General features: G+C 46.9%; 2 protein-coding genes across 11 annotated transcripts in view; one reads left to right on the top strand and one right to left on the bottom strand.

Annotated features, from left to right (window-relative positions):
* The first annotated feature begins 4,803 nt into the window (after positions 1 to 4,803).
* On the top strand, positions 4,804 to 44,036 carry dpf3 (double PHD fingers 3). 7 transcript variants are annotated; one of them, XM_023802197.2, is made up of 12 exons: positions 4,804 to 4,976; positions 14,992 to 15,152; positions 15,625 to 15,732; positions 18,615 to 18,748; positions 18,969 to 19,064; positions 19,491 to 19,563; positions 24,829 to 24,870; positions 26,454 to 26,594; positions 27,375 to 27,503; positions 40,844 to 40,956; positions 41,086 to 41,167; positions 41,326 to 44,036. In XM_023802197.2, the coding sequence occupies exons 1-12, from the start codon at positions 4,945 to 4,947 to the stop codon at positions 41,391 to 41,393; spliced, it is 1,179 nt and encodes a 392-aa protein (XP_023657965.1). In that variant the 5' UTR covers positions 4,804 to 4,944; the 3' UTR covers positions 41,394 to 44,036. The 7 variants fall into 7 exon arrangements, 4 of the variants coding, with proteins under 4 accessions (XP_023657965.1, XP_023657964.1, XP_023657967.1 ...); XM_023802196.2 differs by having other exon boundaries at positions 4,805 to 4,976; positions 27,372 to 27,503; XR_002836971.2 differs by lacking the exons at positions 40,844 to 40,956; positions 41,086 to 41,167; positions 41,326 to 44,036 and adding exons at positions 31,838 to 32,619; positions 33,917 to 38,426 and having other exon boundaries at positions 4,807 to 4,976.
* Positions 44,037 to 53,177: 9,141 nt separating this feature from the next.
* Positions 53,178 to 65,178, bottom strand: part of rgs6 (regulator of G protein signaling 6) — a 58,943-nt gene continuing 46,942 nt past the window's right edge. Inside the window, exons 4-18 of one of the 4 annotated variants that reach the window (XM_023802139.2) lie at positions 64,833 to 64,883; positions 64,570 to 64,676; positions 62,832 to 62,883; positions 62,617 to 62,681; positions 62,089 to 62,165; positions 61,479 to 61,560; positions 61,296 to 61,370; positions 61,102 to 61,200; positions 60,938 to 60,999; positions 58,894 to 59,004; positions 58,365 to 58,493; positions 57,571 to 57,757; positions 57,042 to 57,131; positions 56,443 to 56,496; positions 53,178 to 55,635 (exon numbers count right to left, since the gene is read on the bottom strand). In XM_023802139.2, coding sequence (XP_023657907.2) covers positions 55,585 to 55,635; positions 56,443 to 56,496; positions 57,042 to 57,131; positions 57,571 to 57,757; positions 58,365 to 58,493; positions 58,894 to 59,004; positions 60,938 to 60,999; positions 61,102 to 61,200; positions 61,296 to 61,370; positions 61,479 to 61,560; positions 62,089 to 62,165; positions 62,617 to 62,681; positions 62,832 to 62,883; positions 64,570 to 64,676; positions 64,833 to 64,883 — 1,292 coding nt within the window. In that variant the 3' untranslated portion in view covers positions 53,178 to 55,584. The remainder of the gene's footprint in view (positions 55,636 to 56,442; positions 56,497 to 57,041; positions 57,132 to 57,570; positions 57,758 to 58,364; positions 58,494 to 58,893; positions 59,005 to 60,937; positions 61,000 to 61,101; positions 61,201 to 61,295; positions 61,371 to 61,478; positions 61,561 to 62,088; positions 62,166 to 62,616; positions 62,682 to 62,831; positions 62,884 to 64,569; positions 64,677 to 64,832; positions 64,884 to 65,178) is intronic. The other 3 variants (XM_023802140.2, XM_023802141.2, XM_023802142.2) reach the window with 3 other exon arrangements.

Genomic DNA, 65,178 nt, shown 5'->3' with positions numbered 1-65,178 from the left:
TCAGGCAGATGGCCGCCAAACGCAGAAGCCTGGACAGCTAGGGGCAAGACTTTTGTTGCCTCAGGTCAAAGACTCAAGGAAATCAATGTGGCAGTTCTGTGCCTTTGATCTGCTGCAGTTCATGACCACTCACAAAAGGAGAAAGTATGAGGCGCACATTTTTCACATGCAGTCCTGAAGCCAGATTGTAAGACTGATGACGATTATCCTGGAAACTGCCATTAGCCTGTTACCTAGGAGGGTGAGGCTAGTGAGGATATATGCCGAGGCAGGGAGGTTTGGGCTTTTCAGATCATTCCAGAATTCAAGATAGACAGCTTTGGGCTGATGGATGTGACATTACCATGAGAACCACCATCAGTACACCAAGGAAGGTAGAACGACTCACTGAAACCCTGTCATCTGGCACATTGACCTCAAGGTGGCCAGTGCACTGTATACAGTCCCCCTGGGAGGAGCAGGCCTCTGCCACTAGAGGGCACCACCTTTCATGGTGGAGTCTGCAGAATTACACAAAGGCCATCTAGCCTGATAATTTAAATGTAATTATATGGTTTGTTTTTTTTTATAGATTTGTGCATTGGTCCTACAGATCATCAAAGGTTTGAAGTCTCAATTCCTCTTTTCAGGGCCATAACAAAGTGAAATTCTGACCTCACTGGTCAAGGGACATAACCAGTTTAGCAGTGTGAGGGCCAAAATACTTTAAAAAAATAAATAAATAAAAAAACAGCCCTTCTTTAGTGGTGCATTCCAAAACTTTGGTGTGGCTCAAGCGTCAGAGGTGTGGGCATCGCCATCTTGACGTGTTTCGGCTTCGTCGTGCAGCCAGCTGTCGTTGGCCGGGGGAAGAGTTTGAAAAAATGTGGCACCAGACAGTACAGCCACACAGCTCTCCCATGCGCACAGGGCAGCCTGACCAGCCTACAGTCTACAGTGGGGTGACCCGCATCATCCTGTGGTGTTTCAGAAAAGCCAGCGATCAGGAGACCTGAAGGATGCACGTGCACAAAGAGAGAATCTACCAAATAACCATATTGAAATGAGATTTTCCAAAAAGCAGAGCTTGTGGGCAGAATGGGGAGGAAAAACCTGTTTAGTCAGTGTTCCTGAAAACCCGAGAGAGACAAAAAATACCCATGTCTTTTTTAATAGAGGGATGGTTCCAAACGCCAATGCTAAGCTCAGAGGTGACAGTTGTCAGCCGTCTTTGTGCCGTGGCCCTTGAACTACAGGACAGCAATTAGCTAATTTCCTGTCAAACTGTATGCAGGTTTTCACCTCGGCCTGTCTCAGCTTGTCAATCACAACCTGCTTGTATGGAATTATTTATATACATTTTAAAGGATTTCTGGGGCTTGAAGCCTATATGTTCCACTGATTTTAAGGGGGGGGGGGGGGGGGGCGTACCAAAATCCATTTTGTCCCAGAGTCTTTGGAACAGGTTTGGGGTGGAGTTCTTTTTACACGATAGCAAAACTGAGAATGAGCGTGACAACCGGATCTCCTCTGCTCACACTGTTTGCTCTGGCTGCTTGGGTCATTTCAGCATAGTGTGGTCCTACCCTGTCAAAGTGATCAACAAGGAGCTGGTGAGTATGATGGAGATCTATCTGTCCATTTTCTGAAACTGCTTGTCCTATGTAGGGTTGCAGGGGTTCTGGAGCCTGTCCTGGAGGCTACAGGCAGAAGGCAGGGAACAACCCAGGATGGGGGACCAACCCATCGCAGAACGTACACACACATTTAACCCTGGCGGAGATTTGATGTGAGGCAACACATGCCACCCTAAAATAGAGATGCAGATACTGTATGTCTAGAATTGGAAACAATAATGTGGTTAATAGGAGACTGACAGCTCTAGTGAAGGTAAAGGTACATTATATGGACAAAAGTATTGGGACACCTGGCCATTACATGTACAGGAACTTCTATGACATTCCATTCTAAATCCATAGGCATCAATATGGGGTTGGTCCCCTCTTTGCAGGTGCCATTCTTCTAGGAAGGCTTTCCACAAGATTTTGGAGTGTGTCTGTGGGAATGCCCATCTGCCTACTCACCCAGAAAAGCACTCGTGAGGTCAGGCACTGATGTTGGATGTAAACTTCTGGCTCACAATCTCTGTTCTAGTTCGTCTGCTCGATGGGGTTGAGGTCGGGGCTCTGTGCTGGCCAGTCAAGTTCTTCCACACCAAACTCACCCAACCATGTCTTTATGGACCTTGCTTTGCGCATCAGGCACAGTCATGCTGGACCAGAAAAGGGCCCCAACCATTTCCCACAGAGTTGGAAAGGTAAACTTCTCTTGGTATGCTAAGCATTAAGAGTTCCCTTCCCTGGAACTAAGAGGCCTAGCCCAACCCCTGAAAAGCAACCCCATACCAATGTCCCTCCTCTACCAAACTTTACAGTTGGCACAATGCAGTCAGACAGGTAACGTTCTCCTGGCATCTACCAAACCCAAACTTGTCCATCTGATCATCAGAAAGAGAAGCGTGATTCATCACTCCACAGAATACTGCTCCAGAGTCCACTCCATGAGGCTCATCCACCATAAGCAGCCCATTCCACGATGCTCCCGGCAAACAGTTTTTCGTGCTGGGTTTAATGCCTGAGGAAGTTTGGATCCATGTGGTTACTGAGTGAACAGAGTGTTGACGACTTTCATACACTCTGTGCCGCACCGCACTGTTACGTCACGTGGCCTGTCACTTCGTGGCTGAGTTCCTGTTGTTCCTCAATGCTTTCACTTTGCAATAATACCACTTACAGTTGATTGTGGAATATATAGCAGGGAAGAAATTTCACAAACTGACGTACTGCAAAGGTAGCATCCTATGACAGCACCACGCACGATTACACTAAGCTCTTCAGAACGACCCATTCTCTTATAAATGTTTGTAAACTAAACTGCATGGTTAGGTGCTTGATTTTCTACACATTAGCCAATAGCAATGGGTCTGAATGAAACACTTCAATTCAATGATGAAGAGTTGTGTCCAAATACTTTTGTCCATAGTGTAGTTCCCTCTCTCACTTGCAGCACACCCCATATGGCGTGCCCAGTGGTGAAACTATCATTGTCATGGATGAGCTAGATACAATGCCAGATGTTCTCTTGAGGACCTGCAGGATGGAAAATCCAAGTGTGATGGACTTTGCTCTCAAAACTGTGCACGAAGGGCAGCTCGCGGTCTGTGGATGTAACGCGTAGGGAAATTATCTTCATGATCTAGCAGGAAGCCTATAAAATACCTGACGCGTTTAAAAATAAGCTGCTCATGAGAACCCAGACAAAATATCTAAATTTAGCATTTCACTGCAAGCTTGGTTTAAAAAACAGAGAGGAAATGTAGCTATACATATCGCAGACACATGTGTGCACCTGTGTGAACACTGTGCATGCATCATGGAAAGTCTTAATTTTCCATCTCACCCATCAAGTTGCAGTAGGCCTCTGTGGTCAATCAAAAACTTTAGTGTTATGAAATTCGACTGTGTTTGTTATAGTGAAAGGTGCTATATACCACTGGAAAGTGAGAGCATTTTAGAATGACTTACTTGAGATTTATTTTTTACAGATTTGTGATATGAACTGATGGAGGGGAACCATAGAGGGTCAGATGAGAATGGATTTAAGAGGGCAGCAGGCTGCTGAGTTTAAGGTCACTGTATCCTGCAGCTCGGTGACATTACAAAACACAACATGGTCCTGTCAATTTTTGTAGCTGCTACAAAATCAGAGTGTAACAAATGGGATTATAATGATTTCTAAAACAGAAGCATGTAGCATAGTTCTTAAGGAACTTGACTTTTAACCAGGTGGTTGCTATATTAAGGATCTGCAAGGCCCGAGATTAGTGTATAACCTACACAAATTTGGATGCTTCAGAAAAATATCAAGTTTAGGGTAGAAAACTGTTGGTCTTCCATATGCATGGAAAACTGTGACTTAAATCCTTTGACTCTATATGTTTTACGGGTGTGGATCACGTTAGAAAGCTTTCTAAGCTTGTGTTAAATTGGATGTGATGGATGAAAACTATCTGGTGTAGGAACAGTCAGTGTCAAATTGGTTAGCGGAAAGTCAAATCTCTAGGGCTTCACCTGCAGGAACTTTCGATCCGAGATATCCCAGTAAAGGCTTCCAGTTCGTGCTTAGTGAGCAGCATGACTAAGCAATTTGCTAATTAAAGTGTCTATATCAACGATCAAAATCACCGATTAAGAATTCCTCCCATTTGGTCGAATGTGGGGCCTTGCTGTGCAATTTATTTTATTTTGCTATATATTGAGTTATCAAAATAAATTAACCATGGCTTCTGGCCACATTAAGTAATATTTTAATATTTTACACATTTAAGTATTTCTGTAGTCAATTGTCAATACCTAACGGAATATATATCTGAAATATAAAAGTGTTTTAAACACAACTGGAATAAATTAAACCCTTAAATACACATGAGGTGTAATGCAATCAATTTGATAATTAGAAGAAACATGATGTTATCCAACAATAATACTACTCATGATAAAATGCATTAAGAATTTTGCGAGACAAAAGCGCACCAAAAACCGAGTAGAAGGGTCATGAACATGCAGCCCCTTCCCCCACAGGTAAAAAAAAATCCAGCTAACAGCCAGAGGGCCGACTAGTTATCTTGCACTTGCATGCTGCAAACAGAGCAAATAACAGGTACTCGTGTTATAGTAACGTCGCAAACTGCCTCTTTAAAAACTGTAGGCATTCAGCACTTGTACTGTACAAAGGAGAAACCCTTTAAAATGGTTTTGACAGTTTCCAAACAGGCCATGCCTTATTTTTCAGCATCGGGATACCATTGGCTAATGAGTCGAACATCTTCAGCGTGATTGGTTGCCTTTTTTCGTACGGTTTCTTCAGAACTCCGAGACGCTGAATATTGGGTTACAGTGTAGCAAAATGGCGGCTGTCATTCAGAATCCACTCAAAGCGTAAGTAATTTTAAAAAATTACTGCAATTGCAGTTCATTTACTTCATTGTTTATTTTGCCGGTAACGTTAAATTTAAAATACCGCGGAACGAATATAGCAAAAAAACATGGTTGTTATGCCTTTTCCAGTATTTTCCCTTGCACAATTTTCTCGCACATGCATCTGAAAAAATAGCTAGCTAAACTAGTGGCTAGCCAGCTAATGCCAATATAGTTTATTTACGGAACACCAAATGAACAAGGAAATAACTTGACAACTCCAGAAAATAATCCTTTAATGCCGTTTTCAAAATTTCGTAGTCGTAAGTGCACAGTGGCTGGTGCTGAATTCATAGGAATACAATGATTTCATTTCGTGTTCTAAAATTAAACTATAATTCATAGTCCGTTTACGGGACGATTGCATGTACTTCCAGCGATTTTATGAATGCATGCATTCTTTTCGGAAACCGGTATATCGTTTATTGTGGTTTACTTAGCTGCAGCCGTGGAAGAAATGCACAATTTTATATTGTTAAATCATATAAGGAAGAGCGATTATTGTTATTTTCCCAGCGCTAACAGATAAGGTCCCCCTTAAGATATTTAAATTTTATTTAATCGTCAGCCGATCGGAATTCATGAACGTTTACACAGGGCAAAAGTTGTTGAGATAATATAATGGAGGTAACTTCGCGTCATGCGAGACGGTGAGGGGTAGGAGGGGGTTAGTCAGTCTGTCCTAAATGCAGGGATATTCGGAGAGTCTCCTTGCCGCTCGGAGATCCTGTGGCGAAGAAATAAAGCGGCTCGTGCTTGAATAAACGCCGATTGTTGTATCGATTTTAATTGTGACGTCAGCGCATCGTACGGGACGCCGCTGTTTTCGGCTGGGGGGGGCACTGGTCGTTTAAGGGGATACATGTCAAGTTTCGTCTCCGTTTATTGCAATCCGCCTCTCCTTTTGACATTTTCACCGGCGCGTCCTGTTGTAACTTAAGCAGTCCTAAACTTGAAATTCGGGTCCGCAGATCCTAAATAATTAATCTCACAACGAAAATAATACAAGGTTAATTTTGCACTGTCGGATTTGTTCAGTTTGCGGCTGGTTTTAAGGTAATTCCTCTAATAACATCGAATGTCGAATAATGGCGTGTGGTCGTAGAAATTTAATTCAGTTTTGAATTAAGTGTTTATGAATATCAGAATCCGTAACATTTATAGAAGTTTGCGGAGTGTAGCGGAATTTAAATGCAGCTCATTGCAACTTGCTAGTTAGAGCTCACTGGTCGTGTGAAGCAGCTTAACTGCGTTCATTGCTGAACATTTTCGTGTTTGTGAAGCTGCATGTGCGGGTTGGCCGCGCTCCAGCGCGAGGTGCGAGCCCACAGCTAGGCTGACACTTCGATCCGTGTAAGCGTTATTCCCTTTCATCTTCTGTATTTTTAGCACAGTCTGTTTTTCAGTCTGCTGGTTCTTCGCTTTCCGCACTCCAAAGAACGAAGCAAAAGACAAACTTATTGTTGATCGGTGAAGGCTGACTGCACGTGGACAGAGACCCCTCGTGACAAGATCGTCTCGGTCTCGAGCGTCCAGCCGTATTGCTTTTGCTTTAAGCGCGTTTCCTAAATATAATGCCCGTCAGATGATAGACTTGCAACAAAAGCATGGAATAATGGCATTTTTTCCAGCATCGTCATTGTCACGCACCCTAACTAGGGACTTGCCGGAAAATCAGATAAAGCACATGTCGGAAATAGTATACTAGGTTATAAATTGTCTTAATTCAGACTGTTATGGGAAGCAAGGAAAATAATCGAGAATGCTGTCCCACATATATTTACGCTTGTATGATTGCAAATATCAGGAATAAGATGTGTGAGAAATGGTTTAGGAGAGAGACCATGGGGCCTCTTGTTTTGAATTGATTGGGAGGGTGGTTAGGGGGCGTGTGACAGTGCCCTGGTGTACTTGTGTGAGCAGTAGTGGACAGGAATTCCATGCCTTTGTCTGGCGTTCCCACTGGCCTTGCCAGCTTGTCCCAGAACTGCTTTACATAGCTGTGTTTTCAGGAATATTCCATAAACGCACAGCGCCTGAGTGCAACTAGAATGCAACATTGCAAATCAGTTGAAGTTTTGCATAAAGAAAAACATCAGATCTCTGCTGTTGACTTATCTTTCCCAGAATCAGGGATGGACTGGCCATAGGGCAGTCTGGTGAATCTGCAATGGGCCGCTGCATTCGTAGATCGTGAGTGAAATTTCCCCACCCCCAGAATGCAAAATATTTAAGGGGACCTCTGGATGTAATTTATGGGACTGTTTTGTCTTCCTAGTCCATGTCGGCCCAGGATTGCGCACTTTAAAGGATTGGTCCGTATAAAACCCGGTGAATCATGAAATGTACCGTGGGTTGTGGAATGTGATTGTTTTTTGGAGAGCAGTGATTACATGGCTGTTAGACAGATTAGGCGTCTGGGGGTGTCTTGTCCCGTTCCGGCCCTTTGTTTCAGTCCGCTATACCTCACGTGTGGAATGTGTGCACTGCAATATTCTCGCCATTATGGAAACCCGGTTCTGGTGGCAGGAATTCCTCTGCTGTGTCCGCTGCCATGCCGATAAGCTGTTTATTCGTAGGGAGGGGTAGGCGGTTCTTCTGTTTCACACTACAAAATTCCTGAGTCACATACTGAGCCAGTAGGAGTGGAGTTGTGGGGGGGGGGGCAGCACGGGGGGTTTGGGGGGTGAAGAACTAGGGTGTTTATCCAGGGGTGTTGTCTGTGTTAGTGTAGAGGTCTGTTTGTTAATTTCAGGGGCTTCTATGCAAGGTTATGCTTCATGGCCTTTTCTTTGGGGTGGGGGTGGGTGGGGGACTGTGTCTTCAGAAGATTTAAAGCCCATCCGATGTGTGCAGTTGGCTGTCTTTGGAAAGAGTACCTCCCCATTTTTTTTTTTCGGTCCGGCTGGCTGTTAATTCAGCCCAGCCATGAGTCCTCCTGCGGCCGTAGATCATACCGCACAGCGCTTCTGTCAGCCTGCCTCTGCGACCTGCGGCCCAGAATGCGCCGTGAGCAAACCGGACGGCGGGGGGCCCTCGGACGAGCCAGCCGAACATGCTGAGGGTCCTCACGGGAGCTGTAGCTACCACCCCCCCCCCCGAAACACCCAAGGGCTGAGGGGGACTGAATCCAGTGAGATCCCTTGAGTCATTCAGACACTTGGCTTTTCTTCCTCACACAGGGCCATTTTTGCTCGGTTGAAGGTGGGTTTTATTCAATAAAGCCCCTCCCAGGTGGACAAGGGCTGCTCATTCATGTAAAAGACATCAGTCTGGAGAGGGAAGCTTATGAAAATCAAGGCCCCCTCGCCATTTCCTCGTCTTCCACTCCCACCTCTATTGTTTTGCCCGACAACGTGTTCTGTTTGAGATGAGAGAGGTGTAGGGCTGGGGGGGGGGGCAGTGGGCGGGGGGGGGGGGGCAGTGGGCGCTACGGCTGTAAGCGGAGGAGGGATGCAAATTAGCCGAGTCCCAGGATCCCTGGGCCCATCTGTTAGGAGGTGCTCTGACAGAGGGGAGGAGCAGGACTCAGACGGGGGCTCCATCTGCCGCTCCGTCGAGCCAGCGATGGAGCCGCACCGTCCGGCTCCGCCCCCCACCCCCCACCCTTACGGACATGGCGGTCACTGCCGTGCTCCTTCCGGCAGAGTTTGTTGAGAACAGGAACGGAGTTGGCGCCTCCCCGTCTGCTCCCTCCGGGGTTCAGCGCTACGCCCTGCCGCTTGTTCTGGCCACGTCCTTCCTCTCCTCGCACCTTCAGCCGTGAGCCGCGGTGGTACAGACACACTGTCTTCTGCCTTGTCGTCCTTCCTGCCTCAGCACCCTGCAGGCACCCCCACCTCCTGCCTTTCCATCATCCTCCTTTTTTTCCCCCTGCTTTTCTCCTACACAGGAGAGCAGGAAGCGCCATCCCCCCACCCCCCCTGCAGACGCATCTAATGAGGGATATCAATTGGTTATAATTAGCCACCGCCTTGAATTTCAGACTTAATTTCACGCGCTCCTCCGGTCCTAATTACCCGCCCTCCCAGCGCTAATTGGATGTCGCTCACGCGTGCTGGCCTGTCCGGCGTGCCCTGAATCCCAGGCCTCGTGGGTCTGGGTGTAGGGCCCCTTATGAGCACGAGTCCGTTCTGTTCTTTGAGGTTCCTGTGCCGCACACACGGGGTGGCTGTGCGTGCGGATGCTGAGTCCCATGCCATTCTGTCCCTAGTCGGGTTCAGCCAGATGCACGTGCCCCCGTTTCTCAGTGCTAAATGTCACCGTAAAGGTGATTTCCCTTAAAAGCGCTCCGAGGCGGGTGGGGTTTGGAGGTTTCGGATTTTGTCCTTGACTTGGTTCTGAATCGCCCACGCTGTTTGTTTTGCGGAGCTCTGCCGCGCATCCCCATCGTTGGCCGCCGCCGGTGCTCCTAGCTGCTTCCCGGTCTCCTCTGGCTGCTGGCTGCCAGTGTCACTTCCTGTGAAGGGAACCGGGAGGTGTCCAGTGTCCCTGGCTCCCTGCCCCCCACCTCACACTGATATCTCTGTGGGCTCATGGGCCAGCCTAGAGGCCGGCCTCCAAGTGCTGGACACGTCTTCCCAATGTCCCTCTTTCTGTCCCCCGCTCTCTCTCTCTCTCTCTCTCTCTCTCTCTCTCTCTGTCCCCCCCCCCCCCGCCGCTCTCACTCTCTCTCTCTCTGCCCGTCTTTTGGTTTTCAGGCCTGAAGGAGACGCGTGTTCAGGTTGGGGAATTTGCCCTTGCCTAGACTGTCCCACAAAATTCCCAGCATTCCGCCCATCAGGGGCACCTTGGTTTGGCCTTTCCAACCCCCCCCCCCCCAACTTGGCGGCTGGGTCTCTCTTCTTTCCTGCCCTGTAGGCCGTGTGAGGGAGGGAGCACTCTTGGATCAGCAGAAGCCGATGTCAGCTGGCGTCGGGACCGGCAGGCTGGATAAAACGCAGCGTCTCTGAGGTCCCACAGCTGATGGGGTTCCAGGAGGTGGCTGAGGCCTCTAGCCATGTGCATCCAGCTCGATGCACTCGGCATGGGGGTGCAAATCGATAAGCAATGGGGGGGGGGGGGCAGTTATTTGTTAGTAAAGGATCAACAACTGTAGATTTCCTATTGAACAAATAATCAATTGGAGAACCTCCCACAATACAAATTGTAGCAAATGAACTGGAAGACAAGAATCCATTTTCGAGAGGTAGATTACTGGGACGGGGGCAGCCGTGTGAGGGAGGGCATTTCAGGCTATACCTGTGCCTTCTCCTGCTGTCACGTTGCGGGTGTGGTTCTTTAAAGGGCAGGTTTGGTTTATTTTTGTGGCATCACTTTTAACAAGGCTTGTGGGGAGCTTTCAGGCAAGTGCACCGAACTGGCCCTGGCTGATGGAAAACCGGATTTTATCACTGGGTGTGCAGCAAGTTCTCTTCGTTACAGGCACTCCTATAAATGTCTGTAATTCTGTCACCCGTCGCCTCTCTAACTCTTTGATCGCCCAGCTGGAAGGTGAAAGGGTAGCCACATCCAGAACGGGTGCGACGCTACCCCCAGCACAACATGCCTTAGCTCATATCGTGCACGTTTGCCCGAGTTGGGCAAGCTCATGGTTAGCTCTAGCTTGTAGGCATGCTTACAGGACCACAGCCAAAAGGATTTGAGCCAGTACATTGTTTGCCCACCAGGGGGCGCTGTTAAGCATGCAGTGTATGGAAACGGTTCAGGGTTCAAGGTAAACTGTTTGCCCTCGTTAAGCTCGGGCTGAGCTTTTTGGATGCCATTGGATGGCTCCATTTTTAGCGGACCAGGTGGACAAATGAACAGGGAGCGTCTGCCTTGATCGATGTGACACTAAGGACGGTGCTAATTAGTGCCCAAATTGTTCTTTTGAGTTTCAACATCTGTTTGCCCTTCCCTCACCCCCCCCCCCCCTTTCATTTTTATATTGTAAAATGTGCCTTTGGAGCTCAACTGAATCAGCCCTCTGCGGAAGAGGCTTAGTGGGTTCAGATAAAGACCGCGGGAAGATAACCAAGCGGTGTCGGGTTACTAAACCCACAGCCGCCCCACTCGTACCCACATCCCCCCCCCTTGTCAATGAGGCCGGCGTCTGCCGAGCAGAGCCACGCGTGGCATCGCCCCCGCGCTCCTCGTGCCCTCGCTTGGCGTGACGGCCCTGAATAATTAATTGTCATTTGGATTAACGAGCGTGTAATGAGTTTGCACGGTTAGGTGGGAGCCCCGAATGCACTGAGAGGGGGGTTCGGCGCCGGGTGCAGCCCCCTCTTTATTCTGCTCCTGCCAGCACCACTAAAGGCGCCCCACTGTGATGGATTACCGCCTTTGCCCCCCCACACGCAGTTTGCTGTTCGCTGAGGTGAAAGACCAACCCAAATGCCCCCCAGAAAACCCCGCCTCAAAAATTAGATATATATAGTATGAGCTGTGTGTGTGTGTGTGTGTGTGTGTGTGTGTATAATATAATGTAATATTATGTTATATTAAATATAATATTTAATAATGTCATGCATACATACATAATATATACATACATACATACAAAATATAGAAGTTCCAGGTTCCACACTCCAGGTAACTCAACACATTTTTTTTCTTGATGTGTATAAATACTCCGAGGCCAAGTCTATGTACCCCCCCTCCACCACAAGACTTTGCCGGGGGGGATGGTTAGGTTTAAGTTGCTCTTGACAGCTGGACCACGGTGTGATGCGACTCTCTTTAAAGAAAAAAAAAGAAAAAAGTTTCAAAAACCATCGAACAGGTTGAGCTACAGCTGTTTTCTCTTTTTGGTCAGTGATGCATTACCTGGGAGACGGGTTTACTGATGAGAGAGCCCCCTCCCCCAAGTAGAGCCGGGCCGTAGACACAAGAGCGTGCCTTTGTCAGGGGGCTGGGAGTGGTTTGCTAAGAGAGGTAGAGAGGTTCTGTCAGAACACCTAATGATCCCACCCCCCCCCCCCCTCCCTTCTGCTTGGGGCTTCTGCGCGTTTTAGCACTGCTGCCTCAAATGAGAGAGACGGCAAGCAAAGGAGATCGAATGGGATGGGGGGGCGGAGGGATAGAGAAGGAGGTATGCGACTGAGCGGCAAGTTTGGAGCTGAGCGAGCAGAGGAGAGAGTGGGGGAGGAGGCGGGGGGGGGAGGCCGAGGGCCGATGGAGGCGGGGGGGGGAGGCCGAGGGCCGATGGAGGCGGGGGGGGGGAGGCCGAGGGCCGATGGAGGGCGGGGGGGAGGCCGAGGGCCGATGGAGGCCGAGGCCCCTCTGCTGGCTCAGCACGGGTGACTCGCTGATGCATCACTGGCCGCCTCAGCATTCTGCAAACACGGTACGTACGTTAGGTCAGGAAAGGTCCTTCATGATGGTGACCTACATTGAAACTTTAATGTGATTTTTCAGGGGTTAATTTTGCCGATGAATCAAGCATGAGCGCACAGATGAATCTGAACTTCCCATATCGTTATAGTCCCATCACTGCCCTCCCCCCCCCCCCCCGGCACCTTCTCCTTTCTCTGGAGGTTACTGTTACTTTGCACGTAGCGGCCCAGCCTTGCTGATGACATACCCACATGTCGTCCGGGTCCCCCTCGGATCTCAGTACTCGCCAACCAATCAGATTCAGGGTAGAAGACGGGGCTGCCTGAAACAGGCGGGGTTTCCTGTTGTAGTTTTTCCCTTCCTCCAAACACAAGCGTCAACCTGGCTGTAAAATGGCAGTTTATGGAAGTACACTTAATTTCAATGGTAGGGGAGGGGGGGTTGTGACCCCCGGTGAAAGTGTTAAGAGGCGGAGGAAGTTCTCCCCGACCCCCTCATTCTGTTTCTATGCCAACGATCATCCCACAACTGTCTCCACATACGCTCCAGCTGTGGAGACCCCCCCCTGCCCCCGTGTTGTGTCTGACGTACCTGGGCCCGTGTTTGCTTGCTATTCTCACACTGACTCTCTGTCTCCCTCAAACACTGGGGCTCTTTGTGCCCCCCCCCCCCCCCCCCTCCACTTTGTCAGGGGCCACATACCAGACATTTCTGTACATTGGCTGGACAAGCAAGCAGAGATCTCATTGAGGGGAGAGAATCTCTTCACCCCCCCCGACCCAGTGGCCACTTATCTGGCCGTCCGGGCTGGTGGGGACTGCAGTGCAAGCCCCCCACCCCCAAAGAATTACTATTTCACATTTACATTGAACTATTTGCGGACACCTGGGTAGGGACCCTTATCAAAATGGCTGTCTGTTCCTCTGGGTGTGCCATGTTGCTGGGCCCCCAGCAGCCGTGCCCGCACGCCCGCCCGCCCGCATACGGGGCTGCAGTCCAGCCAGAGGCAGCCATTGTCCTGCGCACTTGTCCTCCTCCATCTCTGGTTGCCACCAACTTTGTCAGTTATCCTCCGCGGAGGGCGGGCCCAGCGGGTTCGTCGCCATGCGAGGCGTACCACCCCTGCGCCAGTCCCCCTGCGCATCCTCAGCTCGCATTTCACCCTGAATCTAACGTGGGCGGCATCGCATGCTGATGGGGGAGCAATGCCACCCATCCTTTGAGTCTTTTTTGTTTTTTATCCCTCGTTCTCCCTCCCTCCACATTGTGCCTCTCCACCGTGGCTGATTGATGACATACTACCCCCCCCTTCCCGTATCCTGCTCCTTTTCTTTGTTTGAGAGCGCTCCCTCCGGTGGCAAATGGGCGCCGACGCTCTCAAAGCCCCCCCCCTGAATTCTCTGCTGATCTCCGTGCCTCAGTGTTAGGGTGGCAGGCTTCCTGCTGGACTGAGGAAACCCATCAGACTTCCAGGACAGTGGGACTGGAGAGTCCTGGGTTGGCGCCTTAGGTGGGGTCCTGCTGTTGTACCTTTAAAGCGATGCCCCAATATGATGTTCTTTTGCAAAAACATATTAGGGGAAAAAAAGGTTTTGAAAATTAGTGTCTGGTTGGTGAACTGATTAAAGCAGCTCTCCATACCCCCCAAATTTAAGTCCAACTCACCCTTACCTGAAAACTGCATCAGTGCTGAGGGTGAGAGTCACGCTTCCATGTTGTCCTGGACTTCCTGCCGGATTTGACCTGAGTCTGTGGGTGAAGGGGAGCCTGTCACCGTCCCCCACAGACTGCGACTGTACCGCATGCTGGCATGGGCCCAAACCTGCCCGCCCCCCCCCAGGCCCTCTCAGATCCGCTCTCCCAGCACCCTTATCATGACCGTGGTGCCCGGGCAGTCGGAGAGGCTTAAGTAATTAAAAGCCGTAAATTAAACAAACTGGAGCGGCTGCTAGCACTCCACCGTGCTTTTCTGGCGAATCCGGCTGCCGCGTTCCTTGCCGGCCAGATTGCGTCTGGTCATGCCGCTCCCTGTCCTCCAAGGTGTCACTGCATGCGTTTCGGGGGTGGTGGTGGGGGGGGGGGGGCTGTCACAAAAGCAGCCAATCCAAAAGAAGGAGCGGAGCTCCATGAAGGGCACCGAGCCATGGAGAACGGACTTCCATGCCTCGTGTCGGCCGTCTGAACGGGTCCTGCCCAGAACAGCAGCTGCCGGTTGGCCGATGCGTCTCCAGGAGAATCAGCGGAGCGTGCGAGCCCGTTACGCCGCCGTCCCGTCTCGGTGGGGCGAGGCGAGGCGGGGGAGGAGGTATCGGAGCGGGGAGGGAGGCATAGGTGAGCTTCACGCTTCACGAGGCCCGTCCATCTGTCTCCACGGGCGAGGAGGACAGCCGAGCCAGAGTCCCCGGCATGCCGGCGAATTCCGCCCACGCCGCGGGGAATCGCGCGCGATCGGCGCTGCAATATGTTTCGCCGCAGCTAAGACGAGTGCCCGGTTCCAGAACCTTCCGGGGGGGGGGGTGGGGTGTGAAATCTGTTCTGTGCTGTGTTATTTCGAATTTGTGCCCCAAGCCTCCATGGTAGGTGGCACCCCTTCTTTCTGTACCGGTGGGGGGGCCTGTCCCTGATGACCGGCTGCATTCTGTACCCCCCCCTGCAGGCTGGGCGACCAGTTCTACAAGGAGGCCATTGAGCACTGCCGCAGCTACAACTCCCGGCTGTGTGCCGAGCGCAGCGTCCGGCTGCCTTTCCTCGACTCGCAGACGGGTGTCGCCCAGAACAATTGCTACATCTGGATGGAGCAGCGCCACCGCGGGCCAGGTGGGTGAACTGCACCCTTAAATGGTGGAACTGCACCAGGTTGACCTGCCACCTTCCATTCCGGCCCCCATCTCCTTCCCAGAACCTCCTCTGTCCAACCTTTGACATTCATAGAGTAGCTTGTGCGCTAACTTAGATTTAGTTTGAGACAAATGGGGACGTAGAACCTTCTATGGTGCTGCGGGGGCTCGTCAGCCAGCCAGAGACGCCCGTAAATAGAAGCAGCGTCCTGCTGGGCGGAGTCCTGGCCCCACCCTGTACTCTGTGGTCGTCGGGCTTCCGTTCAGACGGACCGGTTCCGGATTTATCATTGCGGTTGCCATCTGCTTCTCCTGAAAGGACGGTGCCGGAGAAAAAGACACCGCACGTTTGTGAAGGAAAGGCGACGGCCTGGTCAGTGTGGGTGAGGGGTGATATTCTCACCCGGGCTGTGTGTGTGTGTGTGTGTGTGTGTGTGTGTGTGTGGGTTCAGGTCTGGCCGCGGGACAGATGTACACGTACCCCGCCCGCTGCTGGAGGAAGAAGAGGAGGCTGCACACGCCTGTGGACCCACAACTGCGACTCTGCGATCTGCGGCTCGGTGAGAACACACCTCTCCTACTCTCTCCCAAAATTCCCTCCCCCTATCCTGTCTCAATAAATATTGCTCTTTCCTCTCATTCAGATGCATTTGTTTTTCACCTCCTCTTCCTGTTTACATTCCATTTTCTCCTTTCTCTCTCTCTCTCTTTCATCCTTTAATTGCCTATTTGCCCAGTATTCTTTGTTTGTCGCCCCCCCCCCCCCAACCGAAACACATCCCGGTGCAACTCCCTGTGCACATCCCTGTACATCCCTGCACATCACCTCCCCCAGATGCCTCCACCAAACCCCTCCCTGTCTCGTTAGTGGTGCACCCATGCTCATCTAGCAGGAGGTCATCCAGATGCCCCTGACATCCCATAGCCGGTTTCTCCTGAATATTCACTGAACCCTCACTCCCCCCGGTTCCTGCGGTCAGAACGAGCTGGCCCACCTTCATAAGCCATCTCAAAAACTCTGAGATATTTATCAGTCATGAAAGCAGGGGAGTCACAGTCAGCCGCGTCGAGCCGTCTGCTTTGACTCCTTGTCAGGCATTGTTCTGTAACGCGGGCACGCACATTTACCTCATTTTCAGAGGAGTGCAGTGCCTTTGGAACTTGGCTCCTGTAAATCTGCAGAGACGTCCGTTAGGATTCACAGCACGAAGCGGCGGTCAGACCGAACACATCTGATAAACGCAGCGAACGCTGAATGCGGGTCCATGCTGTGCTGTTCACCATTGCTGTTGATGTGAATGAATGTCTTGTTTGCAACACGCTGGAGATTAGCTAAGGTTAGACAGCCGCAGATTTGTTTATTTTTTTTTTGCCATTCTGGGCTCGTGTTTCCCCAAGAACGTTAGCAGAGCAGGCCATAATGTTAACGGCTGCACAAAGTAACGTTTGCAGCTAGCTAACTCTCAGAGCCGTTTGTAGCACAATAAACAGGTATAACAGGCAAACCAAACAGAACAACAGCTGACTTACTGCAGCTGATTCTCCGGTTTATATTACGGAAGCTGCAGCTGGTTAATTAAACAGGGCGTGCCGTACAGGATGACCATCGTTTTGCTGCAGGACAAATTAGGCAGATATTGCATAGTTATTAGCTAAAGTAATTAGCTGAAGATTTCAACTGAAGCTTGGGTTTTAGAATAAAAGCTGAAATTCTGGTTTTCCTTTGTCTTTTATGTGAAATAAATTATTCCTGACAAAAATGCATCTATTAAAAATCTTATTCTCTCTCCTGTTCTTCTGACAGTGATGCCTGATAATCATTAATGCGCCTTAAGGCGTACCACGTTTAGTATTAGTTAGACCTCTTTCATCAGTGGTCCAACAGCAGTATTCTGGCTGGGATTCTGCATCTGTAAGTGTAACCAGGCCCTAGGTATGGGTGGTGTGGTAACACATAGTCTGTATCGTTATGAGTTTTGAGCCCAACCCATAAAGAGGGGACATGCTGGACCCTGCATTACTGCTTTGGGGATTTATGAGATTAGCAGATAGCAGCAAGAACCTGAGCAGGACTTTTAACAGCCCCACAATGCAGAGTAATGTTTAATATTTTGTGTAATATTTTCTATGAGTACCTGTAGTGCCTGATGTTGTTAGCGTTGACAGACTAATGTAGCGTGCTTGAAAGCGTCTGTACAAGCAATTCGGTTGAGATGTTGTTGCATACTAACAAAATGAATATAGCACCCGGTTTTCAAGCTGTATCCTTCACCACGGCCGACATGACTGCTATGGCAGCTGCTTTGAGGAGTCCGTCGCCCGTCGCCCGCTGCCGACAGAGATGTCCGCAGGGTCTGGGGTGTTGAAGAAGCGTTTTATTTTTTATCTTTTTTCTGAGCTGGAGCAGCTCCTGGCCCCCGGGCTCCTGCCTCGTCCTTGTCAGCGGGGCCTTGGGAGCGCCGAGGCGGGGGCAACTGAGGCAGGGACTCCGGCTGCATGCCGAATCGAGCACCAGGGCTGGGCAGCCCGGCTCTATTTTCAGCACTGCTCTCCCGGGGTGGGGTGGGGGGGGGCGGGGGGGGAGTGTGGGAAGTTGTCTCACCACTGACAGCTGAAAGTCAACCTGCACAGACACAATGGATGCGGATTGGGGGGGCAGTGGGGGTAGGAGTCACGGATGAATGGTCAGTAAACCCGGGTTATTGCGTTGGCGGCCCCCGGGGGTGGAGAGCAGTGACGCTTCCCTCCGCAGCCGCGCCTCCGCCCATGACAGGCGGTGGGGAAATGGCTGCCAGAGAGGTGCCTCCTGTTAAATCCCGGCTCCCTAAGGACTGCGGCCAAACGGTTACCGGCGGCGAAGCTGCCGTGTGGCGGGATCCGAATACAGTCCCAACTGCCTCATCAAAGCGGGTTCGCCTTTTGATTTGGCATCAAGGGGAGGAACACAGACCAACTGTCGGGGGGGGGGTCTCGCTTTGTCTGACCTCTGCCTCTTGTTGGGGGAGGGGGGGGTGTACTGATACCGCTCATCCTTTTATCTCCGGTACCTTCCGTGTTTCATGTTCTATTCTCGCGGACATCCGTGTTGGGAAGTTGGGAGGGAATTTTCAGTGTAAACTCGGAGACGTGTAGGAGTCGCCGTGCGCTAAACGTACAGGTGTGCGCATGCGAGCGTGTAACTGCAGCAGGTAGCTCAGTGCTTATGGAAGGATCTGAGACGTAAAGCTGTTGGTTCAGGTCCCACGAGGGGCAATACTGTCGGAAGCACGAGCGAGGTACTTCACCTAAGTAGCTCCAGTGACATCTCCAGCTGTACTAATGGGCATGATTGTGTAATTAATTATGAATAGATGGCAGCTTCTGTTGAGAGGCTGAGTCATGAGCCCCCCCCCCCCTCCCAGGCTGTGAGTGTGTGACGGACTCTCAGCATGTGTGCCCACAGAGGGGGAGCTGGCGGCCAAGAAGGAGCCCCTGGCCTCGGAGAGCACCGCCCTAGAAGCGCTGCTACGTGGGGAGGCCCTGGAGAAGCGCGGCCCCAGCAGCACCAAGGAGGAGGAAAGCCTGCTGGAGATCCAGGTGGGAGGGGCTGTGGGCTGGATCATAGCTGCTGTCCACTTAGGCTCTGGGCAGGAAGCTTTCTGGAATGTTTTGGATGCATTTGCTTTGGAAAATAAGAATTTGTTTATTCTTACTTTAAATTATATGTGCATTTTTTTTGGGGGGGGGCAGTGCACATGCAGGGTTTTGGGGGTTTGGTATTGAAAAGCTCTGCTTTCCACCTGCCTGCCCATCACAGAGGGTTCTGGAGGCGGAAGAGAATGGGGACGGTTACCATGACGACGAGGACTTTGAGGTGGACACCCCGAAAAGAAAGCAGAGGAGCAAAGGCCGGGTGAGGCTCCCACGGAACCAAGAAGAAGCACTTAAATGCCCCCACCTATCTGAGGATGCAGGGCCCCCCCCCAGGAGACAGACAGCCCTGTCTCAGGCTAGACTGAGTGATGAATTCAGGATCGAGAGTGTTATGATCTGGGGTGAGCCCCACAGCAGGATGGACAGGGCTAAATTACCCACCTCGAGACGGGTCACAGAAGACAATGGTAACTATAGCAACCTCAACATATATCAAATGGCAGGTCTGTCAGGGTCCAATTCAGACCATATATTTGCATTTTTCTTGGCATTTGTGATGTCATATCAAAGGAACCGTGTTATGCAAAAATAACCAATGTCGTTACCAAATGCATCTTGGGCTGAGGTGTGCAACATCGCCCCCTGCTGGCAGAAGTGGTTGATGACATGCTCACTCTACCTACAGGGTCGGGGCACAGGGCGCAGGAAAACTGAGGCGGCTCTTACGGACGACCAGGACAAGCCATATGTCTGTGACAGTAAGTTCGCGTGCTGCGCTGAGAACAACTCCGCCCAAACCCAGCTCTAGGGCACCAGGACCATGATGAAATACGTAACTCGGGCCTGTTCCAGCCAATACTGAAGCCTCTGCCAAGGAGAGGTGATTTACTGTCCGGTAAACCCATGCGGGACAGAAGGCTGTGTCAGACATTTTCCCGTTCAGTTCCTGCCAGGATTTTAAAAGAGGAGCTCCACCAGGTCTGACAAACTTCTGCTGTGCTTTTTATGTATCAGCAGCAGAAGCTGGTTACGCAACAGTCAGCAGACTGTTTATTGGAATATCACCGATTAAACAGTAACAGAAGTGCTGACGACCAGGGACCCACCCTGGGAATCGTCCACTTATCTCATCAGAATTAGCTTCCACCAGAGCACGGAGCAAGCCAGAGTTTACTGACCTATCGATACATGGAGCTCGCCGCTGATATACCCCCTGAATCCCCATCTCTTTGTACGTTTGCTCCTCCTCGACCAAATCTGTTTTGCGAATGTCCCTGGCCTCTTAAGGCCATGGGTCCCATCTGGAGCGAGTCCAGTCCATCGGTAGTCGTTATCTGAGAGCTGAAATGGACTGTTATGGATTTTTATGGCCCCCGAACACGGAGCCAGGATCCACCCAAAGGATTAAGGGTCACCCTTTGAAGTGCTGCACTTCTGTATCGAAACGTTTTCATATGTGTGACACCCTTTAAAATACGATAAACGCATCGGTTGCTGCCTGCTTTGAGTTTGCGCACATTGGAGGAAATGAGAAAAATGCTTCTCATACTTTCTGGTTTAACATCATGGGCTATGAGCACATCACCTGGTATCACTAATCAAAATCCAGCCAGCTGTCATTAATTGGGGATCTCATGGTGTTTCCTTTCCCCTCATTACCCCTTTCCTCAGTTCTGAAGGGACATGATTTTTTGTGTGTGTGTTTTCTGTAACATACAGACCACTCTACATACCCAGGGGCAGAATTCTACCAGACTAACTGGTTGGATTTTGATGAGGGATTACTCTAGCCTCTAAGTTTTATCTTCTTGGAAGCAACAAACTCTGGTCGCTGGTAGGTCAGTACAGCAGAGTATAATTTTTTGTTAGGAGATGTGGTGTGAAAATCCAGTTTTCCGTTTTCATCGTCACATTACTAGGATATTCTGATTTGAGTTGCCTTTGAATCTCTTTTTTTTGCTTTCATTCAGGGTTCTGTTTTCACTTATAAGGCCAGTTGTGCGGCTGTTTACAGAGGGCCCAGTTCGGGGTGGCTTTCCCGAAAGCTTCATAACCCTGAGTAGTTTGTTATCTAGTACTTAAGATTGATCGTTAATTAGCAAGCGTTTCCCAAAACCCTTCGTAACGAAAGAAGTTCGTTATCTCGTTTGTAGATTTACGAGTTCTCTGACCCAGTCGTTATTTTCTACGCCGTTCTTTATTTGAACTTTTGCCTGCTGTCCTGTCACAGACACACAGAGATCGGCCAAAATAGACAACAAAAAGACATTGATGCTCTTTTTTTGGACACCGTAATAATGCTGATGATGTCGTAAGAGGTCAATATTGCAATATAATAGCTAAAATGTTAAGTATAAATTAGCACAAATGGGGCTGATTGTTGTAACACCTGTATGCCAGTTGAGTACATAACAGGGTTGTGCACCATTCAAAACTGACTTGAGATTGACCTTGAAAATCAAATTCAATTTACAAATTAATTGAAAACACGGTGCAGAATCGCAATTCGACTTTGAATATAAGGAAGTAGAATTAAAAAGGAATTGATTTCACATAAATTCATATACATAGTGTAAATAATATTTCAATATGAATTACCCAGCGTGATAACATAAACTGCATATACTGAATCCCACCCATGCCCCACCACGCGATCAGGAATATTTATGGCATCAAAAAGTACCCATTGGCCAGGCCCCCCTGTTTGAGCACCTGCCTGAAAAGTCTGTGCATGTCACTGTTATTCGTAATGAATGCCACATTTGAAGTGTCTCCTATACAAGAAATAATTTAACTGCAATTTTGTGTACCATGGTGAAAGAGCACTTCATACAGCCATACAAGTAACCCGATCACAGTCCTATTCATCTGACAACTCACTCAGGAAAAGCTACTGCAGACTCCTCACAAATGGTAAGACACATAAACAGTTAAAAATGCAAAAACAATAAATATATGCACATGGAAAAGCACTCAGAGGGCTGATTTAAACCAAATGCATATTGGTAGAAAAGCCTAAAACAATTACACAATTTTTATCTTGCAGTACAGACAAATATAAAGTTTTCTCACTAGTCAATATATACATCTACCATCTTGAAAGTAAATCTGTTAACGTAATTATTTATGTTTTGCTACATTAAATGACATTCATGTATTTGATGATTGCATTGAATTCAAATGAGTTAAAGTATTATTACTGTCATTCCAATTCAACATTTTACAAGGTGTGGCCAAGTCAATTCAAAATCCAATTCATAAATTTTGAACAACCCTGGTAAGCTACATAATGAGCTAACCAATCAAATGTGCCATGTGTTCAGTCACATCTTTTCAATTGGGAAGGTGAATCACCCCTCACCACCAGCAACGGCAGAGAACAGAAGACACCTTTGGAGACAGCCAAGTAGCTTTTACAGGTGGCCATGAAACCCATGGACCATCTCATTAATGAACGATTCATAGATAAATACAGGGCTGGTGAAATAATGAGCCCTTACCCTGGTGCAGGATAAGTTGAAAAGGGGAACACACTGGAATTTTGCCCTTAGTGCATTGTGCAGCTTCTGCCAGCTCTCTGCTTCTACGCCACCAGTGGATTCCTGTAGACCTACAGATGCACATGGGCCTTAGCAAGGCTGCTGTGTCCTGCATCTGTACATGCATCGGTCATGTTTCTGTTGCACCATGCACACAACTACATACAGTGTCCAGCAGGAGGGGATGCCTTGCATGATACTGGAAGTGGTTTTCTTTCCATTGCAGACATACCTGACATTGTAGGTACAGTGGATGAAACCCTCAACCCTATTCATATTTGCAGCCCCTCGAATCACACCTGCACCTGTTGAAAAGGGTTTTTGGCACTAGGCCAAAATGTCCACGTAATCTGCAACCATCAAGGTCATTTTACAGGCATTGTCGCCAAGTGTCCTGTGAATACACATGATGCTTATATCTGCTCCAGCTTTGGAGTGTAGCAGATGGGAAAGGATGGTGTGTTTGCTGGTGGCTGGTTATTGGGAGACAGCAGGTGTCCTCTTAGCAAATACCTGCTGATTCCAGTGCTGAATTCCCAAACCATAGCTGAGGAGACGTATGACATCACACACGAAAGACACACACTGCTGTACTGGGTGCTTTGGGCATGTGGAAGATGTGATTCTGGTGCCTACACAAGTCCTTGGGAGCTCTAAGGTTTCCCCCTGAATGTTGCTGTGCTGTGCTGTTATGTGTAGTATGCTGCTCAACGTTGCAGTAAACCTCAGTTCTCGAACTCATTAGAACTCAATTTTTTTAAAAGTCGAGCCAACCAGTTCGAAAAAAAATTACTTAGAGCTCGATCTGAATCTCAGAAGTCAAACCGTGAGCACCAACCTAAGATAACTTGTACACGCGGGGAAATGAGTCACGCGGCACGTCTCTCAGCGGAAACAAAGGGTAAAGCTTCAGTCTCAGCCTCACATTCCCTATGATAGCATCGTGCATGTTTACACTACCTGAATACATATATTTAGACAGTAAAAATACATTTAGACAATGATAGACAGTGACAGTAATTATATAATAAAATACATTTAAAAATAAAGATTTCTTATTAATTATTTTAATATCAATAATAAACCATTAATACATTTAATTATAATAATATTGTCGTGCCCAGTGGGGACGGAACGGAGACAAAGGCGCAGACGTCACGGTATCGGGGAATACAGGGTTTAATTACAGGTAAGGCAGGCAAAACGCAGACGGACAATACAATGACCGGACTGGGGAAACAAACTGAAACGCGGACGAAATACAGAGGACTAATGACAACAACCAGAAACAGCTGATCACACGGGGATTCCACACGGGGTTAACGAGGGGGCGTGGCTCACGGAAGGAGCGGACGATCGGGGCAGGGCACATTGTTTGGATACATTTATTTTCTTACTTTAAAAATGACTGTTTTGATAAATGTGCTTAGATGTGTTTAGTACAGTATATGCTCTTGTTTTGTCCGGTTCATTTTGTGTTTAAATGCTAAAAAAAAACATATTTTGGTGTCATTTTTTGGGGCCGGGAACCAATTAATTGGTTTTCCATTATATCTTATGGGGAAAATTCGATCAGAACTCGAACTTTTTAGGATTCGATCCAGAGTTCTGAACGGATTAAATTCGAGTTCTGAGGTACCACTGTATATTTTTGACCATCTCAGTAAGTTTTTAAGGCTTCTTTTGAGAAATAATATTTTCCTTTTTCTATTGCTGCTTCCCATCACATTTTGAGCCCATTTTTATATTTTCAGCAAATCGGTTAATTTATTTTGGACTTAATTTTGGTTTCTTTGGTGTCTTTTTATTTCTTTTCTAATTTTCACCATTGAAATACATGGCATCAATTTTCCTGTTATCAACAGTCACACGGAGGCCAATAAAGTACTTAATGTCCGTCCGTTAATTCTGGAATAATGAAGGGTTTTGGGAAACACACGTAGACCTCACTCATTCTTTACCTGCATCGTTCTTTATCCTGTTCGTTATTCGTTAAGATCGATCACTTTCGCTAAAGCCACCCCTGATTTATTTATCAGAGGGGTGAACGTCCTATTGGTTAAGGGAGGCATCTCAGCTCTGGTGGGTGGAGTTTATGCGCTGCCAATCTCCCGCTCTCTAAACCTGCTTCCCACTGCTCATGTTGACTTTCAAAGCTGCAGTTCTCCCACTGCTATTACACCATCAGAACCCATTTAGCACAGAGCTGATTTAAGTGATTGATAATGTAAACAAGCCTCATTTTTTGGTGAAAATGGCTTAATGTCAGGATTATTTAAATGAATGAATCTCCCTGTACTGCCACATTAGAAGGGCCAGGATTCTAGAGGGTGGATGTGTGGATGATCACTGGGTATCGCTCTGCTCTCAGATTAGCGTACAGTTTACATGCAGACGAGTGGGACTGAGTCTTGATCATGTTAAATTTCTACGTTAAACTCACTTGTTTTCCTTTTTGTTTGCCCTGTGTCTTCTCTGTTTCAGACAGATACAGACAAAAGCGTAACTCAAAAACCACCACCCCAGGTATCCGGACTTGCCGCCGTCTGTGCTTCTCCTTGAGAAATCGGGCCATCCAATAAGAAGCCGTAGAGCTCTTAGGAACCCTGCACGCTGTCGCAGTGAAGGCTGTTACCCTAGTCCCCATTGGTCCCCATTGGTTTGGTTTGGTCTGCTTCATCCAGTCCTTGTTGGCGATGCAAGTCATGCGTGTTGCGCTCATGAAATTGGTGTGGGCACAAATCAGCGTGATTCTGGTGTCTGTCTGTAGCGCTTTTACTCCCCCCACCTCCCACCCCCTCGGTGCTTGTGGGCCCACCCCCACCCCGGCCCCTCGTTCTCTGCCTCGTTTAGCCTCTGACCGTCAGAACTGTGAGAATCACAGGCTTGAATGAACCTGGCCAATGGCAATGAATGATGCTGGTCATGTCACAAGACTGCAGTTCCTTTCTGTCTTACCTGCTGGCAGAAAGCTCAGACTTCTTTAGTAACCAGAGGAGAATCTCCTCACGCATTAGACTTTCAGACAAGCCAAAGGCTCTCCGTCAACACAGCTCTTCTGTCTAATGTCAGAGTGATCATATGATGCTCGATTAACTAATAGAATTAAAGTGAGAGGTTCTAATCCTCTGCAGTTGAGTGGCTAATCTTAGCACACATAGCTGTTATGAGTGGAGAACTTTAAATATCTGTTTTTTTCATGCTGTGCCTGTTCATGTAGCAAAGCGTTCCTGCTCCTTTTTCTCATTCCCTTGAGTTAACATTGAGCCTCAGGGCTCGAAAACCCTCTTAGACTTCAACAATGAGGCAGAGGACATCGTCTCCCCTCAGCTCTCCTGTGCCGGGGGCCCAGGGTTCGATGTGGCATCGTGCTGTAGCGCCATGGCAACCCAGACAAGCACGGTGAACTTTCTCTCCCATCCCAGAGCTATCACCTGCCCCCTGAGTGAATGCTAACTGCATAAAACCAATGTCACTCATGCCAGGCTTTCAAACAAGACAAAACTCCCTCCTCCCCACACTCCCACTTCTCCCTGCCTTCTTTCCGCTGTTCCATCAGCTCCGTGAATCAGCACTGCGTGGCTTCATCGCAGCATCATGGCGGTGTCTTGTCAAATGGATTTACCCATAATCCCTCTCTCGTATAATTAGACTGTGCTGCAAAACTATTAGTCACCTCTTCTGGTAGCTGGAGCTGGAGGTGTGATGGCCACTTTTATTATAAAAAATTTATATAATGTGAAGTTTATTTCTGGGGTGGACACACTTAATCGATTTCTCATTAGTGGTCCTTTATGCTTCTGAGTCTCAAAGATGTTCTTAATATGGAATAACATCAGTTACCAGTATCTATAATAATAATAATAATAAATAATAATAATGTGAGATTGGTGATGTGCTGCCAAGTCAGTACTAAAGGGGGCTTCACTTTGCTGGTATGGCTTAGCATGCTGTTGACGGAACTTGGTCATCGCACCATTGGGGTCTCACCCCCCCAGCCCTGCAAAGATGGGCCCTGACGGCCCTCCTCCTGCGGTAAGGGTGATGATGCTAATGGTTCCCTATCTGTTTTGACATCCCCCCCCACCCCACCCCCCCCCCCCCAACAGTCTGTGGGAAACGCTACAAGAACCGGCCCGGCTTGAGTTACCACTATGCCCACACTCACCTGGCGGATGAGGAGGGGGAGGACGAGAGGGACTCTGAGCCGCCCCAGTCCCCGCCAGCCCACCGATCCAACAACCACAAACGTAAGAATGTGCCCCCCCCCCACTCCATGGACCCATGGCTGTCGAGTACCTACTGGGTGATACACGTGTCCTCACCCAAATAAAGATGGATCTGGCATCTCAGACCCTTCTCTGCTTTTTATTGACATTGAAGCATCACGGAGATCTCAGATCCCAACTTCTGTAGGGGCTGCTGATCAGCCGCAGTCCAGCGTTCTTCGCGGGTGCTGATGAGTGGCTTTGGCGGCTGCAGAGTGGCGTCTCGGAGCTTCACGCTGTCAAACTGCATCCCCGGCGACTCCCAGATGTAAATATCTGGGCTTTGAGTTTACATACTTGTGGCTTTGTTTTATCTGCGGCCAATTAGCTCGCTGCTCGCCGGGGACGGCAGCCGCTCAGTTCCCCAGTAACCCTAGAACAGGGCATGAGCCAACACTTGCTGTGCTAGGGGTCTGGATTACACACCTCCCCCTGTTGCCTGACCTCGCGTCTGCAGCCACTGCACAACCATGGAATTAAACACCATTGCAGGAAAATGCTGCTTTGCTCTGTAGTCCCACCGATATGTAAAAAAAACTTGTTCATTTAACTGACATTCAGAAATTTAACTGATAGCAGTTTCTATGGCTGGATGTTTTAGTGGGCCAACTTTTATGTTAAATACCACAACTATGTCTCTGTGACAGAGCTTTAACTGCTGTGCCGCCTACTGACCATGGTGGGTTATTACATTAAAGTAAAGCAGTGTTTAGGGGAAACCAGCCCCCCCCCCGGCTAATTCATCTGCTTCTTCCGCAGCAGCTCAGAAGGGGCCGGATGGAACAGTCATTCCCAATAACTACTGTGACTTCTGCCTGGGCGACTCTGGATCGAACAGGAAGACGTGTCAGGCTGAGAACCTGGTGTCCTGCTCAGACTGCGGCCGCTCCGGTGAGTCCCCCGCATGCACACATGCAAGCTCCGACCCCCTCATCCATCACAGCCCAAACATTGGTTGCTTCCTACTCCTCCTCACCCGCCTCCCTCATTCCTCCCAGCGCTGCCCCCCATCCCCCCCCCCCCGCCCCCAAAGCTCGCCAAATCCCCACCACTCCTACAGTATTACTGCTTTTCCCTGTTTGGGCAGTGGGCTGGGGCTCGCCTTCCACCAAATCCTGCTGGAGGTCTGTGTGGCTTCTGGCTTTTTCCACAAGCGTCGCTAGTAATGGGAACAGCGACTCAAATCAAGCAGCCTTTTCACGGTGCATGAAGTGGCGTATTATCTCAGGAAACCGTTAAGCTGGTGCCAGCTGGCTGTGATAAAGACTCTGGGGGGGGCGGAGCCTGATACCCCTCTGTCCTGATTACCGCAAGCTCCTCATGTCGGGAGGAGGCCAGTCAAAGGAACGTGCCCCAGCACTCGCTGGTGGTCCACGCTTAAGCCTGGTCCTCTGCGAGCAGCATCTCCAGACCCCTTTTGTAGAACGTGGTATGAGGACGTAAAGCGGCCCCACCTCCAGGAAGATCACACGCAGGATGCGACATACTGAGCCCAGACGGCACTAGTGATAATTAAACACCTATTTAACCATAAGGGGACTTGTGCTGCACCCCAGCGTGCGTGTGGCAATGCTGAAGTCCCCCGGCAACACCCTCCCTCTGCGCCTCGAAGGATTCCACCACCTTGCCGCATGCTTCCTTGAGAGCAGCTCGCCCGAATCCTTGAATAAGTTTACATCCGCGATTAGCTTCGTATCTGAAGCCAACATTAATCCTGACTGAAATCCCTCACCGCACCGTTTCTTTGATCTGGCAGAAGTTGTTTGAGAAAAGAGCTCAGGAATCACAGAAGTGCCCCAGTATCCCACTCCGTGGGTTTCACAGTGCCGTTATTGTGATATTGTAAGAGAATATAACATGCATTTCTGAATCTTTAGCTGAGCTGATCCAGGGACCATGTCACTTCTGCAGCCTGTGCACGCTCTCTCATTGCCTGCTTCTTTTCACCCTCCATGAGACCCTGCGCTCCGGCCCACATCCCTCCATCCTATGAGTTGTGTCCACACTGCCAGCATCGTCCAGTGCCTCCATTCGGTGGACACCTGGCACCGGAGCGGGGATCCACTGCTTCCTATGCATTCGAGTCGCACAGGTCCAAGACTAATAGGACAAGCATTTTAAGGAAATAATAATTGAAACTTTATCAATCCCCTGAGAAAAATCCTCCTTAGTCTCCCTTCACTGAAAGTAACTTCAGACATACCAAGGCCTTGAACCAGCAGCTTTCTAATCAGACTGGGGTGGTGGTGAACACACTATTGTGGGGGGTGTGGGAGTGGTGAGGCTTGAACCCGGGTCCCAGATGTATGAGAAAGCAGTGCTAAACACTACACTACCAGGATTTTCTTTTCCAGGGGGTGATATGTGTGAACCCAGTTCCCTCTTGGTTTTCTACTTTCTTTGCCAGCTTAGTGGTTGCTTGAGTAGCTCAGTGGGCTGAGCCTCTATACCTGTGATTAGAAGGTTGCTGGTATGTCTGAAGTTGCTTTCAGTGGAGGGAGACTAAGGAGGATTTTTCTCAGGGGATTGATAAAGTTTCAATTATTATTTCCTTAAAATGCTTATCCTATTAGTCTTGGACCAAGGCAAGGTACACTGTTTTCAGGCTGGGGTGGTGGTGAGCACACTATTGTGGGGGGAGGTGAGGCTTGAACCCAGGCCCCAGGTATATGAGATTGCGCTGCCAACCACTACACCACCCTTCTGCTGGTGATATGTGTGAACCCAGTTCCCTCCTGGTTTTATGCCTTCTTTGCCAGTTCAGTGGTTGCTTGAGTAGCTCAGTGGGCTGAGCCTCTGTACCTGTGATTAGAAGGTTGCTGGTGCCAAGCACTGATTGGCAGTCGGTGTTTGAGGGGAGGAGCTGGGCCAAGAATCCCGGGGGTTTGTCACAGCCCAGTCTCTGTCATTTCGCTGCATTTGTCCTGGTTCTATGTCAGTCAGCTCTTCTTAATCTGTATGAGTGTTTCGTCGAGAAAATAACCCCCCCCCCCCCACTTGCTGGCACTTTCATGGGGACTAAGGATACTGTTATCAGGAAGATTACATATTTTTTCTAATTTGAGATTGCTCTTCTGCACAGATAAAATGTTTTGCCTCAGGCAAAGCTAATAAATACGCTAATAAAATGTATTCACAAAGAACATAATTAGAGAGCCATAACCCAGGCTTTGCTGTCCAAATAAGCACTTTCCCTGGGGTTAATTGTTCACAGTTCAGCCTGAGGTCCCCTTAAAATCTATCCCAATTGCTTATATCCTATGGCCAGTAAGAGGAGCCATATACATGGCAATCCTTTTGGGACCTGCTCATCGGCCATGGCATGCAGGTGTTGGCCAGTCTCTCCTACTGTCCAGGGCACCTACGACATGCTGTAAACCAGCGATTACTGCTAACTCACCGCCATCAGAGTGCAGCCTGGTTTGTGCTGTCTGATGGACTTGAGTGTTCACACCCACGCTGTTGTGTGATTCTACTGCAAGCACAGCTGAGGTACCGTAGGGGATTTCCTCATCAGGGGCCCGTGGGGATGTGCCATGGGCCCGTGCGGATGTGTCAGGGGCCTGTGGGGATGTTCCAGGGGCCTGTGGGGATGTGCCAGGGGCCCGTGGGGATGTGTCAGGGAACCGTGGGGATGTGTCAGGGCCCTGTGACGGGTTCCCACCTTGTAGCTCGTCTTCCCTGAATGTGGGTTAGCATTTATAGCTTCTGTCCAAAACATTTATCCTCGTAAAAGGCAGTTGCTGGGAGGGCATGTTCCTCTGCCTGTGGACATTCATATGCATCGTTTTGTTTTAATTTCCTTCCTCTCCCCAGATTTGTTCCTATCTGTTCTGGGAAAAAAAAAATGACAATCAACTTGGTGACTCGGTACATAGTGTCAGAACTTTCAAGTAAAAGCTTTTCAATTTAAACATGTAACTTCAACTTGCCTGAGTTAGTACCTAAACACCTGGACCTGTGACTTTAAATGGCAACATAAATATCCGGTGTTTTGAAAGGTGAGCTTTGGCTTGCGGGAACACTCTGAGCAGTCAGACTGGTTGTCATGGCGCCCAAGTCGGGGATAAATGGGGTGAAGCTGGAGACGTGCGTGTGTCCGTGTGGTGGATTAATGCAGTGCACCACTGCGGGCCAAATATAGACGTGCTGGTGTCTGCATCGATGAAGGCAAGCTGTTGTTTTCAGGTTTCACCTTTGACCTTTGGGCAGCGCTGAGCCCAGGCTTCTCCTGCAGGGACGCGGTCTCATGACACAGTTCTAGCGTCTCTGCTGGTTTAGTGACGTGCAGACTGTTGTTTACAGGGTGACCTCCTTTCTGACCTCAGATCAGGTTGAGTGTTGGCAGACTTTAAATGGGGTCAGTGTGAAATTTGATAGATAGAGTAGAAAGTTCTTCATTGTTGCTCTGTTGGCTTGGAGGCTGGGGTCCAGTTAGCGCTCCCCATCTCATCATGTCACATTAGCTCTATCACATCCTCCACACTAACTAAATTCCATCATCCATCATCATCCAGACACTCATCTTCCATCTGATGTGTGTTTCAGTTGAGAGCTTGAGAAACCTGGGAAATAGTGAACCTTACTGATGCAGCTGCAGATGCCACTTTCTGTCTCTGTCTGATTTTTTTCGCACCTGCTAACTCTCATTTCCCCCATGAGGGATTTCATGGTTTTGCATTGCAAGAACAGCAGTCTCTTGCCTTTAACAGACTGGTCCTGAAATCAGTTACAAAATCGTTACTCCATTAACGATTGTCTGGTGGCAGGCACCGACCCAATGTTTAAGGAGAGAATTCTGGAAGATTTCACAGTGGGCCATTATCTGACAGCCGCCACAGCCGCCTCTTCCATATAAGGAGCAGACGCGCTGTGCTTGACAGTTGCCGTTAGTTACCGAGCAGCCAGGGCTAATCGTTTGTAGGACACGCTAATGTCACAGCGAGATCTAAAGCGCTCCCTTAAGATTTTGGTATGACGCACAGTAGCCACTACTCCAGTGATTTTCCTTATCTGCGAATCAGGAAGTAGATGTGTCATGTGACACTGGCCTGCCCTTCCACCCCACCCCCCCTCCCCAATCCTTACCTCTCCTGCTTTCTGCTACCGTCACTCAAGACCCAGGCTGCTGAGGGCCCAGTAGGCTGGCTGCCATCCTTTGCTTTGTGGTTGTTGCGGTGTATTGCCATGCCCCCCCGTGCTGATATATTCATCATGCATGTCAGCTGGACGCCTCGGAGGGCGGGACCAGAGGAAGACGGGCGGGGCCGAGGAGTTGTTTGGCGCCACATCGGAAAGCGACGCGTCCACATTTCACGGCTTCGAGGACGAGGAGATTGACGAGCCCTTGTCCAACGGCAGCGTGTCGCCCCCCCGATGCAGATAGAAAAAGCTTTTAAATAACAACGAAAGTTTAAAAAAAAAAAACCTGACTAGTCTGCTGCTTTTTAATAGTTTTTTTTTTTTTTTTTTGCAGAAAGCACAATTGATTATTCTTGAGGATAAAAGCAAGTGTTCGGTTTATTTTTAATTTTATAGTCCATTTTATCGACTTAGGAGACAATGAATTAGGAGTTTTTTTTTGCCGGATGTCTGACAGCAGCAAGCACAGGACAGCATGCTGCTGACTGATGTCTGTTGGTGACAGGAGATTTTTATTGGCATTTTTCATTTTTGTTCCCTCCTAGAGGGTAAATGCAAATATAATATAAGATGGGGATAATAAAAAAAAAAACTCTGGAACGTGTGGATTTAATTGTACAGTATGGAATAGAGCAGATTTGCAAGCAGAGTTCTGCTTTAAGAATAATAATTCATAAAAGACTGAAGGAAAGCATGAAGATTTTGAAAGTGAACAGTCTGTAGCAGGAGAAGGATGAGATGAAGCAGCAGGCTGAGCCTCACAGCCTGGGGGGGCGAGAATGGAGGCGGCTGAGTGGATCCATGTCTGGGAAGAGCATCCAAGACCCCATGGATCGGTCCAGTTGCAGACACAGAGAAGCGGCAGGTAAGAGCTGAATGATATCCCCCCAAATCTCCTAACCCCAGCCCCGAGTCCCCCAGAAAAAAGCGTCCCGGTTCCCGGGTCTCCCGTTTGATTAACAGGAGCCCATAATTCCTTGTCACCATCACCATTCTAACTAAGTTCCATGACTTCCTGTCTCTGAGCCACAGGATCGATAATCGACAGACTCAAATGACCAGAATTATATGAGTTTCTCTCCCCCTATTAAGTTTAACAAGAACCACCATCAATCATGGCCGTAGATGTTAGGCATTACTTAATTTAATTTGGGCTGGTTACGTAATGGAGGTGAAAGGAATTGGCCTCATTCCCATGTCTCGAATGGGTCAAGTGTCCGACCTATAAGCTGGACCCACAAAGACGTGAGAACGACTCACTGCCTGACCCAGTCTGTTTTTACCTGACCCAGTCCGATTCTTTTTGACACTCTGCTTCCACCCCTCCATCCAGAGTGTGGGATTGATCCCAGTCCAAGGTTCCATGTCCCTCGTTTTGAGTGAAAGACCCAGACTGGCCGTCCAATGCCAAGCAAACCCCGTTACCCTGGCTTATACAGTGTAGACTGCTCTGTGGCAAACATGATGAGGCTGATTGACTCAGCTAAACCTGTAACTCAGAATGCCCTTTCAGTGGGAATTATGCAGGAACGGGGCAGGTTAAGGGGATCATGGCAACCGTGAAGGTCAGCTGACTGCACATTCACGTTCAAACTTAAGGGCTAAAAACGCAGGTGGCATTTACATAATTTAAGCCAACTGGTTGGCAAAATTACGTTGCTCCAGATTCTAAGATGCCCCACACTCTCCTTGCGCCACATACCTTTGCCTGTTGAGGTGTCAAGAAGGTGCTTTGGGTGTCTCTGACCTAAAAACATAGTGTCTAAAAGCATATCTACATAGAGTAAAATGTATTATCTCAAAGACATAGCAGTTTTTCATGCATTCATATGACATCTGTTCTCATTCTTCTGGGTCTTTTGAGAGCTTAATGGCTGTTAATACGCAGTGTGAGCCAAACGTTTAAGACGTGAGCAGTTGGCTAAGAGGAAAACATGGATGGCAAGGGGATTTTGGGTGCACTGCAGGGATTTGGGGAGCTGGGACATCAGCCTGGGCTCCAGTGCTGACATAGCACTGCGCTAACAGGACATGCACCACGTCTGCCAGTTTCCCAAAGTTCCGTTGTGCAACCAACTCTCCTCCTTTTCCTCCTCCATCATTGTTCTCTTTGCACCATATTGCCTGTCCAACGACAACGATCTGCCTCTTTCTTTCCACAGGAAACCTGCAGAGCAAAATTTGTCAGAACTCGGACCGGCAAACAAGAGGAAGCTGGACCACACAGCCCCCCCCGTTCACCTGGTGACCCTTCCAAGTCTGTGAAACCCCTCCTTTATCCAGACCTGATCAGCACTTCAGAAACCTGGCGCCCTCTACAGGCCGCATGCTGACAGCATGGACTGACCGACTGACTCACACACCCAGCGTCCTTCAGAGCATGTGCAATACGGATCCGGATGACCTCATCTTGATGAGTGTGATGTGTCAGTATAAGGGCCGAAGTATATGAAGGATAAGGGCAGTGGTTTAGGTTGGGGTCAAACCAACCAAAAGCCATAGTTGTTTGTGTGCGTTTTTATTTTATTTTTTTAAACCATTAACCTGGACACACTCACTCACACTTTATAAGCACTATCTGGTAAAAAAGAAACCAATAAAAAAAGATGGGTACACCACTGGGGTCAGTGCGGGTACCTGGACAGACCAGGCAGGTTAACCCATTTGGAACTGTTAAATCTTCAATGTGTCACTTTGACAACTAAACCTACTGAAAAATGTCCACTGGATTGGTGATATCCTTGTGGAAATGGCAGGGGGAAGTCCGATGGATAAAAGGCCCACTTTAGCAAAAGGATGCTGCTCGTAAGGGAGGGGAGACCGCGGGGAAACACTGTCCTGAGAATGTGAAGGCCCCTCATTGCCTGTTGAAGGTGAATATGGGGACCCCAGCTTTGGTTCAAAGGAAATGGTCTTTCCACCATTTCAGGAACAGAGGAGACTGACATCAAAGAGCTCCCATTACTATAGAAACCGGTCTGGATTTACTCCAGCTTACTGGGATTTCCAGGTGGGTCGCAACTTAAATGTCACTAACTCACTCCCACCTGCTCCGTTCTGTGTTTGGCGCCACATCACCTAAGACTGGCATCCGGGAGGACATAGTCATGGCAGATCTCTGCGAATTGGCCCAGGGAACCACCAGCTCTTGCTCTGCGGTTCCCATCGAAGCCTGGACTTGGGGATGTGTGCAGCAAATCAGGTCTCTGCCTGCATCAAAGAAGAGGTGTTCTTGTTGACATGTTCTTGGTTAGAAGCAGCCGTTGTCCCACACCTGCCTCCATGTAGCCGTGGTGAACTGAAAGCAAGTAACTCCACCGGAACATCAGCTCTCAGGGCCAGCTGGGTCCCACTCCTGCACGTTTGTGTTCCTGGTCTCATTTCAGGGGAACTCTGTTGTTTCCAAACCTCAGTTGCAACTCAGGCTTTTTTTTTTTATTTTTTAACTTCTATCAGCAAGTTTTCACATCCACATTATATTCAAATTTCACTGTTCAAATCCCAACAAATTTATATGGTGATTGCGTGGTTTTCATTTAATCTGAAGTGAATAAGGAACTAGGGTCCCCTGGGGGAAAATCCACAAAGGCTTTTAGTATAATTGTGTATTGTTTTGTTTGTCCTTTAACTTTTTTTTTTTTTGGGGTGGGGGGGTAACATGGTGTATTCTGAGGTTGCTTGTGAAATGAAAGAGTTGGATCATGCGTCTTTCACGGAGAGAATATCCCATCGCTTTAACAATTGTATAAGGTTATTTATTTATTTATTGTATTTGTTTGCAATATTCTTATATTTTTGTTCGGGTTAGTATGTACAACTGTGGTTGCTGTTTGGGTTTGCTCTTCTGGGGTGTTCCGTGAAGCAGCCTTTTTAAATCTGTAGCTATAATCTTGATCATTTCCAGTTAATTACATCTCTTGGGCACACACTCAAAAAAAACACGACACATCTCTATTATTCACAGAACAAAGTTTAAGAGTGAAAATAACCACATCGTGTGTCCTGTTAGTAAACTCTTACAGCATGTCTATATTGACTGACTGAAGAGGGCGGTCTCATAAATGGCCTGCCTGGACTCAGAAACTCATGTTTTTATTCACAGTGCACCTTTTCTACACTGGACTATTCCATTCCTTATGTCTTAGCTCATTAAAAGTTGCAGGAAGTAATAATAATCAGCTATAGGTGTTTTTTTAAAAAAGACTACTATATAAAGGGGCTGCTTACGGTGATTATAGTAAGATGTTCTTTATTTTGCTAGTGAAGCACATTGGTGAACCTGTACAGACGTTTGTCAAGAACACTGAGCTGGTTTACAGTGACAGACAGTGAGTCAGAGGAGAGGCTATGGCGGCGAGTGTGTCATTCAGACATGGGCCACATTTAATTCTTCCTCATTTAAGTTTTATTTTTGACTGGTGAGTGTCGGTTTTGCTGCCGGTATTCTTGGGTTCAAGCCAAGTATGTGCTCTCTGCATAGCCGTCTGCTGGGGATGCAGGATGCCTCATTGGGCATGTGGAACCCACCAGATGGGTGCAAACGATGGCCTTGCAGATGGGGCTCAGAAGCCTGAGATTTCCTTTGGCCGGTCACATGTCACAGCTAAACCCTGAGCTGCTGATCCAACAAACGCTGTTAAGTCTTTCTCAGGATCACAGTGCTTCTCTGATCAGCTCTAAGTGTCTCCCTTTAGGTTCTCTCACAGTCTATGTTGTTAGTTTGTGAGCCAGCAAATGCACAGTGACTCTGAGACAAGCTTTTTTTGGTGCTTCATTTCTCTTCTTTGCTCGAAGCAGGTATTTAGTTTGCTTTACTGCTGCCTGGTCAGTAGATGGGGCTGACTGAAATAGAACACAAGGCATTCAGTGAGCCACAAAAATATTGTCACTTGTTGGGTGGCTCACGAAGGGTCAGACAACCGGCTGGAGCCAGTCTGCGGGCGACTCGAGCGTCACATTCCGCCTCAGAGTGCAAGGCGAGAAACCGCATCCAGCTGGGGTTCTGAATCAGTCAGGCAGGTGCGTATGTGAGGAGAGATACGAAACGTTCCCATCTCGCTTTCGCACCTGGTCAGTTGAGGTGTGAGAATGTTAGCTGCTCCACGCACCTTCTGTTGAGTCATCTTCTTAGCATCTTCTACATTCCCCTCCCCCCCACACACGCTTGCATTCAGTCCAGATTGATGGCATGAGCAGTCTACAAAGGGGACTGCTTTTGCTTGGTGATGCGTCGTCGGTCCAGCTTCATTAAATTGAACTTGAAATCTGATATCCAGCCTTTAAGAAACCAGAGAGGCAAGACTGTATTACAATTCCACACCACTGATTGGCTTCTAAACCATCCTCCACAATTGGCTTAGAAATGTCTTGTAGACATTGCCCCCCCCCTCAGTAGACTCTGCATGTGAAATCAAAAAACTGCCTCTTGATGTTAGCAAACATTACCCCTTGACCCCAGTATCATCTAGCTGATGACATAACCCAGAATGGTGTTATCCTGTCCTCAAGGTTTCTTCAGGTGTTTTTTTAAGCCATGTCTTGCCAGTGTGTATGTGCCGGACCCTGGTTTTTGTCATGCGTCCTCAGTGGTGTGCCTCAATAGTACACACTCAGATGACCCCCAGCAAGCCAAGCTGAAGGTTACTGTCGCCTCTGTTCTTGCCGGGTTCCATAGAAAGTGGTCATGCTTGGCCTGGTAGACGTGCGGCAGCATTTTGCTCGTCTTCTGCCCTTTCTCCTCCTCCAGAGTAGGATGGTGAGAGAATTGCTCTAGTCTTCCAGCAGTAACATGCCAATGGGAAAGCAGGCCGCCAGACAGGCAGTGCAAAACTGGTAGATCACCCTGGTTGTGGTTTAAGCTAGATGAAGAAGGGTTTGTGGTATCTGTTCTGTTTTTTGTCACAATTGTATAAATCTCAGTGGTGCTTGAACTGAACACAAGACTGCATGAGATTAAGTTTGCAAATGAATTTCCTGGTGCAAGCAGAACGTCTTACCATGTCATTTGTGTACGATCAAATACTGAACATTCAGGTACTTTAAGGGAGAGCCAGATCAAACTTACACACACACTCTGCTCTTATCAGGGACAGTCTCTGTAACTATAACCAGGAAGCAAATAGCACAGCCTCTGGCTCTCTAACTGGAAAGTCGCCGCACGTTTAACGTGTGATCTTTCCTTTCTTGAACAGTTTCCTCTCCGTAGGGGTTCTGGCTTCCGTCTCGTCAGGGTGAGTAAAGTAGCTGCTCCCTGCAACATTGCGACATCAAGATTGTAGAATGAAAGTGTACATTTCCTCACTCGATGCTCAAGGTGTCACATGTAGCTTCATCCTGTGGAAAGTCCATACTGGGCGTCGGACCTCCGACCAGCTTCTTGGTGCGCTTCCGAAGGACAGTCGACTGTCAGCATTGAAGGTAGTCAGGGCAGTGTCATCAGGGAAATCTTGTGCAGTTTACGTACCTCTTAAGAGTCCACAAAGGCTGAAGGTCAACGCACCCCTTTGCTGGCCTTCTGGATTGAAGGAGAAATCTATGTTGAAATGAAGCTGAGATCAAACTGACTGTTGTAAACTTATTTTTGTCTGTAAATAATCAAAATGAAACAACGGAAGTCTTTGTAAGTTAAACTATTTTTATTGTAACAAAGGCAAATAAAGAATGGCACTGCTACCCCTTGCCTGGGCACTGATCTTGTGGAGTCAAGTAAAAGTGTGGATCCCTTGACCCCTGTCCTCTACTGCCTCTAGATGATGTGCCACGATTACAGAGCTGGAGGATGCCAGTCAGAGGCCAAAAGCATTCCAGAACTCTTACTCTACTTATATGACATAGCCCTCCAATACTGAGACGTTTACACCATGGCCACTAACCAAATCGATGAGAAATTAGTTCCCGTACTCTGCAGTAGGATTCAGACAAGAAAAACCCAAATATCAAGGATTGGCAGACAAGGTAAGGCAGCTCCGCACAACTCTACAGGTAAACCCAAACATGCAAAGTGCAGCTTGATGTACAATGCAAACGGTCAAACGTGCAAGGACAGACGGTCTCAATTTCAGTGAGAGATAGTTTTGGGGTATTATATGTAAGGTGGATGTTAGGGTTAGACAACTCTTTATGTAGCACCTTGTGTTATCTTCAAGAGTATGGAATGGATTTTCCCAGACCCAAGTTTCTTCAAGGTAGAAGTCCTTCACATGAATACCACACAACCGTAGTGTGGTCAGTATGTACATCCAGGTTTGTGGAATTATATGTGCTTTGTTGTTTGCTTTTTTTCTTTGGTGCCCCTGTCTGTCACATGAAGCCTGTATACCAGCCAATTTATCCCTGTATGTTGCCTTAGCAACAGGGTGCAGCTCACATGCGCCACGTGACTTGTGTGGTGGACCAATCCGGTTTGTTTCTTCCGGTAACTTGAAGCCATATTGTGAGAGGATCATGTCCCTCCTGTTCTCGGAAGCTTCCACACTCCACCTTAGTGTCTGCCCTCCAGTTGGGGTCCCTGATTGGAGTCACTGGCTTCCAGTTATATGAATATACTTGACTTTTCTGGGTCTGTGAAGTGAGTCAGACTTGTACGAGTTGTTGCACTGTCGTACACACATAGCAGAATACGGCAGCCCTTCTGTTGCTATGAGAGAATCAGATGTGTTCATATATGTCCACATAGCAGAAAACACGTTAAACGTTAATGACCACTGAGGAACCTCTACATTGGGTTGTCAGCTATGTTTAACAGTATTACTCTTTCCCAATTACAGGCAGATGTCATGCAAGCATCCACCAAGTATGTGTTGACCTTCCAGCCGTGCAACCAAAGCAGGGCTTGTCAATGTAACAGCAAAAAAAAAACAGACATTGTTCCCTGCCTTGTATTCCCATTGCCCTTGAATGTTCCATTCCTATTTTAAGCTGTAAATTCCAGTTAAAATCAGTGTTTCCACAAAGTCCCAGACAGATTTTTGGCTTACAGTGTAAAGATACTATGAAGGAGAATGAGACGACATTTTTCCTCAGAAGCCACGTTTCTGCCTTTTGGAATTATAACAAAAATTCCAGAGTGATAAACACTATATTTAACCTGAAGCTTTCTGCATAATGGATGAAAATAGGTCATCAGCAACGACAAAGAATTAACCAACACTTACAGGAGCAGGTGTGCTGGTACCATTAAACTTTAAGGGGAGAACATATGGAATAAATAGCACTTAAAAGTAACTGATGGGGTATTTTGCACATTTTACAATCTTTTAGGTGATTTAGCTGGTCCGATGTGTGAAAAGCTCCTTGTCTGAGGAATTAAAATAAACACTTTGATGTTGTTAATGAGAATGAAACCTTCCTGTTTTAGGGAAACGTAAATCCGACATTGCTGCTCTAGTTCGTTATATGATCTCTGTGGATCTGACCAGACATCAAGACAGGTTGCGCTGCATGGCATGCTGGAAAATCCATGCAGCTCCCCTGGCTCATCAAAGATGGCTGCTGCATGCCTGGTTCTCCCAGATAGCCTTTAATTAGAGTGCTGTTTTTAGTCACTTCCTGGGTAATTAGCAAGCAGTGCACACACACGGCGATCAGGAAAGAGCCTGCCGGGAAAATCAGAGCTCGTCTTTGCTTTCCTGTTCCTCCCACGCCTTCCTGCCAATTTTGATTGAGCAGCTGACAGGAGGATGGCATTTTTGAGAACGATGTCAGAAGCTTATGTCGGTCCTATGCTCCGTGCTAAAAAAGCAATAACTTGAATGATGATCAGGTGGACTGGCCCCCAAAAACCACCAGCCGTGCGCCACAACATGACAGCCCGTGAGCAGTAGTAAGACAGAACACCACCCTTGACTTGCACAGGTTCAGATGCAGGTGCATGAGGCAGCCATGGTGATATATAACCATGTATCAAGATGAAGGATGGAATGTCGGATGCATTGTGAAAGGAGGAAATGCAGAGATGTTAAATGGCAGCACAGAAGGTTCAGAACATACCCAGATAGGAGTTGTATTTGAGTCCATGTGAGGTTTCTCTCGATTTGAAATAACAGTTTATCGTTATATAACCCGGCATGTCCTCACTCCATCCCCTACAGGTCACCCCACCTGCCTGCAGTTCACTGACAACATGATTCAGGCTGTGTGCACCTACCAGTGGCAGTGCATTGAATGCAAGACCTGCAGCCGGTGCGGCACCTCTGAGAATGATGTAAGACCCCCACCCCCCTCCACCTTCCATAGCAACAGAGTGACAGCCGCGTACTCGGGCCAATCGGGGCAAGGGCCACCCTAAATATGGGGCTGGTGAGGCAAACCTGCTTTCTCTCTCTGTCCTTAGGACCAGCTCCTGTTCTGTGACGACTGTGACCGGGGCTACCACATGTACTGTCTAAAACCTCCCATGAGTCATCCCCCTGAAGGTGAGGCTCAGCCATGTCCTGTTGGACCTCAAGGTCTCAGAACTGCACGTAGCCTAGCAATGATCGCTCTCGAGAAAGTGAATGGCCTGCAATCATGAGATCTTTCCAGACATGTCTATAGGAAGGTAACATGTTTCCTTCTGACCTTTCCTCTATAGGGAGCTGGAGCTGCTATCTTTGTCTGGCCCTCCTGAAAGACAAGGCCTCAGTCTTCTCTGAGCCATAACGGCAGGCAAGGCAGCTGGGGAAACAGACGCCAATTATGGCTACATTCCTTTTTAAGCACAGGCACTTGCAGTATAGCCACATCCCCATCCACATACAAACACACACACATACATTCAAACGAGACCCCATGTGGTCACTTTGCTGGTAATCTCTTTTCATTCTGACCATACAACTGCTAGCTACATCTCTGCAAAAATGCCCAAGCTGCTTGACGCTGTACCGGTCACCGCCTCACCTAGCCGAGTAAACTAAACATAATAGTGTGGAAAACGTGCAGTCATTCATTTTGAATGAAAGTGTCATTGCACAATCACCCCTACTCTACCTCTCACCAATCAGAAGCTCGACGCCAGATTTTGAAATGTTTATCAAACGAGGACTGTGGTCCCTTTAAGGTAAATCCTCACCATATGAAAAAGTGTCCCTCCCACACAAAACTCAAAAGCACAATCTCTGTATGCAGTGAGATTAGACATAAACTGTGACGCCAGACTTTCTGGATTCTGTGGCAGTAAACAGAGCACTGACAAACACAGGGGTGAGCAAACCTACGTCACATCCTCTGGGAATTTGGTGCAGCGACTCCAAGTGAAGGTTATTGTTTCGTAAGGTTGAAGTTCCGCTCTACTGGCAACTCTGATTGGTGACATATGGATTAGACTGTTTTATTATCTATAACTATTTTTATGTCTTGCATTACCTTCCCAAATTAGAAGTGCCTAGTAGCAAGACTGGATAGATCTGCTTGTGTCCATAACCCATGGCTTTATGTGCAAGTATGGCATCGAGTTTAAATATTAACAGATAGCTTCATCCGCATAAATGTCTTAATTTTTGCGTTAAAAAGTCACATTAAATGCAGTTACACCTTTAGAGTGGGTTAGTGTCTGTTATTATAATTAAGGTGGCCGAATACTTCAAACGACATCCAGTCAAAACAATCGAACATACTGGCGAGAACAATCTCTTGTGTACTTAAGATGGCGCTGTCACCTTGCTTGTTTTATGTCACACCACAACCCTGGAGGGCAAAACATTACATGGTTACAAGCTCTACTGTTAACACAAATGCACATATTAATTTACATTATTTGAAGTGTGGTGCGGTGCACAGCATGCCAGTAACTGAAATAATGTTTCCTGCTGGCCAGCACTGCGGCATCACATTTAAGTCAGGCACTCAGGGACGGTAGGTGGGATCAGAACAAAGCAGAAGGTGAAGCGCTGGGAGCAGCACAGGTCATGCGGCGAAAGGGTCATGATTGCGGATGTCGATTTCGTCTGAAGTATACGGCCAGCTTTAGATGCAGCTGATGTTGGACTCGTAGCGAATGTGTAAACTGCGTGTATCCTGAATTGTCCTGTCTGGCTTTCCAATGGCATTTTCATTGCCGTGACCACTACGTCTGTGCAACTTATTGCCGGACATCCGCTTAATTTTTTACTTCTGACTTTAAGCGTTACAGTCTTCTCATAGTATGCCGAATATAAGAGCAGCGATCCAGTCATTTGTGCTTCAAGTGTGATTTGATCAAGAATCCACTTGTGCGTCTCCAGTCCATAGTTGTCTTCTTTCAATCCCGTATCTCTCATTCTATTAGCGTTCAAGTTTGTATAGTTCTTTTGCCGATTCGGGAAGAATCAGTTTCTATGTTCCATCCGGAGTGCGGCTTTTTGTGCAGTGTAGATTTTCTTAAGTAATTAAATGCTCTCCCGATTACCTTGCAGAACATCCAGTTGTATCCAGATGTGTGTGGCATCATTTCGTCAATACTGATTGATTTGTCTTCCATTGCTTATAATATTTCCAGTTAATGCCATCTATCCCTGCGGTCTTCCTTTTCAGCAATGCTGAACTGACCTCTTCCTTACAGAATGCTCTTCCATGTATCTGACCTCATTCAATATACCTTGCTTGGGGATGTGTTTGCTGTGGAGACCTTCTGTGTATCTTAACATCTCTTTAGTCATTATTATGATTAATTATTTGCTCGTTTTTCCATGTTTACTTCTGACTTCAATGACTTAGGATGTTGTTGTCTGTGATACTGTAAAGCCATTAGCTTCTTTCACTGAGTTTTTTTTAAAAGCACATTAGTGGTATGTAACAAGATACCACTAAGGAGATCAGTTACCTTTATTATGTTGTGCTAAGTAACACTAACCTAATGCAATCACTCTCTAAGCAGTAGTTAACAGTTTTAATGAAGATGTGGGCCCCACTCCAGCTAGATATAAATGGACATCTGAAGCATATAGAGCGAGCTTCACATTTGTGTGATATCCTCTGAGGCTTCATGTCACGCACTGGCCACACTGAATCGCACTGGCCGCTCTGCTCAGCTGCTCTCCAGTTATGTCAGCTCAGGTCAAAAAGCTGGACTCTGGCCTGGGCTGTATTGGTGATAGCTGAAATGCTTCATGTATACCTTACTGCAAACCCCCCCGCCCCGCCCCCACTGCCCAGAACAGCACGGCAGAGAACCAAAGACCACAAACGGAGCAAGAGAAAGAACCAACATGGATTCCAAAGACAATATAAAATAGACTGGGACTTGTACACAGTGAAGCAGTGATTAGTTTTTTCCAGAAGAGAGATACCTCTTTTTATTCACCTTAATGCTGATTCACACCCCCCCCCCCCCCCCCCCCCATAGAATACCCATGGAGACTGTTGATTTAATGTTAAAAACTTGTTCCATACCCTGAAATTCAGACTGGGTTTCTGCTTTCTCTTCGTTTTTAATGTAATGTTTCTAATAAAGAAGTTTACCTGATGTTTGCTTTTACTGTCTTCAACTTCAAGTTGGATTATTATAAGCTACAAACTTTCATTTGTATTTTCATGTCTTATTACCAGATGGAATAAGATGTTATTGAGAAGTAGACATTGAATGGAAGTCCTTTACATGTACTTGTCATTGAAAGGGAAATTCAGTTTTTCCACTTAGGGTGCTTACGCCTATGAAGAACAGGTGAGGAGCCTAGTTGTTGACCGTTCAGTTCCCTGCAAAGGGAATTTAAATAATTAGGAGTGTTAGGGTTATGAGATGCTTGGAATCTCACCATGAGGCTTCGGAGACAGTTGGAATATCATCATCAGTCTTAGATGTTCGGAATCATGTCATCATAAGGTTTATGAAATACTTGGCATCTCATCATGAGGCTTCAGAGATGGTTGGGATGTCATCAGCAGGCTTGGATGTTTGGAATGTCATCATGAGGTTTATGAAATACTTGGCATCTCATCATGAGGCTTCAGAGATGGTTGGGATGTCATCAGCAGGCTTAGATGTTTGGAATGTCAGGCTTACGTTTGGAACGTCATTCTTCAGACTTACTCGATGTTTGCAATGCCATCATGAGTCTTCTGAGATGACTGGAATGTCATCATCAAGCTTAGATGTTCAAATGTCAGGCTTATGAGGTGTTTGAAATGTCATCATGAGGCGTAGTTGTCTGGAATGTCATCATCAGGCTCATGGGACGTTTGGAATGTCATCATCAGGCTCATGGGACGTTTGGAATGTCATCATCAGGCTCATGGGATGTTTGGAATGTCATCATCAGGCTCATGGGACGTTTGGAATGTCATCATCAGGCTCATGGGACGTTTGGAATGTCATCATCAGGCTCATGGGACGTTTGGAATGTCATCATCAGGCTCATGGGACGTTTGGAATGTCATCATCAGGCTCATGGGATGTTTGGAATGTCATCATCAGGCTGACTTCTTGTTTGCAATGTCAACTTCTGAGATGTAAGCCTAATGAAGACATTCTGTATTTGTTCAGAATACCATAATCAGGCTTATGAGATGTTCAGAATGGAATTATCAGGCTTATGAGATATTTGGAATGTCATCATCTGGCTTATGAGATATTTGGAATGAATGTCATCATCAAGCTTAGTTGTTCGGAATGTCAATCAGGCTTAGTTGTTCGGAATGTCATCACAAGGTTTATGAGAATTTGCATGTCATGAGGGCTTTAAGAGGAGTGAAATGTCATGATCAGGCTTAGTTGTATCAGAATATCAGTTTCAGGCTTAAATTTTCAGAATGCCATCATCAGGCTTATTCAATGTTTGCAAAATCACCATGATGCTTCTGAGATATTCGAAATGTCAGGCTTCAAAGATGTTTGGAATGTCATCATCAGGCTGACCTGTTTACAATGTCAACCTGAGGCTTGAGATGCACAGAATGTCAACATCCAGCTTACGAGATTGTTTGGAATGTCATCATGAGGCTTCTGCAATGGTTGGAATGTCATCATGCTTACAAGTTCAAAATATTAGGTGTATGAGATATCTGGGATGTCATGAGCTTTCTGGGATGTTTGGAATGTCATCATCGATCCAACATAGGGGGAAATTTGGGGGTTGGCCTTAGGATCGGCACTGCAGCCACTGGAAAAAACACCGGTCCATTCAGACTGGTGTTGTGCTGAGGTATCACCTACTGCATGGCTGCACTCATCCCTGAGGTGGTTTGTCATGTGGCGTGTGCTCCTTACCGTACCTAGTAATGTAGAAAGTCAAAAAATTTCAGTCTTTTGGAGATTTCACTAGATCCACTACAAAACACCAGAGGCAACTCAAAACTCACAGAAGGATGCGATTCAGCATCCTGTCCATCATGGAATTGCTGAAAGTAGAATAAAGCTTCAATCTTGTGGAAATAAACAAAACATCCACAGGTGACTCAAAATGCACCATAGGACACGTGTCTGCATTCTATGAGTCTTGAAAATTCTGAAAGTAGTGAAATCTCCACTAGAGGAAAATCTCCACTCCAGGACACCACAGACAACTCAAAATGCCCTGCAGGAAGAATTTCAGGATTGTATGAGTCCTAGTTATGTGGAACATTCATAAAACGGCAAACAGTATCTCCACATCAGAAGACCACATGCGAATCATAATGCAGAGTAGGTTGTGGTTCTCCGTTGTGTACGTTCTGGTAATGCGGAATTCTGAAAGAACTTCACTCTTGTTATGATTTCACCATCTCCATTTCAGATCACCATAGGCGACTCAAAATGCACAGTAGGACACGTTTCAGCATTCTGCGCGTCCTGATAATGAAGAAAGTTGAAAAATTTAAATCTTATGGTGATAAAGACATCCGCCTCAGAACACAGCCGACAGAAAATGCACCGTAGGAAGCGGTTCCATGCTCCGTCTGCCGCAGAAATGCTGAAAGTAGAATAAACTTGAAGAACAATCTTGTGGAAATATCAAGACATCCACTTCAGAACACCACAGGTGGCTCAAAATGCTCAGTACAACACGTCAGGATTCTGTGAGTCCTACAATTTGAAAAGTGTGGAAAGTTGACAAAACATCAGTTGTGATTCAGAGTCACACCTCTGAACACCACAGGCGAGTTTGATGCGTTTCAGCATTCTCCGTGTCCTGGTAATGAACGTAGTTGAAAAGCTTCAATCTTGTGGAGATAAAGATATCCACTTCAGAACACATGACAAAATGCACAATATGACACATTTCAGAAGTTGATCAAAACTTCAGGCTTGAGATGTGTGGAATATCATCATGGGTTTATGAGATGTTTAAGAATGTCATCATCAGGCTTAGATGTTTGGAATGTCATCATGAGACTTCCGAGGTGTTTGAACATTGTCATCAGGCCTCAACAAGTGTAATCTTCCAAGGAACCCCCAGTACCTTCACAGAACTCCACTACCTAGGGTTACCAGCAGGCCTTTGGCAGAGACTTAAGCTTGGGACTTGGGGGCTTGCCAATAGGGTTACCATGCTGATATTCAGAACCATTTCATTGACCAGGAGCTTGGCTAAGCAAATCCTTTTTTGAGACACCTGTGCTTTTCTGCAGTGAAGATAGTGAAAACTCCCCAAGATTGAAGGTTTTTCAACCTTCCACACTACCAAGACACACTAAATGCAGAAAGCCATCCAACTGTGCATTTTGAGTCATCTGTAGGTTCTGAAGTGGACTTTATGTACATTATGGGAAAGTTCTGCGATGTCTTGTCAAACTTGGCACATATAAGCAAATGCAGATAAAACCATGAATTTTCTTGAAAACGGTACTGTAAAAGCTGACCAAATTTTGTCCGTAAACCATGTAGTATAAGACTTGTTTATACATTATGGGAAAATCTAAGATGTATCCCATAACAACAGAAAGGAAACATTCAATTGGCCATTCAGTTAGGGTAACCAAAACAGCCATACCAAAAGTGGCAGTGAGGTATGTTTTTTTTAGTAGTTTGGTACTTTATGGTGGGACTTTCTTTGATCGGTTATGCAAATAGTCTGCTTCTGAAACGCAATACAACTGACATCTTGGAAAGAGTTGCGAACCCAGAAAACAATGATAAATGATAAAAAAATTTAAAAATAATAATAATAAAAAATATATATATATAAAATAATGAATGCATGGATAAATTAAGTGACCCAAGCTTTAACTGTGATCTGGTTGGAAGAACCAGGGATCAGGATAGAATTAAAAAGTAGAATATTTCGCATAATATAATAGGACAGCACGGTATAGGAAATTTTCTACTATTGCAATGTGATTTTGTTGTAATAAATATTGGGGTATAAATAAATGAGTTTCTCAGAAACCCGTCTAGGAGTGATTTAAACAGCAAGGATGAAAATGATTATGATTGTCTCGGAGAATGCATGCACTGCTCAAGCAAAAGCACCATAAGCTTTCATTTTTAAAACATATAGCCTACTTGATAATCTTGAAAACGAATAATAATGATAATTTTTCCCCCTATGACAGAGTACATGTTTTAGTGAAACCTAAAGTCCATGACTGTACCAAACTGAAGGTAAGAAGCCTGATCTTAAATCTAGCTGACTGGCAAAGTATGAATTGCATGTGCATAACATGCGATGTTAGTATTAATATCGCACGTCATCCAGCCCTATAATTTACTACAGGCATTTTTCACACACACACACACACACACACACACACACACACACACACCCCTATGGACAGTGTGCCAACTGCAGAAGGCCTCAGCATGTTTTTGGACTGTGGGGGAAACCCGAGAACATGGAAACACCACACACATGGATCCCTGGCGGAACCTTAAACCCAGGTCCCAGAGGTGTGAGGTTCCAGTGCTAACCACTGCGTCATCGCTCCACCCCAGAACCCCAGCTTGCTTAGCAATATTATTTAAGTCCTAGACTGTATATATGCATCACTGACGACCGAGTTACATTATAATGTTAGTTACGGTGTGTCGCTAAACCCATTTACTGTTCCTTTCATTATGCTGACGTGTTTAATGCCGGTTCAGGTAAATTCACAACCAAGGCCTGTCAGCACCAGTTGAACTTTGCACCAGTTGCAGGTGATAAAGTTTAAGTAGCCTCCAAATATCGTACCCATCATGCACTGCAGTAGTTGGCAAATTCCACGTGTTTTTTTTTTTTTATTAAATGCTTGCCCCGCAACATAGCTTACAACTATTGCATTTCAAAATATCGTACCTAATGTGTGTATTTTAACAATTTGTTACAAGCTAATAAATAATAGCAAAGAAAAACTCAAAAATGGGCTAGAGAGTTCTCCTAGAAATATCAAAGCTCAGCATTCGATTTATTAGGAAGACAATTGATATTTTCTCAGTATTTATTCACAAACGTTTGTATATGTGTATGCATTTCTACCTGCAACTAAGCATGTATTCCTTCACAATACTAAACCATAGAAAAGGTCCCCAGTGAAAACCCTGCACTCACATTATTGACTAATCTCAACATTTATAAGACTGTGTTTGTACTGCCTTCAATTTATTATTAGATGACACTAAAAATTTAGAAATTTCAATAGGCACAAGTAGTTTTTCCTCACAAGAAGCAGGATAAAGACTGTCAGCATTTACACATCAAATTATGACATATCTAAATAGCCCAGAATGCTGAAAACAAATCCATAAAGCACATGTGGCTAACTCAGGTACTCAATGTAATAAGCCTTAAAAAAAAGGAACAGAAAACCCTTTGAACCCTATTCATTTTTGAGTTTAAACACAGTACTGTGTAAAACATCAAAGTTCAAATGTGACCAATAAGGTGCATCTTATTTGAAGAAAAAGAAAAAAAAAAAGTGTTACATTTGTGCAGAAGCATTTATGTTGAAATGTTAAGAAAAGTCTATGGGTCACATTACACTGTGACAGAAATTTTACGGCCCACTCTCCAGCCCTAAGTTGGTGCCTATGCTCCGCATTTTATACTGTGTTGTGTTATGTATATTCAGACATTAGTCTGTTTCTGATCTTGACTCGGTCTAGCCCTGTCTTGGTCTTGGTTTAGGTGGTCTTGACTACGTCACTACATATAATGTGAGGTCTGCAGTCAGAGGGGGGTCCACTGCCCCTGATCTTGCATATCCTGAGCTGTGACTGATCTCATAGCGAGATTGGTCCCCCTCAGCAGACCTTTAAACAGACTTTACCAGGGAGTGTGGCCTCCCCTTTTCCACAATTACAATGAGTTGTTGGCCATTGTCATGAATGTTCCCAATGATGAAAATTCAACACTATGAAGTGTAAGTGATTACATTTTAAACCATTTCTTTGTGAGTATACCCAAGTCATTGCAACAGGGTGAGTTGTTAAAATGGGACACTTTCTGAAAATGTGTGCTCAATTTACAGAATCATCTCAATGACTTCAATCCCAACTTGATACCATTCTAAATATAATAATGCTCTTTCAACCCTATATAAAAGAAAATAAAGTATTACTAAGCATTTTATAGCATGGGAAAAACACATTGGGTGATTAAATTGCAGTTAAAAATGTACAATTTGAAACACTACTGTAAATCACTAAGCATCACTGGCTTCTTGAAATGTTTACTGCTCATATATTTCAGATACAATATGGATTAATGGACCCCATGCCCTTGTTTTTTAGTGTGGCTTGATTCGCCAGGTACTGACGATTCCGGAAAGGTTGACAGTGACAAAAAAAAAAAAATGACCAATTAGGCTACAGGAGGGGCTTGGTAGCTTTAAAAAAAGAAAAAAGAAAAAAAAGAATTGTCATTTCTGTAGCGTGCCACTCTAAAAACTGCAAGAAACTTTTAGGATAGTAAGGAGAATTGGGTGGATCAAGGGAGATAAGAATTGAAGATTAAAAAAAAATAAATAAAAAATAAAAAGATGCTTTCCCTTTGTCAGGCTCCAAAACCATCCCGAGCCAGTGCTCACCTGCTCTATTTTGGTTTATTTTGAGTGTTAGCCACCAGGAAAACAGGTTCTCTGAGTGAAAGGGTAATAAATTGCTAGGCCACACACCCCCAAATGCATCAAGAGGGGCTGTAAAACACCAGCTGCTCAATCAACAACCGTCTGGAAGCAGATATACAGTTCTATGAAAAAGTATTCCCTGATTACTTATTTTTATGCATAGTTGTCACACTTACATGTTTCAGATCAAACTAATTTTATTATAAAATGAACCAGTGTGAGTACAAAATGCAGTTTTTAAAATTTCATTTATTAAGGGAAGAAAAAAATAAAATTATCCAAACCCACCTGGCTCTATGTGAAAAAGCAATTCCACCCCCCCATCCCCCCAAAACCCAGTAACCTTAATTAAAGTAAGCTTACCTGAAGTACAGAACTACTACTACGCATCATGTTTCTGCCAAAAACGCTGATTTAAAGGTACAGGTGATAAGAAACTGATTAACAATACAGTGCGGCTGCCAAAACCACAACCTGCAGCCAGAACAACCAACAGTTCTGGCTGGCGCCATTCTTGCCCAAATTCCCGCTTTATATACAGTATGCCCAAGTGCCGTCCCTGGGAGTAACGAAAGCCGATCGAATGAAAAATGGGCAAAACTGCCCACACTGCTACACTGCTTATCTTCTCGTTCAACGCATTTCATTGTAATGTTGACCCTGTGTTAGCACACGTTTGACAAATATATTGTTGTTGATTTCAGAAACAATCGGTCCGGGAGATTCATAATAACCCATTTTAATTATTTGAACAATATTCAGCTGTTCAGTAACCTCTGGTCCCCTCAGCTTCTCCACAGCCCCCTGATCTATCACTTTTTAAAAAATTGTCCAATTTTGTAACATTTCTCCATGTATAACAGTACATGATTTCAGCCAGTCCTACCACATAGGGCCCCTGTAGTTCTAAAGGTCGAGATGGCGTCACCATATTATCCAAACTCTGCTTATCGTTGAAGATGCTGAGACCGGAGTTTGACAACAGCGCGAGGTAAAAAGAGAGGCGATCCTCCATTTTTAAAAAAATGTCAAAATGGCTTCAGGCGTACCAAGTCCAGTGAGGATATCCATGGATCAAACCTCGACAGCCAGCCTTGCCAATGTAGTAAAATCAACTTTTTCCCCTTTTCCGTCTTAGGGCCAGAGATGGGCTGTTTCTCAGTTAAATGTGAGCAGTCTCCTTCTCCAGCACAAGAAGCACTCCTAGTGCTCAGACTGCCTGCATGGGCCCAGCCTCTGGGCCTGCAGAAATTAAGAGAGTTTCATTTGTGAATTTCAATTTACAGCATCAGTTTCAGCAGCTGTCTCCCAAAAGCGACAAGGAGCAGACGCGTAGGTGATGGATGATGCCTAGAAGCTTAAGAGGTATGTTAGAGACTGGAACTGTTCGTTTTCTCTAACTTGCATTTAGAAACAAAAGTATTAGTCATTTTACCTTCTAAGATACACTACCATTCAAATGTTTTTGCACGCACTGAGATTTTCTACATTTGCACGTTACTCAATTGACATTTACTAAAAATACACTCAATAGTCTTCACTAACAAATAAATTTACCATATGTGCACCATTTCAGTACCTTTAGTAGTAAGAAAGCGTCTTATCTTATTCAGCAGTTATAACAGCAGAAAGGTATTCTTTCTACAATGGACATTAAATACTGCTCTGTTACATAGGATGAAACAGTTAACTAGTGCATCTAAAATTAAAGGACAGCCTAGAATTTGACTATACCATCACCACACAACCAGTCCATAGGATGTCATACATGCACTGTTACATACTCTTTCCATGTTATAAAGAATTTTATTTGACTTTCATGTTTTCATTTATAGTCGTTCACTCAACTTTCCAATGCTTAACAAGAATTTAAAAATCAGTTTATGAAATAAATGTAAAAATGGTAAAAACCTGTGGCGTGCAAACACTTTTGACTGGTAGTGTATGTAAATTACAATTGATCCCTTTGTCTTCGACCAAACTCCAACTTCCTCTTGTATTTCTCACCAGCACCACTAGATGGCAGTGCTATTTGGAATAACTTTTGCTACAGTATCAACTTTGCACTAAATTAATTGTGACACAAATGTATTTTGAGGAAATTACCGAATGAACTCTACCTACCTGGTAACAATAATTGTGCTTATCTAAATAAACATAAATTAGTTGAACTGTGGAGCAACATAGAATAATTTAAATGAGCAGTTTAACATTTTGTTCCTTAACTAGCGTGCCGTGCATATTTTTTGGTGTAATGAGCCTGGATTGTTAACTGGTAAATAAAAGAATGATAATGTTTGCAAACTGTAAGACAGATTTCACATGGGAAACATGCAGGTTGTCAGAGGGAAAAGTTGAGGGCTGATAGTATGATGCCAGGTCCCTCAGACTGGAGCTGCCTCTCCTGCCCCCCCATGGCGAGGAGGGGTATGTGCAGGTATCTACTGACTTGAACAGAGGCTCATTCATTTAACAGTGACAAGCAAAAATGTAATGAACAAGACCCAAGAATAGTTAGACATACGTCCAAAAGTTTATTTGGTAGCTACAAGATATCAGGCTTTTGGGTCTTCTGGTAGCCTGCTAATAGTTTTATGGGTGACTAAAAGCAGGGGTCCCCTAGATATTTTACATGCATAGTTGTGTACCCATATCAGCTTTTGTGCTTTGAATGACCATCTATAACACACGTTTATATACAGCACACTTTGTACACAGTGTCACTGTGTAAGTGTTGACAATAAAACATATTTAATTGAGGTGCAATATGAATAAATTAAGCATATCTATCTTATCACCCTTGAGGTTTATGACAGCCAATGGCTGCAAATTACATTATGTAACCTTTAACGTGCATTTGGACAATGCTAATAAAAAAAAGAAATAAAAATCATCAAAATAGTTCCTTGATTTTGTGCGAGGTACTGTCCTCACAGGTGTGAATGTTCTCTGGCAGTGGTAATACTCTGAAGCCTGTCCTCCTCATGGGTCACCACTAGAGGGCACTGTAGTCAAAGGAGACTATCCTCAGTCACTGTGCTTCCTGTGATGAGGAACCAAGTGCGTTCCAGTGAAAAACACCTCCTGGTGAGCTGGTTCCTGTTAACCAGATGAATGTCGGTGGCGGTGGCAGTGGCAGTGGGGGGGGGGGGGGGGGGCAGCAAAGGAGCCAGCCGCTGTATGTTTCGAGCCATAGAGCGAAAATGCAGATGCAGTCCATGGTACACTAATGGCCCAGTGATGCTTGGAAATGCTTCCTTCCAGACTACTTCCTGTTCAACCAGCCACTTCCTGTTCAACCAGCCACTTCCTGTTCAGTCCACTGTAGTCGCCGATTCGTTGCCAGCTAACGCAGGCAAACCACAGTTTTGGGAGCTCTGTCAATGGAAACTGAAAACCAGTCACCAGCAACTCTCCAGCCAGATTGCAAAAGAAACACAGACACATGTAAACACACACACACACACACACACACACACATAAGCATTTTACACGGCAGCATAGACAGACTTGCTGCGAACACATGCAGAACACAATACAGGCTTCTACACCCTGACACCTGTCAGCACCGGCGTGGAGACCAGCACATTGGTCACTTATCGCTACAGTTTAATGTGTTGGCGTCCTGTGGCTTTTAAACTGAAAAAGGCTTACATTCATCTTTTATTTACGATCACCAAAAAAGAAGATTGAACAGGAGTTTCCGGGTTTCTTCTATCGGTGTACAGGAACCCAGGGGTGTAATAGAGGGTGAAGAAGGAGAAGGACAATATGACATCCTCAAGAGGAGACCTTCTACCACACAGGAGTGTTTTTACATTATGATGGGGGAGAAGGAGAACTCGTGCAGTACGTCACTGACAAGTCCTGCATTCTTGTTGTCTCGATATTCTCAGCCACGCAACTTACAACACATTACTGGATTTCCCTGACAAATCATTTCCCTCTTTGGAAGTAAGCAGCTCTGTGGAACTGATGGTCACCATCCATTTGCGGAATCTTAAACAATATCCAAGACGAGACAGCAGGTGAGAGTCATACAGAGTCGCATCACTCGATCCATGGGGCCCCTAACACCTTTGCTCTTTTGGTCTAGAAAAGATTATACGTAACACTTGTACATTGCGTGAACAAGGAGCTGACGCCAACCCCTGTGGAAAATGAACATCTGGATTTTCTTTTGGGAGACCTTATGGCCAAGGCTCTGAGAGTTTGGGTTTAAACAGAGACTGGCCCCTTGCATGATGATGATGGATAAATGTTTTTTTCACAGTTACACAAAACAGCACTACAGCTTATACACAAACCCATCTTTTCACCATTACTGTCTTCATAGGACTTATTTTTTTTTAACATTAATCTGTCACAGCAAGAACACGGCGCAAACAATACGTTGATCTGGCACCAAAACGCAATAGATTTTTTTGAGTTTTTTTCAGCCCCCTAGTGGCTGCCGTAGGTCAGTGCTGAAATGAACAGGCTTTACCTCCTGTGATGCTTTCCAGTGCGACACAGCTAGCCAGATCAAATCAAAGCCCTTGAGCCTTGACACTGTATCCTGTGACACGGTTATCTCTGCAAGCTGAAATCTAACAGGGTTATATGTCTTCATCTCTTGATTATAAGCTGGCACTAGAGTCCATGTATGCTTATACATAGGGATCTTTTATTAAACAAAGCAGTCCCAGTTCTGTCCTTAAACGACATGAAGACACGGTCGTCCCGTTTTATTGGTGAATTATTGCTTATCACCTTGGAAGTTCAGGTGAGGCACAGCGAGGAGGGTGAGAGAGACCTACAGTCCGTTTCCTGCCTCGGTTCGGCTCCTCCCCCACTGGCCTCCGCCTCCACACTACAGCCCCATCTCCCCAGTGCTCCTCTCGCTGCGTGGAGACAGCTATTCCAGGTCCAAGTCCTGTCAAGAGGACTGCATGAGACCCGTCAGCCGTTTCCCCGTCAGCGATTTGCCCTGTGAAGGTGAGAGTGTTCAGCGTCAGGAAGGACCTGGAAGAGCCATCTTACATTCAGGGTAATAACAGGTCGGGTCTTACAGTTCAGCTTATACCAGAGGCAAGTAATAATAGCCACCTCACACCGCAGTGCCAACGTATCTTAGGGGAAAAAGCCAATGACCTTTTGATTGCAAAATTCAAGCCAGCATGCGACTCAGCATTACACAGGACAGAGGCCTTATGTGGACACGGCAGGGTAAGTGCGTTCAGGTATGCGGAGGAGTCCATTTCAAACAGCCAGAAGGGGCATGCTGGAGAAAATGATTTAGTATGACTGCCAAATCAGGCTTTTATGTCTCACATCTCACACCAAAAGGTTAATCGCTGCATTAAAAAAAAAGAAATGTTGCAAAATCCATGCTAAGGAATTTGTTGCACTTGAAATGCAATTAGCTGTGTACAGGTAGCACCAAAAATTTAATAAAATTATATCTGGTAAGAAATAACTTATTATGAGAGTAATAAAACACAACCCTCGCAGTTCCTGAATCATGTTATAATAATAAACTTTCTGTTACCCACATAAGAAAACAAATCACAGGAGGTTGAGAGGAATAATTTTAATACAAATTTGGACACCCACTACAGCTATAGTTTATGTATCGTGCTACATAGTAGTAACGTGTGAGCTGAAATGTTGCTTCTACTAGACAGCACCGTAGATGGCTTCTAACATTTCCAGCTGCACCCTTTTGCGGAGGCAGCTGAAAGGTGTTAGGGCCCTGGGGGAGAGCCAGCCGAGCTGAGCTACCAGCAGTACGTACCACGCTGCGGGTGAACTTCTCCAGTGAGGTGCGTCGGCCCTGCTCACTCTCAGGCTGCTGGCCGGAAGCAGGGGTGTGCGGTGTTGTGGGATTATGGGAAGTTGGTCAAAGCAGGACAGCAGATGTTAAGAGGGGAGACAGACAATGCAGTGGCGAGGGTTAGCTCTAGAGGGCAGCAGAGAGCAGTTAGCCGTGACCGCAGTGCATGGCGGCGTCAGCAGAGGGCAGCCTCTCATTCAAGCAAAATGAGTCAGTAGGGCCAATCACAAATCATTGCTGTAGGTTAAAGTGCTGCTCTTCCACAGGCCTTAAGGCACTCTTTGATTTGATCCCCACGAGTGTGGTTAATATCATTGTTAAATTGTTTTTCCACTGTTTTATCCACTTACAACAGAGCTCTTGCTCAGAAATGTGCACTTACTGTGTTTAGCTTAAGGGGGCTTCATAGTGGAAAGCTGATCAGTTTTATTAAAAGGTCATACAGTAAACTATCCTGTCAAAACAGTTCTCCTCTCTGATTAAAGCAGCTCCGCTTTCCTCCACAAGGTACCCCTGATCCCATGCGGGCCCCCATGACCCGGAGCCCCGTGCAGTACCACCTTCTTCCGGGCCAGCAGCAGGTCCTGGTAGGCGTTGGAGCGCAGGAAGCGTGCATAGCTGTCACTCTTCATAAGCTTGAAGATGTGCTCCTGTAAGAGGAGGAGATGGAAAAAGAGGGTGGCTCTCAGTACAGGGCCTACCCTCCTACCAGCAGGTGGCAGTAATGCGCTGTAAAGTGTCCACCCCATTATGATGTTAATTAATTCTGGGCTGGAGGAATCTAGAGGGATCGAGGGCCGTTATTTGAGCCTTTAATCCCTGGCATGAGGCGTCCCGGAGGCTGGCCAGCTCCCCCTTCATGTGCCATCTGCTTGTTGCTGGGAGGAACTCCGTGTGTGTTTGCACCCATTGAGTGGGTGTATGCATTTCTGCATGTGCATGCACATGTGTGTTTTTATACATGCTATGACCCTACCACCTGGGCTGTGAGTATGTTGGCATATGGTAACGTCCTTTCAGATTTATGTAAATACATGTCCCTTTGTGTCTGCGTGAGGGGGCGGTGGGTAGCGGGCAGACTCCACTCACCTGGGCGTCTTCGAAGCTGTAGCGACCCGGGTCCTTGAGGTTCTGGCTGGTTCGCTCGTAGCTGTGCGAGTCCAAATTGATGGAGCTGGGCGCGCCCTCAGCCAGGAACTCTTGCCAGATCTCCTGGGCCCTACGGGGGACGTCCTGCAGGGGGCGCCGCTTTAGGTCCTGCACTGCCAGCCAGAACCTGAGCAAAGTAGCAGGGAACCCTTATCAGATCAATCCTCGGGCTTCAGGGAGCTCCCACTACTACCTCTGCAGGGCCCCCTCTACTCAACATCTCACTATAGTACGTAGTGACTGTCTTGTGTTATGACTAGGGTGTCCTCTGGTTTCCAGTCTCCCTGTCTGGACTGCTGCTGGGTGTCCTCCTTCTAGCCCCCTTGTCCTCCTTTTTCCCTCCCCCTTACCCACCTCCCAGTCAACAACTAGCACTATTCTCTCCAACCCCCAAATACACACAAAAAACGTGAAACACATGCACACACATACTACGTAACCCGAGACAAGGCATGCTTGCAAATATTTTTCTATGCTGTTCTATCGAAATAACACGATAATTATCGCAATAGATATATCATTCTTGGCTTCCATAGTATTTGTATGATTACCCCCTCCCCCCCACCAATTTTTCATGGGTGTCCTCCTTTACTGGGCCTTTTCGGACCTAGGTGTCATGCCCGTGGTCACCCTAGTTATGACATGTCTGACTTGGCCAGGTACAAGTGGCCAAACAGTGGGGAACCAGAGCAACACGCTGAAGATGCGATGGGTCACAGGCAGAAGAGCCTCACCGCAAATTCTCAGAGCTGAACTCAGACTCCAGGAACTTCAGGAACTGGTCTCGGCCCGCAGGGTCTTTGAGGGCCTCATCCAGCGAGAAGCCCCACTTCTTCACCCGCTGCTGGCTGGGGTCCTTGCTGCTATCAGCCAGGACAAGGGAGGGCTTAGGACAGGGGCCATCAGCCAAGTTGGGCCAGGGGCTGAGGTCATTTTAGGCACATTGCTGGAACACTTCAGTTTGAATGACGCACACAATTTTTAATGTGTGTGACATGCTTGGGTGGCATGACCAAGCTCTCCTCCTGACACCCATGGGTTCCCCCAAATCTGGCAACATGTTTCCCAGGATACAAGGTCCTGTGTTCACGAGACCTTCCCACGGGAAAATGACACGCTTCAGACCTCTGGGAGTAACTTTTAACCAAAGTTTGAACAAGAATGTCTATTTGAACAAGAACAGCATGATGGGATCCTTAAACTCTGAAGTACTGAGAGATGGATAACTAGGTCTACTTAACTAACCAAGCTGACTGAGCCTACCTGGCCTCCAGGTCCCAGAAAATGGTGTCCTCACTGACCCAGGGGTTGGAGGGCTCTGGCATTGAGATGAAGGGGTCATAGTCCATGAACTGCTCGGTGTAACTCATCAGGCTGCGACAGAGAGACAGGAAGAATATGAGGTGAATTGGCAACCTACTGTACAGCCAAAGGGCAACACTGGAGTGAACAAGCCGATCCAGCAGAGGGCGCAATGATTAGAAACCTGACTTAAAAGAAGCCTGCAGATGCAAATCCAAGAAATGTGATCTGTTTGGTTGGACCAACCAGTATGATATCCAGCAGTGTTAACGCATGAAAGTGGTGCTTAATTTTTGTTGGAGCTCATCTCACGAACCTCTGGCCCAGAGCAGTCTATGCACTGCCACATCTCAAGCACACTCCACCTCAAAGTTTATGAATTAACTGACTGGAAGGTTTCAGTTATGGCTGTGACCTTTGCACATAAAAACCACCCGCTTTGTAAATAAAACGGAACAATAAATTCTATACACGCTTGAAAACTGCGATGCAGCTTGTTTACGGTCAGCCGCTGGAGCACCGGCGGCCACAATGTGAAATTTAGCGGCGGATCGTCAGCTCCGATGGCGATGGGGAGGTTTCCCAGCAACACACTGGAATGATTTCTTAGTATCAACTGTTGTGTTGTTTAATAGAAAAACTTTCGGTTTAACACACCGCCGTGGGCCCAGATGAAGCTACTTAAATAAGGCAGTAGCCAGTGACCTTTCACCCAGGATTCAGTTCAGTGGTGGGGGGAGGGGTGGCGTTGGTAGATATCCCACCCCAAGCAAACTGCACCAGTAAGCTCCTCTGCAGACAAGATAAGTCAGATGAGAAGAGTGGCGTCTCTACGTGAGGGGTCGGTGGGGGGGGCAGGCCCCACCAGATGGCGCTGTTGGGCAGTGCACGACATGATCATTAATTCAGTCCATAACGATATATATTATTCTTCACAAATAATCTTGTTGTGCCTTTATTACAAATGACAATGGTAGCACTATCTTGCTGCCAAATACCTTGCTATATCTGTTGCATCAAAGTCTGCTCCTAACAGTCTCCCATTGCTGTGCAAGGGGCCGACCCATCAGCGCCTGTCTAAGCAAGTGAGCAGCTGCATGTTCAATTAGAACAAAAATGAGAGATTAAAAGTTTGCCCAGATGAAAGAACATCATGCAACTTTTCTTTTCAAGCAGTGAACGTCACTGGTGAGCCTATTCTGCATTATTGCAAGGGTGTTTTTACTTTAAGTTAAGGACCTCAAAGCAATGGGTTTGCTTTAGATGTGTTATAATAGTGATCATATTAATAAGTCTGGATATACCAGTTCTGTGAGCTCTAATGCTGATATTAATAATGCCCGTCTCCACTTCTGCTTACACCTGCCCATTACATTAATACATACTTGTGATTTAATTGCTGAGGTGCGTATATATCAGGATTCACTGAGCAAGTACTGTGCATGTTAGTGTTTATTGTGTCCCACCAGAGACGCCACTGTGACAGAGACGTCACTGTGACAGAGACGCCACTGGATGAGAGGGACAGTGACTGGCAAAGTGGATCAGCTAGGAACGTCTGAGGCTCCCAGACTGGCTCTTTGGGTGCCATGCAAGCAGAACAGAATGAGAGCCACACACTGAGTGGGAGGGGGGGGGGTGTTCAGGCCAAGATGCCAGCCAGTCCACGTGCAGAAGGACTTCAGGGGCAGTCACGATCTCCCAGCAGGTCCGGCGGGGGGGGGGGGGGGGGTCACAGCCTGTCTGTGTTTGGCATCAGGCAACTTGTAAAGCATCACCACAAACTGGTTCCCAACCTGAAGCAGCCGGACTGCCTTCAGCCATGCCAGGACTGCTCCCAATGCACAGAAATATGCGATATGCATCAAGTCTTTGTTTCTGTAGCTGAATGTGTGCACAGCCAGGTTCGTCATGTTCAGCAAATGTGGTTAACAGCTCTGCCAGCTCCCTCATCCGATCAAAAAAGCAAGCATTCAGTGTGAATGTTTTCATAGTACAATCGCACCTGTCGGCGACTTTGGACATTTTCATACAGTGTCTGTCCAGCTGGGTGTTGAGGAATGATATCTGCAGGGGATCAAAAAAAAAGCATTTAAAGAACCTGGGAACAGAGAAACAGCTTATTGGTTGAAAACGAACATGTGACCAGGAGCGTGTGAGCTCAGGTACCTCCTTCTGCACATCTTCTTTGGTTGCCTTCCTGATGGGCTGGGACGGCATGTGGACTGGGCTGTGAGTCGGCGTGTCGTCCGTCACCCCGTACACTGACTACCAACACCATGTGGGACAAATCCGTTAGATACCCAGGGCTCACCTCTCCACCCACCAGGGTATACGTCTCGACCGCACCTCCCAGACCTTACCTTCTTCACCTTCTGCGGGTTCTTCTCACGCCGGCACTTGCGGATGTCCATCTCAGTGGTATTTACGCAGCCTGGCTGTGAGGGAGTCATGTGATCAGGCCCCATTTATGTCACTATGGTCAACACTACAGGTGTCCTCTTGGGTCTTAGCTTTAAACCCCAAGGACCCCATGTCCCACTCACCACTGGTCGATGCACGTCCCAGAATGCCCTCTCCTGACTGTCGAGGATCTTCCTCTCTGTTTTGTCCTTCTTCCTGTCAATCCTGAGTAAACCGATGACATAATTTCAGTAGTGATGTGAGCCTATCAGCTCAGCTCCCAACTTCACAGAAGCATCCTAGTCCCTACCTTACAGAACTCCTCATTCTTACATAACTGACGTACTCCAATGGTTTTTTTTAATGCCGCTACTTGCTCATTTAATGGTTTGTTTTGCTAATCGCTTTGCTAATCTCTCGCTATTAACTTATCTTTCCCACGACATTGCGCACGAGATGATCTGTGGATTTTGTGGTGCTCTTACATTGACCTGCCACTAGATGGAGCTGTGTAATGGGAGCTAGTTTTTTGGTCAGGTGTCTGCAGTGGAAAAAAATAGAAATGGGCGACGAGCGAGAGCCGGACGGCAGTGAAATTTTTATCTTTGAGCGATTCAGATTCTCAAAGAGAGAAGCAACAGCATCGTACTGTTCTATTAAATGACGGTAACTCTGATCTTGAGCTCAGAATGCCCCCCCCCCGGCAGACTCTCTGACAAGACCCCCAGCTGTCCCACACCCCCAGACACTTACTTGACCTGGGCTTCTGCCTGCATGAAGATGAACTCCCATTTCCTCGCGAAGGCCCTCTGCAACCGAGCCAAGTTCTCCTGTAGGTTGAGACAAAAACCGCGCTCTGAGCTCAGACGCAGCCGAACCGGGGACAGCGCAGGGACCCAAAGAGCTGTGGTTCCCACCTCGGGGGGGGAGGGGGCACAGTGCCCTCCAGCAGGGGGTCAGTTCGACATGTATGCTCTATGGCCAAGCCTACAGTGTAAATAGCCCGCAGGGCTTGGGGACAGCAGGGGCCGAAATCCGGCCTGGTTTCTAAGCGTCTATAAGTGTCTAATAAATAATGGATGCGTCAGTCTTTCAGCTCTTACTGTGGAAGCTCCATCCTCTGTAGGCAGCTTGTGCTGCGCCGCAGAGAGGCTTTCACTGGGCCTCCACCAAGGAGAACCGGATTAAAGCTGAGCAACCTGAGGAGAGTGCAACGAAAGAGGTGTGACCCCCCACCCGCCCCCCATTCCCGCCAAGCCCCCGGGCCTGAGCAGGGCTCACCGCCTCAAAGTCGGCCAGCTCCAGTCGGGCTTTGTTCTGCATGGTCCTCTTGCAGAGGTAAATGGCTGGTGGGGGAGAAAACAGGAGATTGACTGAGAAAGGCCAACCCCCCCCCCCCCCACAGGAAGAAACGTGTATTTCCTGATGGGGGTATGGGGGGAACCACACAGCACCACGAGATGAAGGACAGCAGAAGGATGGAACGCTGTCCTTACCGTAATCCGTGTTCTCCGGCTCCCAGCAGTTGGAGGGCCAGAAATACGGGGCCTGGAGAGCATGAGGGGAGGGGGCATCTGTGAAAATCTGTCATACATGGTGCCTATAGCTCCTCCTCCATAACACAGGGAGGGACCGATGACAGCAGAGTGACAAGAGGCACCAGAGTAGCCCTGCAGTCTGCCCCCTACTGTCAGCAAGGTACCACTGCATGCAGCTGGCTGCTCGAACCTCAACTGTATCACCAGTAATGCCATGCGATACCACCAACTGCCACTGCCGTTCACCAGCCTCTATGGCGCCCCCCAGTGGGATGTGATAGCGACTGAGAATGACAGCCACCAGTGATTGTCATTCAGCCCAGCCACGTCCGTAAAAAACGACAAAGTCCAGCATCGTAAATCCCCTCTCATCACTGCCTGGGAGGGTAATCTCTCAACACCGATTACTGGTAAGAGTGACCTTGCCGATGCCCCTCCCCCCACTGGTACAACGTGCCCCAGTCAATTGCACAAAATGTCATGGTGGCCTGCTATAGGAAGAGACGTCCTCGCTGCTTTTTCTACCCTTTGATTGGCCAGGCAAGGTTCACAGAGACACAGACCCTCCCCCACTCCCCATCAGGGCATTACACTCACGCTACACGCCTTTGTTCTTAAATTACAGAAACTCAATGAAAAGCGGATGCAGCCCGACTCTTTCACCACTGAGTATTGATTTGATGAGATCAAGGCATCTGTGGCTGAGGAATGTCAAAGCAGAGTGGGATGGTGGTGCTCTGGCGCCCGGCCCGCTCACTCCCACTGTTCCCTCTTTTTGTATTTCACTGTCACTGGACAACGCGGTTTTTCTCGACTAATGATGAGGTTGATTGATCAACTAAAACCCATAACAATGGCGTTGGGCTTTATCGGCACTGAGTATTAACCCTCTACATTCCCGTGCTCAGGGCTACACAGACACCTATCCAGGTGTTGCCACCAAACTCTACAATGACTTGACTTAGCATGTTAATTGAGAGGACTGATCAGTAACTTAGGGCTCCATCACAGCTCGGAAAGATCCTACTAATTTTTCTTGGGGGCATTAAAAGTGGAATACTCCCTTATTTCTCACTCCATGCTAAGCACAGTGGGATGCATTCAGTGAATGCCGGCCTTCCTACAACACAATTTATTTTTAACCAAGCTGTTTCTGTGATTTTTCTCTGACAGCTGGGGTGTGGGATGGACTCATATGTTTAAGTGAGCGTACGTGTCTCCCCTGTCATGACGGCCGCTGACGTCCGCCTGTTGTGCATCGGAAATGGCGGCAAACAATTTTTAGCCCCATTGCATTTCTGGCCGTTGCCCACACGTTTCCCCTGCCCCTCTGAGAACGGTGATGAAATCACTCAGGGAAGATATTTTACTATGAATGAAATTAGCATGTTATGAATAAATCGTAACAGGCAGGGCTGACGTACCTGTCTGGTATCATCATCCAGCTGGTGATACTGTTGAGAGCCACTGATATGAACGTTCATTTATCATTCCCACGCTAACGCTAAGGTAAGCTAATGCTAAGGTAAGCTAATGCTAAGGTAAGCTAACGCCGATGCCCTCCCAGATACTAATTCATGAGAGTCACAGACCAAACAAGAGAGTAGGAGGATGCAGACTACTCATTGTCACGGGCGGTAGCTACGGTACCCATCGCTCATCTCCCACTCGCTGCCTGACAAGTGGCTTTGCTAACCTGGAAGCGGTAGAATGTCCCATCATCCTTCAGCGTGAGCACATGGTCGGAGATGGGAAAGATGTAGCCCTGGGCGGCTATGAGGCTGCCGAGATGAATCGCTTCAGCTGCGGAGGAAGATGGCATCTTATCGAACGAATGCGAAATGCCGACACGAGTCTGTGTACAGCAAGTCAGATCCATGGCTGAATGACTCAACCGAAAGCTACCGGCTACCTCAAGCAGCACAGTCCTTCCAGTTCGTGGTTTTTGAACCATCATACCTGGATCGTCAATGGAGAGATTCTTCAATAACCACTGGATGATCTCTGTACCTGTCATTAATGAGAGAAGGGAATGGTTACCGCAGAGAAAGTGCTTTAAGAAAAGGTCACATAGGTCAGGGATGTAAGCTGGTCACTGAGGTAACCAAAACACTCAGACTTGCAACAAGCTTCTCCTGGTAAAGCCATTACCCAGCATGCACTGGGGCGACTGAGCTCATATTTTTACAATCCAGAACTTGCCTGCATTTTTCCACTTTATACCTAATCTGAGCACAATTAATTAACTAAAGTCTCGTTGATACACACAGTGGTTAAATCAACATTTGTGTTTTTTTTTTTATAT

This window comes from Paramormyrops kingsleyae, chromosome 14 (assembly GCF_048594095.1).
Source record: "Paramormyrops kingsleyae isolate MSU_618 chromosome 14, PKINGS_0.4, whole genome shotgun sequence".
Taxonomy (NCBI): Eukaryota; Metazoa; Chordata; class Actinopteri; order Osteoglossiformes; family Mormyridae; genus Paramormyrops; species Paramormyrops kingsleyae.
This window is presented reverse-complemented; position numbering and strand designations above follow the sequence as displayed.

Excerpts from the sequence above, each read along its gene's own strand:
- dpf3 (XM_023802196.2), top strand. The coding sequence starts at position 4,945 with ATGGCGGCTGTCATTCAGAATCCACTCAAAGC. Across the intron at positions 19,564-24,828 it reads CAAGCCATATGTCTGTGACA|ACAGATACAGACAAAAGCGT; the intron begins GTAAGTTCGCGT and ends TCTCTGTTTCAG. Across the intron at positions 41,168-41,325 it reads CATGAGTCATCCCCCTGAAG|GGAGCTGGAGCTGCTATCTT; the intron begins GTGAGGCTCAGC and ends TTTCCTCTATAG.